The sequence below is a fragment of the Ceratotherium simum genome, chromosome 1, assembly GCF_057802395.1.
Source record: "Ceratotherium simum simum isolate JZ-2026a chromosome 1, ASM5780239v1, whole genome shotgun sequence".
NCBI classification, from domain to species: domain Eukaryota; kingdom Metazoa; phylum Chordata; class Mammalia; order Perissodactyla; family Rhinocerotidae; genus Ceratotherium; species Ceratotherium simum.
The window spans coordinates 103,381,784-103,452,296 of NC_141900.1; the positions used below are offsets into that span (position 1 = coordinate 103,381,784).

At 47.0% G+C, this 70,513-nt stretch overlaps 2 protein-coding genes across 4 annotated transcripts; both read left to right on the plus strand.

Moving 5' to 3' along the window:
• Positions 1-5,558: 5,558 nt before the first annotated feature.
• Positions 5,559-11,262, plus strand: LOC147918332 (uncharacterized). Of its 3 annotated transcripts, XM_087432852.1 has the most exons (3): positions 6,009-6,246; positions 7,933-8,831; positions 10,528-11,262. In XM_087432852.1, exons 1-2 carry the CDS (start codon positions 6,121-6,123, stop codon positions 8,824-8,826), a joined length of 1,020 nt encoding a protein of 339 aa, XP_087288978.1. In that variant the 5' UTR covers positions 6,009-6,120; the 3' UTR covers positions 8,827-8,831; positions 10,528-11,262. The 3 variants fall into 3 exon arrangements, with proteins under 3 accessions (XP_087288994.1, XP_087288978.1, XP_087288984.1); XM_087432868.1 differs by lacking the exons at positions 6,009-6,246; positions 10,528-11,262 and adding an exon at positions 5,559-5,657 and having other exon boundaries at positions 7,933-8,647; XM_087432858.1 differs by lacking the exon at positions 10,528-11,262 and having other exon boundaries at positions 6,177-6,246; positions 7,933-8,647.
• Positions 11,263-29,125: 17,863 nt separating this feature from the next.
• GIMAP8 (GTPase, IMAP family member 8) lies at positions 29,126-46,483 on the plus strand. The gene is made up of 5 exons (XM_087432874.1): positions 29,126-29,209; positions 34,159-34,819; positions 39,366-39,411; positions 41,739-42,365; positions 44,407-46,483. Exons 2-5 carry the CDS (start codon positions 34,208-34,210, stop codon positions 45,093-45,095), a joined length of 1,974 nt encoding a protein of 657 aa, XP_087289000.1. The 5' UTR covers positions 29,126-29,209; positions 34,159-34,207; the 3' UTR covers positions 45,096-46,483.
• The last annotated feature ends 24,030 nt before the right edge of the window (positions 46,484-70,513 follow it).

A 70,513-nucleotide genomic window follows, 5' to 3' on the forward strand; every position in this document is an offset into this window, starting at 1 on the left:
CAGCTCTGCCCCCAGTCTGCCCTGCTCAGGGAGGCCAAGGGCCTTGGATCTCATCAAAACCTGCTTTAACCGTGGGGAAGGCTCAAGAGTCATTTGCTTTGCCACTTAGCAAATCCTGAGACTAACTCGAGCAAGCCCACCTCCTCCAGGAAGGCATCCCGGAGTCCCATGCCTGCATTAGAGAGCTGCTGTCTGCAAGGACAGACCTGCAGAAACACTGGAGTCCTGTGGAGTCAGGTGCCCAAGGGGCTGTGCAGGCAGACGCTGAAGAGATCAGTGGGCAGGAGTTTCTGTACAATAGAGTGTGTTATCGTCCACAAATGCCCTATGTTTAATGGTCAAATCAAACAGCTGTGTTGGTTTGACTTGGGGTTAATGAGACCTAATGGCAGCTTTTTTCCCTATGCAAAGTCGTGAGAATGCCTGTTCACTGACTCCAGGTGACTGATCCTCTCACAAATGGGTGCTTTGAGTCCCAATGGGGATGGGGCCAAGTCTATCAGAGTAAAGAATTAGTGAGGTGTATGTCCCGTTGACCAGGTCGGGATGGCACAGCACTGACTTACTAAACAAGCCTACTGTGTGCCAGGCACTGTGTCAGACTTCAGGGATGGTGCGATGAATAAGCCACTGTCTTCATCGGCTCGGGCTGCCATAACAAAATATCACAGACTGGGTGCTTACACAGCAGACATTGACTTCTCCCAGTCCGGAGGCTGGGAAGTCCAAGATCAAGGTGCAGGGGGAGAGAGTGAGGAGAGCACTCTGATCTCTCTCCTTATAAAGACTAAACTCATCACGAGGACCCCACTCTCACGACCTCATCTCAACTGCCTCCCAAAAGCCCTGTCTCCAAATGCCATCGCATTGGGGGGCAGGGCTTCAATACATGAATTTTGGGAGGACACAATTCAGTCAATAGCAGTCATGGTCCTTACCCTCGAGGAGCTCATGGACCTTCGTGGAAAATCGTTTTAATACACGCACAGCTTGGAACAGTCTATATAGTCAGCTCTTGAATAAATTGTTCCCAGCCCCAGCTCTCTTAGCAAGGCTTTCTTATTCACCATCTCGTCTAATCTCACCGCGAGTCAGTGACCTAGGCAGGGCAGTGATATAGGAGAGGGGCATGGCGACAGTCGCGCTAGTCCACCAGGTCATGTTGCAGGCCCCAGGCCTCCTCCTAGCCAAGCTACTTCTACTGTCACAATCACAGGCTTCTCCAAGGGTGGCCTGGCATTGTCAACCTCAATTTTCATTCCCTTTCATTTAAAAATAATAAAACTAGGTCAGAGAATATTTAGGAAGAGGCACACCAGAAAATCAAAGACAAGAAGGTCAGCCCTATCCTAGTGGTTTACAATCCAGAATACTCCAGAGCATGCTGAGATAAAAGGGTTGCATAGGGGAAGAGAAAACAACCATGAGCAAATAAATCAAGATCTTAAAGGACTTATTTCCTGTCCACAGCCAGGTAAGTGCAGGTCTGCGGTGGGGACCCGCAGCGAAGCTTCCAACAGGCCACGTGAGCTTGGTGGAGCTGGGGTTCCTGGGACTGCCTGCATCATGCTTGTGTCTTTTGTTAGGAGCAGGCTGGGAGCCAAGAAACACAACCAGGTACTTGGAAAATGGTTGTCCCTTGGCAAGCAACATGAGGTTCAAGTCAGCCGGCAAGGTGTTCAGCCTCCTTGGGAGGGCTTAGTTCCCCACTGCCCAGTCCCAGGGAGCTGCCCGAGGGAGAGTGGGCTGCGAGGCCAGCTGACAGGTACACTGACTGGGAGAGAACACCTGGCGGGAGTGGGGGTTTCTGCTGAGACCTTTCTTTTTTCAAGTAGTTCGGGTTTGGTAAAGAAATATCCTTGACTTTTTGGCAAGAGGAGGAGTGTTGGGGCCAAAAATAGTATATTCTCACATATCACTGCCTTTACTGGGTGGTGGTGGAGAAGAGAGGGAGATGAATGGTATCTTGTAGGTTGTCCCTTGGGTTAAAAAGAGAAGGGTGTCTCCTAGGTTACCCAGATCTGGACGGGGAGGTGCCCTAGACCAGCACTGTCCAGTAGAACTTTCGTGATGATGAAAATGTTCTGTCTTTGTGCTGTCCAATACCATGGCCACCAGCCGCCAGTGGCTAGTGAGGCTGAGGAACTGAATTTAAATTTTATTTGATTTCAATTAATTAAAATTTAAATAGCACAGGTGACTATTGGACAGTATCGCCCTGGGAATGCTGCTCCTATTGAGAAGAAGCTCCCTGCCTCCCCCACCAGCTGCCCAAAGCTAGAAAGAGCTTTCTTTTGTGGTTGGAAATAGTGGACAGAGTTAGACAGTTCTGGGGCTAATATCTGACTTTGTCATTTAAGCTGTGGGGCCTTGGGCAAGTCACCCATGTAAAGCATGTAGCATCGTACCTGGCACACAGCAAGCACTCGACAGAGGGCAGTTATAATCATTATTTTAATAAACTCCATGTGTGGCTGCTTGCATCACATTTGTAGAAGTGGAAGTTGTGCTATGGAAGAGAAGGAAAGGGTTTTCCCCATAGAGCTCAGTGCCCATAAGAAAGTAACTATCCCTGGTGTTAAGCAGGCCCGCAACAAGTATAAAGGCTTGGCTGAATTGACGTCATAAATCACATCTTGGGTTTTAACTTCAAGGAAAGAGGACTTCAGAGCAGATGAGACCTCGCACCTGGAGCCCACAGCTCCCTCCGGGTCCCTGCAGTGTCTCCCAGCCCTGGAAGCTGTGGCTGGAGCTGGAGCTTTGCCTGCAGCTCCCCGTCCCTTACGCTACATTGGCACACTGGCTGGCCATGGGCATCTTTTCCCTCCACAGCTCTCAAGTGTTGCTTGCAAAGTGCATTCATTCGTTCATTCAACAGCCACTGAGGGGCTAGTCTATGCTGGGCACCTGGGACACAGAGGTGCTGAAAACACAGTGCCTGCCTTTTGAAGCTCACAACCTAGGGGGAAACAAAGGGGTGCTAAGTCCCTATTTGAAGTTATACAAGATGCTCTGGAGGGGGATGTGAACGATCACTGTCCAGTCCCGGGAGATGGGAGGAGCCGGTCAGGGGGAGGTGGTGGCCCAGCTGAGTGCGGAAGCCCTGGGGATGCAGCCCCGAGCAGAAGGAGCTGGAGGATGGCCAGGCTGGTATCTGTGAGAGCAGCGGTCTGGGGCTGTACAGGGCAGCACGCGGGGTGATCATTTGTCGGTCTGGTGTGCCCTGGGGGTGGGGGTGGGGGCAGAGTACAGTGCAGGGCCCTGGGCAGTGCTTGGCTGAGCAGTACACACCTCTACCCACATGGGGGCCACGGGCCAGCTGTTCTCTGGGATGCCTTGGCTGTGAGCAGCCCAGGCCTTTGTTAGGGTCCAGCGTCCAGCTGTCACTTGAGCCTTGTGGTGTGGTGGTGATGGCCATGCCGGCCTCTGGCCCTTCTGTATGCAGAAGCATGGCTGCGTTTGCAGAACGTTTCCACATTGCCATTCTATTGTGTTCACCACAGCACGTGAGAACAACCTGGGGAGATGGGGGGATGGGGGGTGTATGTGTATGAAACCAGAGAAACAAGTGACTCAGCAGAAATCATCCAGTGGCAGAGCAGAGGACGGAGGCCCCTGGAACCCTGGTCCTCTGCCCCATTGCTGAGTCGGGGTGGGTTTTGGGTGCTATTGTCTGCCCCCTACCCTGCCCCCTGCTGGGTTCCTTTCCTTTCTATTTCGGCACAGCTTACCTGGAAAATGCTGCCGAAAATATGGGCGACATCCTCTGGTCTATTATTGATTTTGCTTTTGAAAACCCTGGTCATTTATAAATGTCCCCATTTCTCCTGTAGCCTGCAGGAGGGATGAAACTTGGTAACTCTGGCAGGTGACAACTTTTGCAACAAGGGCTGGAAAGCTGGGAGGTGTGGCTGTTCCAGGAGCGAACCTCCAGCGCCGGAGTGGAGGGTGGGTGTGGGCTGTCATCAGTGGTTGAGAGGTCCTGCTGTCAATGCCATGGGAACTCTATGCTTGGCCCTGGGGGGAACATCTATCCTGGTGGACTCATTTCTTTGGGCTTCCCAGAATTCCCTCCCTGTTGCCTCTATTTGAAACACCAATCTCCCTGGGACGTCTAACTCATAGTCCTGTATACCTTGGTGAGGTGCCCCAGGAGCAGCATGGATGGGGGTGGGTCTCCGGGAGGCTGAGCCTGCCCCGGGTGGACCTGCTGGGATAGGTTCCGGGAGCGAGCTGTGACAGCAGGCGGGCCTGACCTTCAGGGCTGGTGTTGGGGATACAAGATTGGCTTTCCTGCCAGGTGGACCCCACCTGGAATTCTTCAGTTTCCAGGCTCTGAAAGGCACATTACGCCCCTGCAGAGCTGCAGGGGGGACCTCATGAGGCTGGGATAGCGCCACCTCAATAGCCACATCCACCATCTGCTGGAAGGAGCCCTGCCTGGGCCTTGTGGAGTCCCAGCTGCTCCCTCCACCTGGCAGCTGCAGAGGGGCCCCAGAGAAAAAGGCCAGTTGCTGTTCCTCTAGCACTTTTAACTTTAAAAAATCGCTTGGCCTTTCTGGCCTCAGTTTCTTTATCTATAAAATGTAAATTCTGAGGCACTTTCTCACTCTGGACGAGATTATTACTTTCGATCCCAGGTCAACACACCCTGTTTCTGTTTTGGGGTCTAGGTACCAGAGTGGTGCAGGGAGAGTGAGCTGGGTGGTGGACCTACCCTCCCATCTGGGCTCTGCCACTTAGAGCTGTGGGTCCTGGGGGAAGCTGCTCTGTGTTTCAATTTTATTTTCCCATCTATAAAATGGGATAGTAATATCTGTATAATCTAGACAGCACATGGTTACTGGAAGGCTCCCACGAGATAATATATACAAGGGCTTTGTAATAAGAGAAGTAATGAATAGGTAAAGGGTGCTATTTTAAATGACAGTTGGAAAATGGAATTCAGCCCAGCCGTGTCCACGCCATCTGCTTCCCCTGGGTGTCATAAGCAACTCTTTTATGGGATATCTTTCGCTTGACCTAATGGGTTCAATTCTGAGGAGGAGGGGACAGTAGGGGTTTAATTTCTTCTTCCATTCCCGTCATCGCAGTGATGGAACCCGGGCCGTATAGTAGGGTGGCTTTGACAAAACCGTCAGCTCTGGCACCTCTGATTCTGCCCCTTTGACTTCGGTCTCCCACCCACGAAACCCCCGCTCAGAAAGGCTCCGCAGCAGGGGCTCCTGCGTTCACCCCCACTTCTCTCTCCTGCAAGGCAAGCTTTTGTACCACCAGCACCCCTAGACGCTGCTGCCTAGGCGCTGGGGGCAGTTTGTGGGCCTGGCTGGGGTAGCCCTGCCCTCGGATGAGGGGGTGAGGAGGAGGTTCTAACTGCTGAATTGGGGCCTCCGGGAATCCTGAAATGGGAGTGGCTGGGGCAGGGGAGCCTGGGAAGTTGGGGTGACCCGCCCGGGGGGGCGTTCTGCCCGCACACCTGCCCCCGCCTGGCTCCCTCTCCTGCCTGGGCGGGCGCAGCGCTCGCAGCCCTCCTTTTTCCGCCATCCAGGTTGTTGGCCTGTTAGACCTCCCAGCCTCACGGGGCTGCTGTGCGGCTGCGGCTACGCGGGCGACTGCGGCGCTGCGGAGGAGGCGGCGGGCTCGGGAGGCGGCGCCATGTGAGTCCCGGGCCGTGCCGGGGCTGGGGCCGCGGCGGGAGATTACCGTATTTACCGAGGCCAGTGCCGGACCCTTGGGGGCGGGTCACTGCGGGCGTGCTACCGTATTTGCCGGGAGCCGCGCAGACCCTTTCCGGGAGTGGGGAGCGCCGCGACTTAATTACGTATTTATCCAGGGTGGCGTGGTTCCCCCGGGACGCTGAGGGAGCGGGGAGTGGGTGGCATTCGTTCCTTAAGGGAGCCGGGGCTTGCAGCGGGGTGGGGTGGGTTGCGGCGGTAGGGTAGGAGGCCTGCGTATTTTTGTGGGGGTGGGGTGGCGCCGTGGAGTTTACCATATTTCTCCAGGGTCGCTCGGGCCCCAGGAGTTGGCAGGGTCTGCGCAAGGGTCGGATGGGTGGGGCCAACACTTTCAATTAATGCAGCTATTTGATAAGAACAGCGGTGCGGGAGGCTGGCCGTCTTTATGGGGGCGAAGGAGAAGGGGCGCGGGAGTCGCTGCGGGAGAGTTACCGTATTTGCGTGGGGCAGCGCAGACTCTAGAGGAAAGAGCCACCGTGGAGACTGGAGGAACAGGGGCGCAGCCTGGGCTGTGAGTGTGGGATGGGATGGAAGAACTTGGGGGAGAGAGGGGCGCCATGGCCTTGGACCGTCTCAGATGCGGGCCGGGCCTTGGTCAGGGTACAGCTGGGGAGAGTGAGGAGGCTGCCCAGAGGCCAGGCTGAGATTGGCCACCAAAGGGACGGAGATGATCTGTCTTTGCAAATGTCAATGCAGCTGTCTGGGGAAAGACTTGTGGGTGGGGTATATTGCAAGTAGTGCCTGTCCCCTTCCCCAGGGTGAATGTGTGTTCCTCTCTGTCCTGAGGGTAGGGGAAGACAGAGTGGGTATCTCTGAGACCCCACTCTGCAGACAGATCCACTGAGGTTGTAGTAAGCAGTGAGATCTGGAAGGGTGGAGAAGGCCTGCCAGGGGAATGGCCAGCCAGCTGCCCTGATGGGGGTGGGGGAATGCAAGGGAGTGGCCAGCTTAGCCGGGTCTGGAGCAGGCCTCAGTGCTCTGCAGGAGCAGGAGCCCAGGGTTTTGTGGAGGCATGGGGGTGGTGGCAGTAGACAGTGTCCTACAAAAGCAGTGCCCTCTGTGAATGGATGGCTCTGTGGCAGCCAGGATGGTGGTGGTGGCCTTGTATGTGTGTGTGTGTATTTTGAGGGGAGTTTAGTTGGTGAGCAGCTAGTATATTGAGAAAAGCTTTCAACAGTGAGTCAGGAGACTTGGGGCCTAGTCCTGGCTCACTTGCTGTGTGACCTTGGGCAAGTCTGTTGACCTCACTGAGCTTGTTTCCCCATCTATAAAGTGGTGCTCAATAAGCTTGCCCGTTCCTCAGGGCTGTGTGAGGACAATGGGAAACAATATAAGAGGAACACAGTGCCCTGGGGAAGAGGACCCTTGGAGAACTAGCTGAACTGGATGGAGCTGAACCTGGGGGCATTTGTTGAGCACTGAGGGTGCTGCTCAGCTTTGGGCCAGCTTTGCTGTGGGGATGCCAGGAGGAATCAGGCTGAGACTGGCTCCCCGGAGCCCACACTCTGGTTCAGTGACTTGTAGACCTCTTACAGGCATGCCTCATGTTGATTTAAAAAAAAAAAAGAGCTGCTGCCTTTAATGTTTAATAAGGTTACTTTCAAGTACAGGGTTTTGTTTTGTTTCTTCTGTTAAGCTTTGCAAAAATATCTTGCAACCACTGGTGACCCCACCCTTCCCTCCAGATTGGGGTGCACTTCCCTACCCCCCTCCTTGAGAATCTGGTTGGAGAGCTGACATGTCCAGGTGCAGGATAACTTACAATACTAGGAGCCCCTGAATATTATCCATCGGCATTTATCCAATGCCTTCTGTGGCAGGCACAGTGCATGGTGCTGGGGATAAAGAAGGCAGCTCTGACCTTAAAACGCTCACGGGGCATGCAGACAGAGGTGGCAGGACTGACCCGCATGCAGTGTGATGAGTGAGGGTCACAGGGTTGGGCCCTGAAGTTTAGGAGGGATCAGGAAACGTTTCTAGGAGGAGGTGGCACTGGAGAAGGGCCTGAAAGAGGGGCAGGATGTGATTAAGGGGTGGAGAAGAAGGAGGGCATTCCCCCAGGGGAGCACTGGCTCGAACAAGACTGCAGGGGGCTGATGCTGGAAGCTGTGTGAGGCCAGTGGGGTGTCCTCCCTGAGGCTGGGGCTGGTGATCCTCGGGTCCCCCCTGACTCCTCTCTCCGCTTCTGCTTCCCTAGGGGCTGGTGATTGCAGCTGGAAGTACCCATGACCGAGCTGGCGTCCTCCGGGGGCGGGTCCCCTGCGGGGGACGGGGAGGAGGGCCTGGGGGACGAGCGAGGCTTGGTAATCCACCACCCCCCGGAGGAGCAGCCCCACCGCTGCCCACTGTGTGGCCAGACCTTCTCGCAGCAGCCCAGCCTGGTGCGGCACCAGAAGGCGCACGCCGGGGCGGGCCGCGCGGCCGCCTTCGTGTGCCCCGAGTGCGGCAAGGCCTTCAGCGTCAAGCACAATCTCGAGGTGCACCAGCGCACGCACACCGGCGAGCGGCCCTTCCCCTGTCCGGAGTGCGGACGCTGCTTCAGCCTCAAGCAGAACCTACTCACGCACCAGCGCATCCACAGCGGCGAGAAGCCGCACCAGTGCGCGCAGTGCGGCCGCTGCTTCCGCGAGCCGCGCTTCCTGCTCAACCACCAGCGCACGCACGCGCGGCTGCCCGCGCCGCACCCGCGCCGCCCCGGCGTGTTCGGGGAGCGGCGGCCCTACTTCTGCGCCCGCTGCGGCAAGAGCTTCGCGCGCGAGGGCTCGCTCAAGACCCACCAGCGCAGCCATGGCCACGGGCCCGACGGCCAGGCGGCCCATTTAGGCCGCGTGCTATGATGCGCGCCGGGCCTGCCGGCTGTTTCCTGCCCCAGAGCCGCGTCCGTGACCCCCGGAGACGGCGCTGGGCCGTGGCGCCCACTCTGGATGGGATCTCGGGACACGGGGAGGGCTGGCTTGGGGTCTTGAAGGAGTGGGCCCCTGCCAGGCCTGGGCTGCCTCCTTCCGCTCCTCCCCCAGGACCCTCCGGCTGGCAGCACACGGCTGCGTTGGGTCCCTGTGTTGGTTTTCCTCCTCAGGCTCACCCGGCCTAGAGCAGGTGAGACCCGAGGGCCAGTTGGCGCCCCTCTCAGGCTGGGGGGAGGATGTGATTTTTGATGTCGGGTGGGGACAGGTGGGGGAGGTGGGACATACTGGGCTTGCAGGTCTCTCTGTGACTAGCTTCTTACCAGATCTTCATTCCCAGAATGTCAGAGTTGAAAGCGACCTGGAGAGGGCCACTCTCCACAATCCGCAGGCCCGCCCCCAGCCCCCAAGGTCTCCTGGCTCCAGCGCTTACTATCTGGTGGCCTTGGGAAGTTATTTCACTTCTTGACTCAGTTGCTCACCTGTAAGTTGAGGCCAAAGATGAGGGACTTCTCCTCCCTGGGGTATTGTGAGGATCATAATTACCGTTACTAGATAGAGAGGGTGACGCCACTGGTCCGGAAACAGTGAGCACCCCTGTGTGCCAGGCACTGTGCTGGGCTGGGCTCCCGGGAGGAGGCACAGACACAGGGCCCTGTCTGTGCCTGAGGTGCATGCCGGTGCTCACACAGGGTGATGCGGGCTTCGGTGGGGGACAGATGTAAAGTGCTCTTGGGGGTGTAGGTGACAAGCGTCACCCAAGGCAGTTCCATGGTTTGAGCTGGGTCCTGGGAACGATGGAGGTGCCCTAGGGAGAGCAAGGTGTGGAAGGTGGCTTCTGAGGCGGGGTCGGATAGTGGAGGCTCATATTTGCCCTGCAAAGGACGCTGTGGCCAGGGACAGGGGACACCGATGTTTAATGAGAAGGGCACAGTGATGTCAGACGAGCAGCTCCAGGAGAACTGGAGGCACTGTGGGGACAGATGGAAGTGGGACAGGCAGGAGCCTCGAGGGTCTTGGGGTCATCCAGGCAAGAGAAAATGAGGCCCCCTGCTGAGAGCCTTGACCAAGGTCGTGCTGTGAGAAGGGAGAGCTGGGACTTGCCCGCGGGGCCTCTGACTCCATGGTGGCGCTCTGAGGCATGGGCTTCCTCAGCCATCTGGCAGGGGAGGAAACCGAAGCTTCCACAAGCCTGCCCGAAATCACACTTAGCACTTGGTATACAGTGGTGCAAGCCTGGGCCTCACTTTGGGTTCTGGACCCCAAGACCCTTCCTCTCTACTGAATCGCCTTTAAGAGAGGCTCTTACTGGTGGGAAAATGAGCTTTGAGGATGTGGGAATGTGACCAGGGATCACGTGGTAGGAGCCTGGGCAGGGGCGTCACTGGGTGGTGTGGGTGCCAGGAGGGGACCTGGTGTCCCCAGTAGTGGGTTGGGAGGAAGGACGCTGGGACTTGGAGGAGACATGCCCTCACAGAGTCCTGGCTCCATGGCTAGTCTTATGCTGGGTGCTGCAGACCCCGCCCCGCCCTCTGCCATTCCTCAGAGCTTTGCGGCTCCTCTGGGATCAGTTGCCCTCTGCCTGTTGCCCCTAGGATGTTGTAATGTGGACTAATATTTAGTGACAGAGATTGAGGGATTAAACTGGGACCTGGGACATCTGGAGCCAGTCACCAAAATACCCTGAACCCAAGTTGTCTCATCTGTAAATGGGATTAGTAATCCTTGAGTGCTTGGTAGGGGGCTAAGAGGACTGGCTCAAAGTCCTGGACAGACACAGGGTGCCCCACCTGATTGCTCCCTCCTAGCCCCAGAGGGGTGGCTGAGGAGTGGCTGGGCAGGGCCGCGTCACGGCCCCAGACCTGACCCTGGTCTCTGTCTCTGAACAGATGTGGAGTGGGCAGGACCTCTGGGCAGTGTGCAAGGCACCTCTGGGCACAGAGACTGGGAATGGGACCCCGTGGGGCCCTCACCCCAGCATGAGGACACTCCTAAGAAGACCTACCTCGGGAGGTGCCCTGCAGTGACGGCAGAAGGGACCAATGGAGCCCGGAGTTGGAGGCCGGTTCTGTGCCCTGGTGGACAAACTCCCCGAACCTGTTGGGAGTCACAGCTGGGGAAGAGCTCGTCCTGGCCGCCTGGCCGCAGACCTTGACTCTCATGTGGCAACAGGGATGGTGCCTGTGTGGACAGCCTGCTTCTCTGCTCTTGCCTGGCCCACCAGAGACAGGAAGTGACTGGTCTAAGAGAACACAGCCCGTCGGTAGCAGACCTGGCTCTAGAGACAGAACCTTCCCCCGGGTGTGAGCCGTACTTGCAGGCTTCACTTTCTGTTCAGGGCAGTTGTTCTTAGCACTTCTGGGGGCCTGAAGCCCTTTGAAAGTCTGACAAAGGTTATGAACCTTCTCCCCAGGAAAACACACATATTGTGTAGACCAAGAATCTACAAGCAATGCCAGGGGCTCCTGGACTCCAGGCCGAGAACCTCGGCCCTGGGACCTAACCCGCCGCTCTCCTTACCTGATGCAGAGCCCCGGGTTGGGGCCACCATACAAGTAGCATTCTCTCTCCCCCCCTGCCGATCCTTCCTCCCTTGTTCAGGAATAAAGAATTCTGCGGAGGGGCCCCTTCTAGTCACTCTCTTCTCCCAGACCTAAGGAATAGTGCAGCAGGTTTCTGAACCTTGCTTCCCTTCCCCAGATGTTGCTGGAGGCTCCCGGGGCTGGGTTGCTCTTCTCTGGTTTGGAGTTGCTTGCTCAGGCTATCTGGCTGTTGGCCTTCATGATGCGGCCCCAGGCTCCAGGCCTGGGCTCTCATTTCCTTGAGAAGGTGGTGGGGAAAGCTGGAACCTCGGTGGACGCTGGGTGGACGTGAGAGTTTTGGTGAGTCTACCCTGGGAGAAGAATCCTGCTTCCAGCAGCCACGCCCAGGCCGAGGTGCCTCCTGCCAGACTAGGCGTGCAGCTTCAGCCTGGCATGATGTGGGGAAGGCTGCGGAGGATGGTGGAGGCCGGCTCTGGGCAGGGAAGCCTCTGTGTTCTGAGTGCACAGCGGAACGAGTGGAGGGGCGGATGGATGTCAGGACAGGGGCAGGGCAAGGACTCCTCAGGTCTACAGGATGGCTTAGAGCCTGGAAGTGCTCACTGGCCTCCCCAGAATGAACTGCCCATCAGAAAAGGTGTAACTGACCAGGCCTGGAGTGGGTTTTTGATGACAAGCAGACTTCACAAAGTGGGTTATATTTAGGGAAACCCTTGGGGGTGGGGCAAGGCCTTTAGTCGTGGAATTTAGATCAAACCCTGGTGATGTGCGTTGTGGGGGCACAGAGTTGTGTTTAGGTGGGAGGGCCCAGGGTGGGGCTGGGTTCGGTCAGGGTTGTCGGGAGGCCATAGTTTGTTACTGACCATCTACAGTATGCCTCGTCCTGGGATAACAGACCACTCTGGGAGGAGCAGGGAAAGAGCAGGCACTCTGCACTCCAGGAGCTTCCACTCGCTCTGATCCTTGGCCAACCTGGAGGGAACCTCCCAGACGCACCCCTTCTCTGCTGATTGTCAGCTCCTCTCCCCTCTACCCTGTAACTGTGCCATCTGCCTTCCTGCCTCTGCCTTCCCTAGTATTGCTCTGAAATGTGCCCCTACCCCCTGCCCCGGCTCAGCCCTCTTCACCAGGGCCTAGCTTCTCTAACCGTCTAGCCCCCATTCCCCCTTCCTCTTCTGAGCAGTACCCGTGTTAATCACCATCTCACTCTCGGGTATTATGTGCAGTCTTAGACTCCAGCTTCCTGTGTGTGTGTGTGTGTGTGTGTGTGTGTGTGGGTGTCTTGAATCTCCAACGAGACTGTGGGCTCTGGGAGGACAAGGGTCTAGCATAGGGCTGGGCCCATAACCTCAGGAAATACGTGTTGACTGGCTGATGGGTCAGGTGCTGGAGGTTGTGGGGTGGCTGGTGCCGGGAGGTGCCAAAGGGGAGAGGGCCCGTGAGCTCACCGGTGGGTGCATATCACTGGGCTGTGGGCTGGCTCCCCTGGGCAATAATGGCCAGAGGAGGCCTCAGGTCCTCCCCTACTTGGGGCCGTGGGACAGGAGGGACCCCCTATGGCTGTGCAACAGTGTGCGTAAATGCTTGTCCAGACTGGATATTTCTGTAGGTCACTGACACCTGCCGGAGCTGACCGAGTGGAATAAACATTCTCTCGACGTGAGCGGGTGTGAGGACTGGTCGTTTGGGGCTCAGCTGGGAGAGGGCGGTGGCCTCTGGCTTGCTCCATCATTTCTTGGGGAGTTATGTTCACGGTAACTCGTGGTGGCCAAAGGCTAGAGGAAACACAGCTCAAAGGCCACAGCAGTGAATTAGTTTAGGCTCCCCCCCAGTGTGGATGATTACCGCCATTTGCATTTGGATAACGGATATTGGGGCTCCTTGAAGTAGCCCCAACTGCTTGCTCAGCCCACAGTGAGGCCTGAGAACCTGCAGGGTGATTCCCATTAGTACCTGAGAGGTGGGTGGCTGAATGTCAAGAGACCATCCAGCTCTGGAGCTGGGCCATCTCCACCGAAGGGTCTTGGCCAGTCACATAACTCTCCTGAGGTTAGTCTTCTCATCTGCCACACGGGGAAAGCAATTCCTGCTCCTCTTACCTCGCGGAGTCATGGGAACAAATAACACACATAAGCTGTAAGCTGCAAGCTGCACAGCACAGGGCTTTGTCATCCTCCTCCTCCTGCCGAAGGGGGCCCTCCCTGGCCACTGACCACGTCATTTCACAGCCCACGTGTCTTCTGTCATGGAAAGTGCTGGAGAGTGGAGTTTATGTCAGGCTGGCCACCAGCAGCCATGAGACTTGGCTGAGTGAGTTCCCTCCTGTTTTTTGGTGAGGGGCTGGGCCCAATCATGGCTGAGGCTCACTGCAGGACATTCTATTGGGGAGGAAGACAAAATCTCTACCCACTCTAGGTCCTTCTGGCTGGGTACGAATTAAATTGACGTGAGACAGAATAACAGGAGAAAATCAAACAAAGCTTTATAACATGTGTACTTGAGAGAAACCCAGGAAAGCTGAGTAACTCGCCAAAAGGGCTGAGCTGCCAGCTTAAATATCATCTTCAGCTAAAGACAAAGGAGGATGTTGGGTGTAGTGGTTTGGGACTTCAAAGGGGAAGAAGGCAATTCACCTGGAGATGGAAAAGCAAATGTTTGGTAGATAAGATTGGGCTTAGCAAGGACCCTCCAAGTCTCCCGATACCCAGAGTTATCCATGGTGATGGCCTGTCCTGGGGACAGGCCTTTTATCTTAAATTCTTTTAGGCAGTTAGGGGGAAGACCAAAGTTTCTTTTAGAGCGTTTTATTCTTAAAAATAATCAAGGCAGGGCAAAGAGACACATTTTGGGGTGGCCGGTTCTGATCCCCCACAGTTCCTTCTGTGCCTTGCTCTTTGACCCAGATTTGGGGCTGCATCAGTTGTCTCTGTCAGCCAAGGAGGGTCCCCAGTGGTGGTGACTGGAGGACAGGGCCTTTGAAACTTGACTGGGGGAGGGGAGGGAATCAGGCAGGACTTGTTCAACTCCACTTGATGCCACAAGGGGAAATAGTCCTCACATAACTGAGAGTGCAGTGACTCCATGGGACACCGGGACCGGCCCGCCTTTGGCTCTGCTCTCCCTCGTGTTGGGTGTTGGCCGCCACAGCTTACAGGGAGCCCCCTGCCTGCCCAGGCTTGGTTCCTCCCTGAGCGGATCTGCGGGGCTGACTCGTTGGCCTGTTACCAGACCAGCGTCGCGCCAACACATCTATGCAGTGTTCTGAATGGCCAGGCCTGGGCAGCGCTGCCGCTGAGGGGTCAGCCCCACCCGGAGTCCACGGTCTGCAAGCGGGGGCAGGGAGGGTTCACAGGGAAAACCGGAGGCAAGAAGGCAGGCGAGTGTGTTCCAGGTGGCAGACCACCACCCCTGCTACCGACCAGCAGACCAGCAGCGTTGCGTCTCCTGGGAGCTCGTTGTAAATGCAAAGTCACAGCCCCCTCTGGACTCCGGGTCAGGAGCTGCATTTTAACCGGATCCTCAGGGAATTGTGATGCAGGTGCTCTGCTCTGCGTCACTTTCCCACCTCTCTGGTGGCTTTTTCACTCTGGTGTTCCGTCAACTCTACCTCCAAAAGGGAGGAGACGGAGGCCTGGCATTTCTCGTAGGCAGGCTTGTGGGATGTAGAGACAAGACACTGCCTCCGCCAGGGCCCAGGGTCCGGGCCACGGTCGCCTCCACTGCACCCTGGGGACAGGCACGTAAGTCAGCGGTGCCCGTCCTGACCGGCCTGCCCGGCCTGGTCTCATGGGAATTTACCGTCAGTACAGAAGACGGTACAGGAGAGAAAGGCCCAGAAAAGGGCCAGTCCAGGTGAGAAAGCAGGCCACTGGCCTGGCGCGATTCCTCCACCCAGTCTGTGCACCCTCCCGTCCCCTTCCCCACCCTCCTACGACCCCCTTCAGAAGATCGCCAGGCCCTGCTTTCCTCACTCTAATAATGCCCAAGCGAGAGGATGCCTGCCGTGATGCAGCTGTGCCAGATCCCCTTTCCAAGCTGCTGATGGTGCACAGCTGCCCAGCCTCGGGGGCTGCCCCTAGCCCACCCCACCTCAAGGATGACCGCTGACACAGGAGGGGCCGGCTCTGAAGTTCAGTGTGCCCAGAGCTCCCCAAGGGATCAGAGGACGCTGGTCTCCAGCTGAGACCACATCACTGGCCCCTTTCCCTGCCCCACCCTGCTTCCCACTCCTCTTCTCCAGAGAGCACTTCCCGACAGTTCTTGTTCCCCTTGAACAGAATCCTCGTCTCAGGCTCTGCTCGTGGGGACTCCGACCCAAGGCAGCATCTCTGAGGAGTGCACACTCTGAGCATCTTGCACACATAAGAGATCATGACTAGTCTCTTTTTTGGTGACTCTGTGTGGAGCTGGTCACCTACAGGCTTTCAGGGAATAACTGCTGATGGATTAACAGACTGGAGGTGGCCATCTCCCTCGTGAGAGGCCAGGCCAGAGGACCCACGTGCTGGCGTGGCAGCCCCTTACCAGCTGCTCTGAGGCCCATCAGCTGGAGACCAGGCACAGGAATCTAGTTCAGGGGTCAAGGGTTGGGGTCTAGTGACTGTGTGGTTTTGGCCAAGGTCCTTACCGTTTTGAGCCCATTTTCCTATCCACGAAATGAGCGGTGCACCAGCTGCCCTCTGAGGTTTCTTTCTTTCGGGTCTGAAATTCTACAGTTGCCTCCCCACTGCTTGTGTGGGCTCTTTCGGGTGGTAAGGAGCCGAGACCCACTTGGGCTGGTGATGGGCCATGTGGCAAGGCCTCAGGAGATGTGAGCAAGCCCCCACGTGCCCCTGTGGCCCCCAGGACAGCATTCCTTCTCCTCTGGTCCCGAAGCCGTTCCTATGACTCAGCCTTGCTCCTTCCTTCGGCTGCCACCACCTCTACGCTGTAGCACGTGCTCAGGGAACTGGAACTGGATTTTCTTTTCTTTAAGCAAGAGAACTGCAGTTTGTGGTGGCAGAGACAGAAAGTCACCTTGGAGAAGACCTTCTTTGCTTTTGGAAGGTCATCGGACCCTTTTGGTTAAACCCACATAGAACAAATACCCACCAGTGTTCTCACTATTCTTGAACTAGCCTTGGACTCGGGAAGCATTTCAAGTGCAGATGCTTCGGACCAGCATGTTCACTGTTGTGCTTAACAATAATCATTTTTAGAAGGCTGTTGTTAGGCAGAGCACCTGAAGACAGGGGCCTCTGAGAAGTGGGAAGGACCTGAAATTCTCTCCCTGGTGAGGGGCTGAGCTGGCCCTTCCCCTGGCATGTGGAAGCCTGCTAGGGGGCAGCAGCTCCCCTGGGACTGGGTTTAGACGGTGTGGGTTCAAGAGAGCCTTGTTTATAGGAGCAGCGGGAACTGTGTCCTTGTGCGGGGCAAGAGGGGCTCTGGAGACGGGTGGCATGGTGGTGCCCGTGGGGTCCTGAGAGGTGGGAGAGACACTGGCTGAGGGACAGAGGGGCAGGCAGCCTCCACTGTCCATGAGCACTCCCAGTAATTACTGGGTGTGTGTCTGGGGCCCCTGGAGGAAGAATGGACCACATAGAGGTCTAGGGATGTGGATGGCTCGGTCTTCGTCAGAGCAGAAGAGGCAGCGTGTTTCAGGCCAGTGAAGCAGGGCCCACTGACCATTGCTGCCCCCGCTGCCTTCTGCTTGCTGCTGTGCCTCCTGCTCGTGGTTAGTGCTTGTTCTTCTCTTTTCTGCCACTGCCCTCGGCTTCCTCGCCACCAGCTCTGTGCGCCACCCCCGCTTTGTCTCACGTGCGGACTCTTCGAGGCAGATTTTGGTGGGACTGGTCACTGTCCCTTTAGGGTGTCCCTTGGACAGAGCCCATCCTCCCAACACTGCTAACGTTGCTAGTGAGTCTCTAGCTGGCATCCCTGGGTGCGCGCACACGCCGGGTCCAATAGCTCTGGCCACGGTGCCCGAGGGCCAAGTGTCAGTGCTGGGACTCCTCGCGAGGGAGGGCCGGAGCGTGTGTTCTCAGAGGGGGCAGCTCACAGGCCCTGGGCTGCCCAGCTGGTCCAGCCAGTGCTCTGTGTTTTCTCCCTAACGTGCACTGTGCAAATCTCTAGTTCGGTAGATTATCCCAAATGCTTTGTGCCTTTTGTGTACTGTTTTCTTAGGATTTAGCTTCTCGTGTTTTTGGCTTGATCTGCAGTCAGTGACAGATTGTGCATCATTTGATGGCTCACTGTCGCATGTGTAAACCCCTCGAGGGCTCGGAGGAGATTTTGTGGGTCTGGGACCGCGGTGTCCGACACTGGGAGGCCCCAGCGAACAGGCGGATGGCCTGCTTGCATGAGCGTTGGCTTCGATTGATTCACGCTCTGGGTACAGTGCTGGGGTTGGAACAGAAACGTCACTTTGGGGGCTTCTTTCAGTTCCTGTTGCCTCCTTCTAGTTGGTATAAATTATAGGCACTTGTCCCTAGTGCCCGGAGAGCATTGTAAAATAGAACTGTTTTCTTGGTCTCATTGGAGCATATTTGGGAAATCTTACAATGTGAGAAAATCAAGAAAGAGAGCCAGCGAATACCGCAGTCCCATTTATCAGTAACTCTCAAGAAAACCCCAGTTATCACTGGTAGGTCATATTCTGTGAACACAATGCAATAGGATTAGAAATTGTTAACAACAACAACAAAAGCAGCTCTCAGGCTGCCAGGGTACCCCGAGCCTGAGGCTGACACCACCCCAACAATGTGGGGAGGGGGCTCTGCTCTCCTCATCTTTCAATAAAGCTGTTGGTCTAACTCAAAATAAAAAAAAGCAAATAAAAGCTTCTATATGTTCCAGGATGTAAAAACAGACATTAATAATTCACAGATCATGGAAGAAATTGTAATGGAAATGATAAAATATTTATGAATGAAAGACAATGAAAACACTACATCTCAAACCTTGTGCCAATACAACTACAAGAGTAATTAGAGGAAAACTTTAGCCTTAAATGTTTTCATTAGGAGAAAAGAAATTTTGAAAATCAAGAAGTCAAGAGTTCCGCTGAAAACATTAGAAAAAGAACAACAGAATGTGCCCAAAGAAGGAGAAAAATAAGAAGAAATATAGAAGTTAATGGAACAGAAAACAAAATAATATTAGAAAAACTCAATAAAACCAAAACTGGTTCTTTGAAAAGACAAATAAAATAGACAAGCCTCTGGCGAAAAAGAGAGAAGACACATGTCAACAGTGCTAGACATGGAAAGGAGGTTATAACTGTGGACACAGTAGGGATTTTGAAATCATAAAAGATACTATGAACAATTTATGACAATTTTACATTTACGTGAAATGGAAAATTTTCTAGAAGAACATAAATTACCAAAGACTTAAAACAGTCTGAATAGACTTATAGGAATTTGAGTAATTGAATCAGTAATCAAATGTGACCCTCATTCACCAAGATTAAGATAGGAGCCCAGATGGCCTTGACTGGGAAGGTTTGTCAACCTTTAAGGATGGGACAATCCTTCATATACAATCAGTTCCAGAGAATAGGGGGAAACCTTCCCAAACTCATTTGATGAGGCTGGTAAAACCTTGAAGATGAAACCAGACAAGGATAGCACAATGAAGGATAATTTTAGGCCAATGTCACTTATGAATATAATCACAAAAATCCAAAATAAAAATTGGCAAATCAAATCCAGAAATATATTTAAAAATATGTCATGACCAAGGTTTTATCAAACACATACAAGCATGGTTCAACATTAGAAAATCTATTAGAGAAATATACCACTTCAACAGATTAATGGAGAAGAAAACATGGTCATCTCAATAGATGCAGAGAAAGCATTTGCTAAAATTCAATTTATTTGTAATTAAAAACCCAAACCAAAAACAAGCAAACAAGACAAAACCAAAACCGAACAAACCTCCTTCCCATGGTTACCTCTGTTGTCTGTTCCTGTTTATTGTTTCAAATGTAAAGAAATATTTTTGAGACTACATTTAACAGGTAGCAAAGCTGATATGTTGCTCTTTGTAGGTAGTTAATTGAAGAATTGTTGATTTTAATTTTGCAGTTTTCTGGTATTTGGAATTAAAATAGTCTTCGACATTTTCATAATTTTATAAAACCTGTAAGCCCTAGGCATTCTGCCCATGTCTAGTGGATAAATGGACCTGTTTGGGGAATTATATAATTTCTATCTTTCCCTCTCTGTCTATGCATCCAATAAATGGAATTTATTTCACGTTTAAGGTGCAAGTTGTGTGAGATCCTTCATTTGGTTGACTGTGCGGCTAGGTATAAAGAACCTAAATAAGATGAGGGGGCTAAGATGGATGTTGTTGAAAGGTACAAGCTTGCAAGGAGGGTAAATAAGGCATAGAGATCTAACGCACAGTACAGGGAATATTGACAATATTGTACTATAATCATGCAATGTGGTAAATATCGCAATCATGTTCTAATATAGAAATGTATCAAAGTAACACCTTGTACCTTAAATTTACACACTGTTATGTGTCAAATTTATTGAGTTAAAACAAAAAAGGACATAAATAGGCTGCTCATCCAGTTGCTCTGGACTTTTTGTAACCAATGCCAACGGGAAGTGGCGCCCTCTAGTGCACATTGAGAACTGCTGTTGAATGAATTGGACTTGGTGAGGAGGGCTGTTTCTCGGGTGCCCTAAGACCCCCCGGCTACGTTCACATCAGAATGTACAAGTCAGGCACCGCGGAGGTTGTCAGTAAATATTTGTTGAATGAATAAATAGAACCATGAGGCTTTTCAGAGTGCCCTATGGAAGTGAGTCAAAAAAGCAGACTTGTAAAAGTAAATTGTCCACTTAGAGATGAAAGGAAGGCTGATGGTGAATACTGGGAAGTAGAAAAAATTGGAGGGAAAGAAATTAGACATATGTTTCTTTTCTGGGTTTCAAGAGGAAATAAGAAGGAAACATAGGGTAACTTTCCAAAGAGAATTAGCTGAAAAGCCAGCAACAAAAGTTTGCTCATACAAGCTGACAACATTCTAAAAGGGACTGGGCACCAACCCCACTGGAGGCTGAGCCGACCGCAGACGAGAGAGAAGGAAGGATGGAATAAGAGGGTGAGAAACAACAACCAGCTGAAAAGTAGGGGCTGTTTCATCCGTAAGTAAATCTTCAAAATGTAGATGTATTGGGGAAATTTGAACACTTATTGGATGTTTGATAATACAGAATTATTCATCTTTTATTAGTTATAGTTAGGTCACTGTGCTTATGTCAATAAGAGGATCTTGACCTTCCAGAGAAACATACTGAATGAAATGCTCTCTGGGGTCTGGGGGTGGGTGTGAGGGGTGAGGATAGAGATGGAACAACCCAACTCTCTGTGACCATTTGAAGTTGGGTGAGAGGTAACTGGGGGCTCATGACACTCTTCTCTGTGCCATTGTCATGTGTTAGAAAATTTCTATAGTAGATTAAAGTATGTTTGTACCTAATCCTTCCAGCGTTTTGAAAATTCTCTTCTTAATACCCCTAAAAAAGCTACCCCTAAAAAAGTTGGTGAGGGGAGAGGAAATGTTTGAGGCTGATTTAAAGTTTTGGTTTGAACCATTTCTTCTGGTCCAAGAGTTCATGATGGCTGAGAAGGGGGAGGGGCCAAGGGGACACCTTGCTTCACTTACATATGAGGTGATTTCAATACAGTCCCGTCAAGATGCAGAAAGATGAACTAATTAGATAATTGAGCCAAATAATTTTGTGGTTGCATTCACTGAAGAATGAATTAACTTTTTTGTATTTACTGGAGAATAGGAAAAGTTTTCCAAATGCCAGTGAGTAAATAAAATTGCATCAAAGATTTTTGCTCTTTGCTGTCCAGCAGAAAGTTGAATAAGAAACAACTTTTGACTCTCTAGAACGGTAACTCTACACTGGGATGCTCTGAGGGCTTTTGTTGTTGTTTTTGAACTGAATGTTTTTAAAAGGAAAAATGATATAAATAATTTTTGAGAGAATCAAGTCTTTCGAGTGGTTAGGATCGTCTTCCGACCCCTCGGGTGAGACGGTGCGGCTACTCCAGAATGCTGATTTGGGCTGCGGGTGGGGAGTGCCTAGTCCGTGCCAGTATTTCAGCTATTGATGCCCAACTGTAACAGAATTCTCTGAGTTAAGAGGATTTTTGAATTTTTGGAAGTAATTTCTGTGTTTGCCCAAATGTAGAAAAATTCTGAAGAACACTAGAAACGACTAGAGATTGCATCAAGAAATGAAGTGTTAATGTCAACTTCCAGGAGGGACAGGTTCTGGTCCCCACGCCCTGGATCTTCTTCCAGGAAGCGGGGGGGTGGGGGTGGGGTGGGGATGCGATGCGGGAACGTTAGAGGCAGATATTTGGGTTGCACAGGCGTCTGCTGACTTTTCAGTCGGCCACCATACAGAAATGGCTGTAGTAGGAAGAGTGTGGTCTTGGTGTCAAAACTGGGTTAGAATCCGCACTCTCCCGTGTCTACTGTGATCTTGGGAAACTGGTTCCTGCTAAGAACTGTCTGGCTCTCTGCACCCTGAAGGTTCCAGAACTAAGGCATGAGAGGCTGCTGGGGAGCAACCCCTTTTTCCAAAGCACCTCCCCTAATGCCCGTTTCCAGGCTATGCCCCTCAATCTTCATCCCAACCTGGGCATGGACAGCACCCCCTCCTGGCCGCCTGCTTCCCACCTGGCAGGTTGAGGAGGTGCGTGATGGGGAGAGGTAGGAGAACCCTCAGGAGGGAGGAGGGCGGCTGGCTCAGGGGGCCTGTACCTGGGTAGGGGTATGGAAATGGAATTGTCAGTGGGTTGAGATTTCCAGAACTTCTAAAAGGCTCCCAATAAACCTCCAGACCTTCTACTCTGGGCTGGAAGAATAACATGAGAAGCTTTCTGTTTCTATGACTACAAAGGTTTAGAAATCACTGCTGGGCCTCCATGCCGCTTCCAGCCACGTATTTCTTCACTTCCACCATGAACAGAATGGAGGTGAGTTTTCCTTGGGTTGAACTTGATGCATGAAACCTTCTTGCTGGGGCCACCTTCTAGCCGTGAGTCACCCCGTTGAGTGGGTGTGGAGGCTGAATGCCCCTGCCTTGTCTTCCCCTATAAGATGGTGCTTTCCCTCCTGGCAAGGCCGGTATCATCCTTCCGGTCTGGGATCAGTCCTGGGTCCTTCCTCGTACCAGATGAGGTACGAGGAAGCCATGGGCTGCGGTGGGCACTGTGCCGTCCAGAAGCTGGGGAGCTGAGGAATTCCAGTTGGGCTGGAAAGGCCCCGCTCTGTTGTGGTCTCAGGCCTCACCTGGAGCGGGTGTGTGAAAGGCAGCATGCAAGGTGCTTGAGGGAGGTGCTGTGAGTTCACAGCACAAAGTGAAACCAACAAAGGCTGGTGTTGAGGAGCTGGAGAGGGGGACTCAGGAGGGGGATGTGGAGAGAGCCCAGGGCTGCACTCCCAGGGGAAAGAACCAACCCAGCAGAGGGTTCCACCCAGGCTGGACCCTGGAAACAGAACCAGGCCAAGGGGTTTCTGGGCACAGGGCTGTTGGAGGACAGAAGGACAGAGTCAGACCGAGTGTGCCCGGGGAAGGCCGCTCCAGGCAGGGAGGGGTGGGACAGGGTCGTGGGGCAAGCCACTAGGGGGCTAAGCAGGGAGAAGCTAAGATGAGAAAGAGAGTTAAGTGTGAACTGGAAAAAGACCCGATTAAGTCAGCAATACACACACACACACACACACACACACACGTGTGTGAACTGGGACTCCCGCAGGCTAAGCTCTCTGAATGGCTGTGTTCCTCTAAGATGCCGACCTCTGAGTGTTCAACAGACACTCACGAGGCTGCTTTGTGCTGGACACCCCAGTGAGCACCCCCAAGATTCCTCACTCTGTAGGGGATTTCCGAAGGGCACAAGGAGCAGAGGGGTACGCGGAGCAGAGGGGCACGCGGAGCAGAGGGGCACGCGGAGCAGACGGGCACATGAAGCAGAGGGGTACTCGGAGCAGAGGAGTACGGGGAGCAGAGGGGTACATGGCTGGGGCTTAGGGAGAGAGGCCTCCCTCCAGGGGATGTGGCCTGAGGCCTGGCCATAGGCCCAAGGGAGGGTCCAGTTTCAGGATGTCTCCTGGAGCCTGTTGTCACCTACACTCAGCTAGGGGTAGGAGGGTCAAAGGAGCCACTGGCCTCACCCTGGAGGGGCCCATGGTGCCTTTGCTGAGTCAGGGTCCAGGGCGAGAGGGGCTGGGCTCTGGGCAAGGCTGCCCGAGGAGACCCCTGCCCCACAATTCCCACCCTCCACACCAAAGGCTCCCACTATCTGTCACTTAGGGTTTAAGAACTTTCTATTTTCACTCCAGATTCAGGTCTCTAGGCTTTTTGTGCTTGGCCTGTGTCTCTCTAGAATCTTCCAGAAGCAATTCAACTCTTTTATACCTTTGCTGCCAGCTGAGGAGGTGAGAGGATGACTCTCATCATCATAACAAGGGAGCACTTGTCTGGCTTAGCAGTCAGCACAGCGAGGCACAACCAGCGCTCAGGACAGCCCATCAGCGTCGTTCCCTCCAAGCAGCCGTCTGCCCTCCTCTGGGTCCGCCCCCAGCACCCTGGCACCGCCACACCCTTCTCCCAGGTGCCGAGCACTGTCCTTGGAGAGGCTGTTTCAGGTCTTACAAGGCGTGGAAAGGTGGTTCTCACAGCTGCAGAGACCAGAGAAAAGGTTCCCATGACTGTTTTCTCTTGGGAAGTGGAGAACTAGGAGCAAAACCACATGTGCCCCTGGGTTTATTTTCTGGTAGCAGCCCACTGGGTCTCTGGCAAGGGGTTCTTCTTATTGGCCTGTCAGTGCTCCTTTCTAAACTCTTCCTCCTGCTCAGCACCTGCTGGCAGCACAGGGCAGCCACCTGCTTCTCCGGGAGAGAGCAAGGTCAGCCTGGTCTTGCGAAGAGGCTGTGCCAGCCTGGCGCTGCTCCTCTGCTGCCTCCCCTCTGGAGAAGAGGGGAGAGACAGACAAGGATTGCGGGAACCAACAGCAGAAGCAAAAATCCCTCCAGAAACCCCCAAACCAAAAACATACCAGAAAGAAAAAGAAAAACTTGAGAAAACCCCAGGGGAATTGCTGGTTATCTTGAATTGGTAGGTGCAGAGCGGAGTTGATGGCTGCGGCCTGGGCACAGGGTGCCAGAGGCTCCGGGGAAAGAATAGGTTGGAAGACAGCTTACTGAAAATCCTGCTCTTGCCTCTGCTTCGCCAGCAGCCTGGATGGCAGGGGCAGAAGTCCTTGTGATAACATCAAAGTCCTGCCAGGTGCCGATGGGAACATTTGCAGATGGAGCAGCCGCCCTCTGTGTTCAGTCTCCAGCCCTCCCTCCCCAACACTCAGGGCTGGGGGATGATAGCCTGGAGGGACGGCCTCTTCCCCAGGGAGCCTGAGTCTAGACACCTTCATCAGCAAAACGTGCAGTTAAGGGAGGGAAGTTAGGGAGCTGGAGGAGGAAGCGGAGTAAGAGAATATTCTTTCTTAAAGATGGGAGAAAGACAGCAGGTCAAATGCTGATGGCCGTGGTCCAGGAGAGGGGGTGTGTGGATGGACAGGGGAGGGGATGACCCACGGGAGCAAGTGGGTGATGAGAGGACAGGGTTTGGTGCACAGTCGGGGGAGCTGGGCTTGGCTGGGGATCTGGGCAGGTCATTCATTGGAAGAGGAAGGAAGGCGGAGTCTGCAGGCACAGCCTGGGGAGGATGGGTAGATGCAGTGGCGACGGCTGTGGGAGTTTTTCTGCTCATCTTTTCTGCTTTCCTAGAGAAAGAGGAGGCGAGGTCATCCACTGAGTGGGGATGGGAGGGTGGGGGGTGGTTAGGGAGGGGAGAGGTAGGAAATAGTTGTCCAGGGGAGTGGGAGAGTGAATGGACCACAACACAGAGGGATGACGCCCCACGTTGAGGACAGTGACCGTGAATGAAAAGTGAAGTCAGCCAGCAGGTTTGCAGGTTTCCCGTCCACCGGTCTCAGCTGCGCAGGCGCAGGCGTGGTGCAGGTGGAGAGTTGGGTGGACCAGGGCCACGTTTAGCCTAGTATGTTCACGTTCCCCTCAGCTTGTCTAAACTTTAGACTGGTCTCCTCCTGACCCTTGGCCCCCGACCTCCCTTTTCTTACAGCATTTACTTTAGAAAACTTGTATATGCGAATTCTATCTCTGCCCCTTTGAGATGTAAACCTTTTAAAAAGCCACCTGCCAGTTTTACACCCCAGGACTGTCTTTCTCAAGGATGTGGGAGCCATCCCTTTGAAATGTAACTGTCAAGGCAGATAGCACCCCCATCTCCCAGTCTCTGTGGGAGGGTAGCAGCCTGTGAGGGGTGCCAGTAAACAAACACACCTGGCCTAATCATGGTGACCACCCCCCCACCCCCCAGCCCCACGTCCTCCAGTACTTTTTCACTGGCTCACCCCAGCCCTTCAAATCCCTCCTGATGTGCCAGCAGGTGAGTTCAGTCTTAGTTCTGGGCCCTCTCCCGTGTTATCAGAGCCTTGAATAGAGTCTTCTCTGCCTGGGTACCTTTGTCCGAGGCAGTTTCTGCTTTCGCATGTCCCACAGGGCTTTCCTTTACGTTCCTGTCTCCCAGGGAAGCCGAGGTTGTCATCTTCCAGGATGGTCACCTGCCCTCAGGGAAAAGCATCGGTGCTCACGGCTCCAGGGTCTTGCTTTGGTCTGGTGGTTGCTTATTGCTTTAGTGATTCTTGGATGCTTTTGAGAAGATTTAAATTTATTTTTATCCTGTTTAATTTTAGTTCTCAGTGGGAGGGTTGGCATGAATAACTGATGGGAAACATGACCATTTGGACTTCTCTGCCTGTCCTGTCTCCATAGCCCAGACTCAGTGTCCCCAAGCTGAAGTTGTCATCTCACAGCCCTATCTCCACGAGGGCCACTAGAAAGTGCTGGGACTCCAGACTGTTCCACAGCCATTCAGCCCGGGGTCACCACCAGCCTTCATGTTAATCAGAAAATGATGTCCCTTTTTCAAGTTAAAACTTCTTAAATAAGCATATTATTTCTTAATAATTATTGTGCCAACAAGAACACTATTTGAATAAGACATTTAATTCCATCAAAAAATTGTCAAAATATACAAATGTAGTTACAAGACACTTTACTGCCATCTGCCAAAACTGTAGTAAACACACATTTTCTGACTTTGAAGTAAAACAACTTATAACAAAATTTTTCAAAATAATAAATGTCTATGCTGTGAAAGCACTCCCTTCAATGCGGCAACCTGAACAACAGTAACAGCAACGCTGAATTCATCTTTTTCAAATTCTTTCACTGTCCAGTTTCACTGTCACTATATCACTTCATGTCCTTATTTCTAGCTTGGACGACTGCAGTAGCCTCTAATCAATCCTCTTACCTCAAGCCTGACTCCGTTTCCCCACACACGCCCAAGCTGCTCTCAGCACGTGGAATGCCTGTGGCATTCGCCATTCTCCCTCTGCCGAGAGCCCTTCGCAGGGAAATCTCAACATGCCCTTCAAGACTTCAGGCAGGCCTCGTGCTGCTTCTTCCTCCAGTGTGCTTTATCATCTCCTCCGTTAGAGCACCTGCCACAGTCAACGGGCGGTTCGTGGATTTGTTTGTAAGCTTGTTTCCCCCTTTGGTTGTTTCTCGGTCCTGTGTGGCTTGTAGCGCTTCCCCTTTGCTCCCATGGCACCCCGGGCACATCTCCATGACAGCTCATGTTACCCTGTTTCATAACCTTGGGTTTAGTCTCTTCCCATCATTTGACTGAGTGCGTGGGGGACTTGTCCTGTAAGTCTTTGAGCCACTGTGTCTGATACGTGCCTGGTCCTGGTAGACTCCTCCTTGCTTGGTAACTCATCCCTTCCTGGCTGATTCCATTTCTTGAAGTCCAGCTCCTCCCCCTTCTGCCCTCTCTGAGAGTCTGGGAGGGGGGAGGGCTGTTTCACCTGCAGAGTAGGAGCTCTCAGTCCCCTGGGGGAGCGGTTTTGCTGCCCTGTCATTAGCCACAAAGCCACTAGGGGGCAGGGAACCCCCATCCTTCCCTAGATCAGGGCCCAGCCAGAATCAGAAGCAGCCTTCCCCATGGAAATCAATTCTCCAAAAGCCAAATTGCTGAAAGACCATTTTGCAAATGGTCACCTCAGCAAATAATCACCTTGCTAAACCGTTGAGGAGGTATTTGAAGCTTTGGTTTTATTCAGAGTGCTCCTCAAATGCTTAATATTTCATTTAAGAATGAGCAAGCTTTTTCTTAACTCGGTTTGCTGTCTTCCTTGTTTTGGGGAAAATGACATCCCTCTAGGCCTGTAACTCTGTCCCTGAACAGACCCCACTTCTGGGAGTGACACAGCTGGGATGACCCGCCTGGCCAGGTTGAAGGCTTTTGTCTGATTGTTTTGATGAGCTGATTTGCTGTGAATTGACCTAGAGCCCAACGGAGGAGGGGTGTCTTCCTGCAGCCGGTGCTCCTTCACTAAGGGGGTCAGTGGGTGGGGGATGGGGAGGCTTTGTCAGTTTTCCTGCCAAGGTGCAGCCCCAAGACCAAGCCTGGTGTGATGGTGTGGGCTCAGGCTCTGCTTCCCGATGACGTCTTCTCACACGGGTGAACCTCGGGGACATGACGCTAAGTGAGAAAAGCCAGTCACAAAAGGACAACCCCTGTCTGATTCCACCAGTGTGAAGTTTCTAAGTTGTCAAAATCATAGAAACAGAAGTAGAAAGGGGGTTACCAGGGAGGGAACAGGAACGGGAGGGGGAATTAGTGTCTAAAGGGTGTAGAGGTTCCATGTGGTGAGATGGGAAAGTTCTAGAGCTCTTTGCACAACAAGGTAAATGTACTTGATGCTCCTGAACTGTGCGTTTAAAAATGGCTAGGGTGGTAAATTTAATGTTATGGGTTTTTTTTTTTTTTTTACCATAATAAAATAAGATAAAAAGTCTTGCTCAGTGTTTGACATCCTTCTGTAGCAGCGACCAGGGACTTTGACACTCTCTCTCACGAAAAGGGTTTCGTTTTATGAGCTATTTGAAAGCATCCAAGTTCTAGCATTTCAAGTGTTTTACTAGCTGGATGTTCTAGCATTTCGTGTTGTACCACCTGGATGTTCTAGCATTTCAAGTGTTTTACTAGCTCCAAGTTGTAGCATTTCAAGTGTTTTACCAGCTTGGGGAAAGAATTCTTTGACCCAGGAAGCAGCGCTGCTCTGAGGGCCTGAGTTCCTCAGGCAGGGGTAGGGAAGTCCCCTGGAGGGGACGTGAGGAACCTTTAAAGGAAGCCCTAAGGGCTGCGTCACGGGGACAGGGGTTGGGGAGGCGGTGGAAGAAGGTAAACAACGTCTCGGTGTTTCTGCCTCAATCTCGGGAAGGGTCTAGGGTGCGGGAGAGGCGGCGGTGGAGAGCAGCGGGCAGCGGAGAGCACCGGCCCCACCTCGCCGCCCTCGCCCAAGGCCCCTACAGGCGCCATAATTTCCGTTCTGGGGAACCGGAAGCACGCTGCACATCCTGCTGGCTCCCTCCGCACAGTGGTCCTTCCTAGGGACCCTCCTGCAGCTCGGCTTGGGGCCCGCGGCGCCCTCAGCCCCAAGCGGAGCCGGGGCTCCCATGTCCCCGCCGTCCAGTCCGTGTGCAGCTGCACGAGGGCCGCGCGGGTCAGCGAACCCCCGGGGCCAGCCCCCGGGAGGGCGTGCGCGTGTCCCTCCCTCCCTGATGCCGGCTGCGCCCGAGGTTCTCACCCTGTGACCTGGCATCAGTTCTGAACTTCCCTCTCACTGCGTTTGTGCCTCTCTTGTAGTGAAAACTACTTCTAGACACCTCTTCCTCCTCGGAAACAGTCAGAAAGACCCAGAGCCTTTCAAGCTGGTCCCGCCCCTGCCTTTCCCTCCCCGAGGCCCCTCCGCCCTCGTTAGGATTCCCTTTGCTTGCAGCTGCCTCCACCCAGCCAGCAGGGGAGCAGGTTGAACGTGGAGGTTCTGATATTGTGACAGGCCAGGGGACAGGACCAAGGTACGTGTGTGGTGGTGTCCGGATATGTGCCTTCACGTGTGGGGACGAGGATGTGAAAGGCAGCCGACCCCGGCGGTGAGAGGAGCCACCTGGAGGGCCGGAATCCAGGGGCTCTGGGATGGTTCCTCCTGATCCAGCGCTCTCCCCAGCCTAGGGGGAGCAAGCTGGCTGGGAGGGAGCACAGAGGCTCACACCCCTGGGGAGTGGAGCCTGCAGGCAGCCCTTGTAGAAGGAGGCTGTGCTTCCCTCCAGGGCTGAGATGAAGGCCTGGTGGAAGGGGGAGGGAAAAGAAGGCGGGAGGGGAGGGGGCCCCCTCTCAGGAACCCCTGGACTTCTGATTGTGCCCCAGAGCAGCCATGGTCAGTAGGCTAGCAGGAGCTGTTGGGGCTGCCGGCCTCGCCCTGGAGCAGGGGACAGGGGGCTGGCAGTTTGGACACTGATTTTCCACATTCACTTTTCTAATGTTTCCCAACCTTGCACAGTTAGGATCCATTAGCTGAGGTTGAAGGTGGTCGCCGTTTGCCGAAAACAGTAGTTCTGATTTTCCCTACATGTAAGCCACCCGGGTCCTCACCCATGAACTCTTTCCCTTCCTCCTCATGACTGACCTGCTGGGCTGGGACTAAGTCCTGCCCAGGCCGGGCTCTGGAAGCTTCTCTGAACACGTTTTTCTGTGGGTGTGAGCTGCCCCTGTTGTGGGAGGAATCCCTGCACCACTGGAACCCTGGGTTCTTGGACCTGCAGCCACATCCCCTCGGGAGCATCCTGAGAACAAGGTGGAGCCTGCTTCAGAGTCTCCACTAGAGTTCTAGAGAGAAAGCTCGTTTTTCTCTCCGCTGCCCTGCTGGGGTCTCCAGAGTGGCCTGGGAGCTTATCACAGGGAAATGTGGCTGTAAAGAGAGGGGACGGAGGGGGGTTTGGTTCCCTTTTGTCCTTAAAGGTATTTTCTATATGCTTGGGAGAAAATGGTTAAGGTTGGGCAATTGTAGAGAGTGAGACAGAAAGAGAGAGAGGGAGAGGGAGAATATCCTGATTCAACATGGCATCGTCGTCTGGAAGGGGTTCAGCAGACTCATTACTTTAATCACACCATGAACTACGACGGGGAACAATGTAAACAGAGGTGCTGACTTGGGCAATAAATTCCTTTCTTCTTCAGACCTGCTAGAGGTCTCTGCTTCCTTCAGCTTGTTATTTATCCACTAGTGTCTTTTTTTAAGTTAATGTACAAAAACACCCCACTTCACTGGCTCAGGAGACAATATAAAGTCACTTCTCTTTTACTTTTCAAGGGACATCACTTTAATCTCCCTCTCCACTCTAAAAACTGTTTTTCTTCCCTTCCTCACATCCCTCTCTTTCGGGATCATTCACCTAACACCATTTCTTGAGCATATACTGTATGCCAGGGACAACATTAGGGCGTAGGTACACAGAACAAGACAGGCATGGTCTCTGCGCGTATGGAGTTTCATACTAAGGGCAGTAGAGGGAGAATAAAAAAGTAGACAATAAATAGTATCAGATAGAAACAGTGTTATGAAGAAAATAACGGAGAGTAAGGGGATGAGGAGTTGGGTGAGGGTGTCTCTATAAAGGGGTGTGTCGGGGTCAGAGGATGCTCTTAGAAGAGTCCCAACAGCTACTGGACTTAAGCAACCAAGACATCTATTTCTCCTTGGAGTAACCATTCTGGGGTGAGTGTCTCAGGCTGAGGCGGGCTTGGCCTCTTGCGTCCTGCAGAGATCCAGATGATTCTAGAGAGGAGCCCAGGCCCTTGTGTGTGGCCCTGGTGGGCTCTCCTCCCCTCAGCCCACTGGGTTTCCTTGGTGATGAAGCCTCTTGAAGGAGGGGTCTGCGTCCTCCCTTTCCACCTCCTCTGACTCTGTCCTTGCAGTGCGGTTTCTCCCTTCAGCGATCCACGACACTGCTCTCTTCAAAGGGACAAACTGTCAAATGGCTACACAGAAATGGGGCTTTTCTCACTCTTCACTATCTTCAGCTGCGTTTCTTTGTTCTTCAAGTCAACAACCATCTCCTCAGTCCTGAGCAAGTGTTTATGGGATGCCTTCTCTGTGCTGTAGGGACGGTGGTGAACACAGCAGAACAAGTCCCTGTCCTCGTGGGACTTACCTTATAGAGGCGGGAGACAAGAAGAAAGCGATAAGCAGGTAGATGCACTTGTGAAGGGTGGTAGCAGTGGGGGCTGGGGAGAAACACAGAGCAGTGTGCAGGGACGGGGGTGCTAGTGGGCGCAGAGGGGCGGGTTGCTCTTAAATAGAGGGTCACTGAAGAAGGCCTCCTGCACCATGGGGACAATATGGTAGAGACCTAAAGAAAGTGAAACTGCCTTGCACAAGTCTGGGGGAAGAACGTTCTAGCTCAGATGAACAACCAGCACAAAGGCCCAAGGTCACAGTTTGGGGAACAGCAGGGAGGCCCATGTGCCTACAGCAGACAAAGCAAGGTGGGAGAGGGAGATGAGGTCAGAGAAGCGGCCAGGGCCCAGACTGGGTAGGGTCTTGTAGACTGCTATAAAGGCTTACCTGTTACTTTGAGGGACTGGGAAGCCACTGGGGGATTTTGGAGGGATGAGGGACATTATCTGTCTCTTGTTTTAGCAGGAGCACTCTAGCTGCTGATGGATTTTAAGCTCTAGGAAGAGAGTGGGAGCAGGGAGACCAGGGATAATGTTATTGCGGGAGTCCAGAAAAGAGCCGATGATGAGTTCAATCTGGAAAAATCAGGAAAGGCTTGATGTGGAGGTGACACTCAAGCTATGTGTGAAGAATGGGGAGGAATTTTCCAGGCAGACAGGGGAGAGGAGTGCAGGGAAGGGCATGCTGGACCTTCTGGGGAACTGGAGCTGAGGTAGCAGAGATGGGGGGGGTCTCTGTGAAAGACACCCACGGTTACAGGCTACACATTCTTCTCAAGCCCACACAAAACATTTACCAGAGTCTTATTGGGCCAAAAAGTAAATCTCAACCAAGGACAAGTATTTTATGCAGATGTTGTTCTCTGACCATAGTGCAGTAACATTGGAAATAACGAGAGCCAGTCTCCCAATACATTGTTAAATTTAGTAATCATGTCTCTTAATCTATGGATCAAAAATAAATCAGTTGAAATTAGAATGTGTTTAAAACTGATCAACAAAAAGAATGGCGGGAATGACAACATTGTGAAGATGTCAATTCTTCTCAAACTATGCTGTCAGTTCAGTGCAGGGGCCTTCAGGATTTCCCAAAGAAAATGACACCTGATTTTAAAAGTCCTGTAGACGATTAAAAAGCCAAGAATAGTGAGACAATTTTGAACAATAGCAAGGTGTTGAGGGCTGCTCGACAGATAACTAAGATCTATTTTAAAGTTATACTAAGTCATATGGTTTTAGTAGTTAAGACATTCTGGTTCAGGAATAGACTGAGTCCAGTGGACAAAACAAAGAACCTAGGGACAGTCTCATGGAAATAGGGGCACCTGGTGTCTGACAGAATCATCGGACAAAGGTTGGACTATTCAACTAATGGTGTTGGGAAATTTGGCTCTTCCTGTGGATTCTGATTCAGTTGGGAATGCTAATTTGTAAGTAACGGTGGCGTGCACCAGTGTCTCTCAAACTTGAGTGTTCATGAGAATCACCTGGAACCTGTTAAATTACAGATTCTGATTCAGCAGGTCTGGGTTGGCGCCTAAGATTCTGCATTTCTACTATGATCCCAGTTGTTGCCAATATTCCTGCTCGCAAATCACACTTTGAGTAGCAACAGCTTAAATTGTAAGAATATTAGCTGTTTATTTAACAAAGAAGTGGTCTCGAGGGTGTTCTGGCAGCTCAGTGATGTTAGCAGGGATCCTTCTATCTTTCTACTCTGCTGTCCTTTAGCCTGATGGTGCCTGTTGACTTTTTGTTCTCTTATTTGTTACCTCATTGCCCCGTGATATCTGCCGCAATTCCAGATATCACATTTAAATTCCAAATAAGATGAAAGGGGAAGAGGTGACAACAGGAGCTCTCTACTTGAGTCTGCCCCTACCATCAAGAACAAAACAGCGTCCCCAGAAGGCCCAAGCCAACGTTCCCTCCACTGTCATCAGGTCACACGGACATCCCTAGTTGGAGGGGAAGCTGGGAGAGAGAATGTATGATTTGGTTTTGCTGCTGTAACAAACTGCCACAAACTTAGTTCCCAAAAACCCCAAAATTATCATTTTACAGTTCTGGAGGTCAGGAGTCCTAAAATCAAGGTGTTGGGCAGGACTGCGATCCTTCTGGAAGCTCTCTGGGGGAATTGTTTCCTTGCCTTTTCCAGCTTCTAGAGGCCGCCTGCATCCCCCTTGGCTGTGGCCCCTTCCTCCATCTTCAAAGCCAGCAGTGTAGCATTTTCAAATCTCTCTCACTCTCCCACCTCTGCTTCTGTCCTCACATCTCCTTTTTCTCACACTGACTTTCCTGCCTCCCTCTTATAAGGACCTCTTTTAATGGGATTGTGCTCACCTGGATGATCCAAGATTCTCTCTCCATCTCAAGATCCTTAATCACCTTGGCAAAATCTCTTTTACCATGAAAGGTAAGGTAGTCACAGATTCTGGGGATTAGCACATGGACATCTTGGGGGAGTGGGGCGTTACTCTCTCCATCACAGAGAGTGTCTAGATTCCCTCAGCATGTAGAGTGGGAGATGTGTATAGAGAAGGGGGTTGTTGGTTTAGCCAATCAACAGTGTTTGACATTTTACCAATGATGGGTTTATTTCAGAGATAAGAGCCCAGGGAAGATCCTGGGAAACAGGATTTCTTGTCCCAGTCTAGTCTGAGTCTAGGACTTCAGTGGCCCAAATCCTTGGGCAAAAAGTTGAGTGAAAAAGAAAATGTAGTTTCTTGCTGTTCCTCTCTCCACTCTGCATGTGAGTTGAACATTGATGTGTTGCTTTTTCTCCCAACAGAATAAGCAGGAGCCTCTGTCTGGAGAGCAAGTCAGAGGAGGGCTGCTCCATGTCGGAACTGAGGCTTCTCCTCCTAGGCAAACATGGTGCAGGAAAGAGTGCCACAGGAAACACTATTCTGGGCAAAGCTGTGTTCAAGTCCAAGCTGAGCGAGCAGATGGTGACTAAAATGTGCCAGGAGGAGAAGGGGGCCACGAGAGAGGGGGAGGTTGTGGTCATTGACACCCCCAACCTTTTCTCTTCAGTAGCTTGTGCCAGTGACAGGCACCGCAACATTGAACGCTGCTTGGAGCTCTCCGCTCCCAGCCTCCATGTTCTGCTTCTGGTAATTCCCATTGGCTACTATAAGCCGGAGGACAAAGAAACAATCGAGGGCATCTGGAAGGTGTTTGGAGCTGAAGCCAAGAGGCACATCATTATTGTCTTTACCCGGAAGGATGAATTGGGGGATGACTCCCTGCAAGATTACATTGAAGATGACGAATCTCTTAGGAAGTTGGTTCAAGACTGTGGAGACCGGTACTGTGCTTTCAACAACAAGGCAAGTGAGGGTGAGCGGGACACCCAGGTGAGGGAGCTCCTCTGCAAGGTCAAGCGTTTGGTGGATGAGAACCCAAGACTATATTGTGTGAACTTCAGAAAAGAAGGCATTGGATTCCAGGTGAGAATTCTTGTTAAGGTCTCCAAAGATCTCTATGTTGCTAGAGCTAGTAGGATGAAAATGGGTGTAAATAAGTGAAATGTTGCATTGTGTGATGGAACACAGGCATTGCTTAAGGAGATATTTATCCATATCTGGAACAATGAGGCACCAGCTGGTTGGTTACTTTGAGTATTACCCTTTGGACTTGGACTTTGGATACATTTGAGTCCTTGTCTAACTTTAGCCTCATAGTATTGGACACACAAGTGACTCATTAGACGCTTTCTTCCCTTGGCTTCAATAAAACTACCCTCTTCTCTTTTCCCCCTCTCTTTCTGGCTACTCCAGAGACTGCTGAGTCCTCCTGTAATGACCTGTAAAACTTGGCATCTTTGGGGCTTGGTTCTAGCCTTTCCTCAATTCTCTACACTTTCTCCTCAGATGATTCCATATTCTTACGGTTTTGAGCTCTGTCTCTTGCTAACAGTTTCCAAATTAGTAATACTAGTCCAGGTCTCTCCTCGGAGTTCTGACTCCTTTTTCCAGTTGCTACTTGACATGTCCACATGGCTCTCTTGTAGGATCTCAAACTTAACATGTCCAAACTTTTGCTTTTCCCTCTTAAATCTATAAGACTTCAGTCTTGCTCTCAACTCAGTAACTGGTTGTGCTGCTCACCATGAACTTCAAACCTAAACCCAGATGTCAGCTTTGATACCACTGCTAGCTTGCAGCTGATATCAAAGGGGTGATCAGTGTACCTGGAATCCACCTGCTTCTCTCCATCTCCACTACCACCACTCGGTCCAAGCCCGCCTCCTCTTGCCTGTCCTATTTTATAAGTAATCTACCAACAACTTTGCCCTCATTCATTCTTGTGCCTTACCCTGCAATCCATTTCACACACAACAGCCAGAGTGATATTTTATTTGATTTTTAAACTGGAATGGAAAATGTATTCATAACTACGGAAGACACAAAAATGCAAGCTTTTGCCTTTGAGGAGCTTACCCTTCAATTGGAGTGACCTATGCATAAGAAGCAAAGCAATAAGTGATTCAGTGCAGGTAAGTGAATGTTGGTATCGAGAATTCTATAAATGTAGGTGCTGGAGAACGTGAAGCAAGCAAGAATTCAGCATGGTCGCAGTTGTGGTCAGAGTGAATTTTCTTACAGCTGCTGAGTACTGAGCCCAAACAGGATGGAAATGGGGGGAAGTGGATATTTATTGAGCGCCTCCTAAGTTCCAGGCACATACATAAACTGATTAAGTCTTCACAACAACTCTGTGTGCTGGTGTTCTACAGATGAGGCCCCAGAGGCTCAAGAGAACTGAAGTCACTTGCTCTCTTGTCTCCTAGGCCTGAGCTCTCTCTCTCCTTCATGACCATCTGTCTCTGCCTTGAAAGGGGCCTGGAACAGGGATGTCAGCAGAGGGGAGAAGGGGCACAGAAAGAGTTTTCTAAGTGTAACCTGAACATGACACCCTCTGATTTAAAATGCCTCAGTGACTCCCCGCTGGTCTTCAGATCAAGTTCAGAGTCCTTGGCCTGACCTGGTCCCTCACCATCTATCTTGCTTTCTATGTGCTGATCTCACTGGCCTTCCCTTTGGTCCCTGAGTTATGCTCATGTCCACTCTAGAGCCTCAAACCTGCAGTTCACTCTGCCTGAGGCTTCCCCTCTCCCATCCCACCCCATCCCAGATCTGCTTTTATGTGTCCATCTGCCTCAGCTTAAACTCACTTCCTCAGGGAGTCCTCCCGGATTGTCCCCTGGATGAGCCCCCACAGCTTCCCCCCTCACAGTGCTCTTCATATAGTCATCATAATACCAAGTGATCCCTCTAAATATATCTGTGATGGGCGCATCCCCACAAAGTCCATGAGGACAGAACTCGTACCTGCTTTGTTGATCACAGCACCTTCATTTTGTTTTCTGTAAAACGGAGGTAATAATGCTATGTATTAAGGATTAAATGAAATGCTTACAAAATTGTTTGCAAATACTTGAAACTTGGTAAGTGTTCAATTACTATTAGTTATTATTATTATTGTTGTTGTTATTATAGATGTGTATGCAGTTCAAATAAATTCTGGGGACATTAAGGACTTTAACAATCTAAAGACTGAGCAAGGGACCGGCCCGGTGGCGGAGCGGTTAAGTGCATGCGCTCTGCTTGGGCGGCCCGTGGTTTGCAGGTTCACATCCTGGGCGTGGACCACCGCACTGCTTGTCAAGCCATGCTGTGGTGGCATCCCCTATAAAGATTTTATTTATTTATTTTTTCCCCCCAAAGCCCCAGCAGATAGTTGTGTGTCACAGCTGCACATCCTTCTAGTTGCTGTATGTGGGACGCGGCCTCAGCATGGCCGGAGAAGCAGCGCGTCGGTGCGAGCCCGGGATCCAAACCCGGGTCGCCAGCAGTGGAGCGCGCTCACTTAACCACCAAGCCACGGGGCCGGCCCAAGGCATCCCCTATAAAGTAGAGGAAGATGGGCAGGGTTGTTAGCCCAGGGCCAGTCTTCCTCAGCAAAAAGAGGAGGATTGGCAACAGATGTTGGCTCAGGGCTGATCTTCCTCACAAAAGAAAAAAAAAAAGAAGACTGAGCAAGATTCCCACTTTTAGGACTCTATCATCCAGAAATAAAACCATTTGTATATGTAAAGATGTACGTACAAGAATATCTATCACAGCATCTTTTGAAATAGTAAAGACAGAAGTAACCTGAAGGTCTATCAATAAAGGAATGGTTGCGTTAGTTGTGTATGTTCATACTATGGAACAAGTAGCATCTACTAAAAAAATGGGGTTGATCTGTATGAATTGACTTGTGCAGATGTACAGGACATGTTATTAAGCAAATTGCAGAACAAAAAGCCTAATAAGTCTAAAGTCTCTGTATCTTCATATGTATTTGTATAAACATAGAAAAATATAGAAGGGATATATCTGTATATATATAACTTATATATCTATATATATGTACTTCTCTCTATATATGATATGTATATCTATCTATCTATCTATCTATAAAACTGTCACTTTTCTGGTAGATTGGAGATGGAAAAATTATTAATTTTTAGATCATACACATTTGCATTGTGACAATATTTTGCATTTAAAAAACACAAGAGAGGGCTGGCCCGGTGGCGCAAGCGGTTAAGTGTGCGCGCTCCGCTGCGGTGGCCCAGGGTTCTCCGGTTCGGATCCCAGGCGTGCACCGACGCACTGCTTGTCGAGCCATGCTGTGGCGGCATCCCATATAAAGTGGAGGAAGATGGGCGCAGATGTTAGCCCAGGGCCAATCTTCCTCAGCAAAAAGAGGAGGATTGGCATCAGATGTTAGTTCAGGGCTGATCTTCCTCACACAAAAAAACCAAAACAACCATGAAAGAATTTGAACTGGGCTGTGTAGGGTGAAAGAAGTCTGATACTCTGAGCTGACTGGAGAGGACCCAGGGAGAGAGATGACTGAGTGTATTAATGGTTTTCTGTAGGGCCAAGTGAGAAAGCAGAGGGGAAATTTCCTTGTCTGGCATGGAGATCTAACAAAGATAACGCTAAAATAAAGTACAGGAAGTCTCTAAGAGTAGCAGATTCATCAACATTGCATATCACTGTTCTCACCTTCTTTTTTGGTTCCATGACAATTTAAATTTTGAGAGAGTATAAGGCTTCACCAGGCAGCTGAAGGGGATGCCAGTTGTGTGTTTGGCTACGCATCCTCTGTGGCCTCCATTTGCCCACCTGGATGGGGCAGGTTCCAAATTTTACTTCATCTCATGGTAGAAGAAGCTTCTTCTCTGTACCAGGGGTGTAGTGAGGGAAGAAGACAGTGGAGCTATGTGGGGAGCTTGATCCCCATCCTCCTTCCTTCCCCTTGTTCCTCAAATGCAGATCACAGGCACTACAGGGCTTGTTTCTTCTTCCAGGGAGTCCAGAAGCTCTTCCTAAGCCTTTGGATTTTCTCTAGGAATAGCAGAAACTCTGGAAGACTTTGGAAGGAATTGCTCTTACTCTCAGGGACTGTGGAGAAGTAAAGTTAGAGAGCTTCAGGAACCATGCCCTGGTTAGATGGCATTTGTGGGGCTCCTCTGAGTGAGAACAGGACCCATCTTCTTACTCTGGGAAACTGGTTGCAGCAGCAGCAGTTGCAGTGAGGTCTCAAGAACGACCATCATTATGAACAGGTCTACAAAGGCCGGCATGGACCATGACCATGGCTTTGATTTGACCACATCCTAATCATCAGATCACTCTGGATTATATACAGTCATGTACCACGTAATGACGTTTCAGTCAACGACACACCACATATATGACGGTGATCCCATAAGATTAGTGCCATAGAGTCTATGTGTGTGGTAGGCTATACCATCTAGGTTTGTGTAAGTGCACTCTGTAATGTTCGCTCAATGACGAAATCGCCTAACGACACATTTGTCAAAACACATCCCCACTGTTAAGCGACACATGACTGCACTTGTGTCTCCATTTCTTTACTCTGCAAAAAGATGAGATTTTAGATCTGTGTGCATCGTTTTCCTCCTCTATTTTCTAGGATTTTGTGAATGGAGCTACATCACAGAAGAAGGACAATCTCCATGGTAAGATGATTCTTAAAAAATGTTAAGCTCGGGGTCAGCCTGGTGGCGTAGTGGTTAAGTTTGCCTGCACTCCACATTGGCAGCCCGGGGTTTGCAGGTTCAGATCCCGGGTGCGGACCTATGCACTGCTTATCAAAGCCATGCTGTGGCGGCATCCCATATACAAAATAGAGGAAGGTGGGCACAGCTGTTAGCTCAGGGCTAATCTTCCTCAGCACAAAGAGGAAGATTGGCAATGGAGGATAGCTAAGGGCCAGTCTTGCTCACCACAAAAAAAAGAAAAATGTTAAGCTCCTATTTGTATTCTTTTGAATGCATTATATGTCAAAATGAAGTGGAAAAATTATCTAGATGAGTCAGAACAAAAATGCAACCTGGAGACCTAGCTCAGGTCAGTGCCTACCACTTGTCTCCCAGGGAACTCCTAACACTTGTGAGTAGGTGCAGCACCAGCAAAGGTACTGGCCATGGCATGGGTGTCCCGGGCCTTCTCTGAAATGTTACGAAGGTGGGCTTGCCTCTTACGGCTTCTTTCTGACTCAGCCTCTTCTGTCTGGCCCTGCATCCAGCACTACCCAATTTTTGATGCCTACTGGGAAAGCAGTAGTCAGACCTTCATGGATAACACTAACTTGCAGAATTCAGTGACGGAGCTCAGCATCCATTTAATGATTGCCACTAATGGTACATCCTGCACACTGCACAAGTCAGTACGTGTAGCTCTACCTTGTTCTGCTTAGTAGATGCAATTTGGTCCATAGTATGGGCTTACACAACTAACTCAACCATCCCATTGTTGATGGACTTTCAGGTTATTTCTGGCCCAGCTCTGTGCAAGAACTGAATGTTCAGCAGTGAGTAAGATAGACAAGATCTCTGTCCTCATAGAACTCCCCAAAATAATAATCATAATTATAATTTTAATAATGATAATTGCAACTGACATTATGTGCTGGAAAATATATAAATCGTATAATTCTCATAGCATATAATATATAATCCTCATAACAACCCTATATATATATTCATCATAACAACCCTATAAACAAAGTGTTATTATCATTATTCTCATTTTACGCATGAGTAAACTTTGCCAGAAATATGTGAATTCAGGCAGCAGTAGGGATTTAAAATTCTGTCAATGTCCTTCAGCCAAGACCCCCAGCAACATACCTCTTCCTGAACAAAATTGGGTTTATTGACTCATGGCAGTGAGGCAATAGCACATTGTGGGGAACTTTGGGGAGTCTCAGAATGAGGGTGTTGGAAAGGACTTTTTATATAATACGGGCTTGTCTGAGGTGATTTTGGGGAAAATAGTAATTTTCCTAAGGGGACATAGCAAGGATATGGTGTCACTAGCATTTCAGCTGCTTTCTTTAAATGCCATGTTCACTCCACTTCCCAGACTTGCCACTCAGATACTGAGTGACAATCCACACCAATAGCGCCCTGGATGACTCAGACTCAGTGAATATTCCTTGTAGTTGCTGGCTCTGCCATTTGCTCAGCATGTAGGTCTGGTGTTGAGCTTGGACCACAGGAGAACAGTGGGGATGGGGCTGTGTGGAGAGACAGTTTTGAGGTGCAGGATTTTACAGAAATCCATTGAGGTATAATTTACATAAAGTAAAATGCACAAATCTTAAGTATACAACTCAAAGACTTTTTACATATCTATACTCGTGTGACCACCATCTAGATAAAGATACAGAGCATTTTCATCAGCTTAGAAGTTCTTACTGCCACTCCCCAAAGGGAACTATCTCCAGACTTCTATTGACATAGATTAATTTTGTCTGTTCTTGAACCTCATGTAATGAACCACATAGCATGTGGTTTTGTGTCTGGCTGTCTTCACTTAGCGTGTTTTGGAGATCCATTCATGTTGCATATCAGTAGTTCATTCCTTTTTTTTTTTTTTTAATTGCTGAGTTCTCTTCTATTTTATGAATATACCACTGAGGGGCATTTTAAACTCAGATTCTCCCTGGTCCTGCTTTTAGCCCATTGACTTCATGCCCCAGAACTTACTTTTGGTAGCAAAATGAGAGGAACCCTAAGGACCAAGACCAGTGAAGGCCAAATTTAACATTTGCATGTTCCTGGGAAACCTGAAGCCCTTTATGTATCTCTTAATTTGCTCCTGGTGCCTTTTGTGGCTTTCACTTTGATGGGTGGCTTCTCTCTGGGACTAGAGTTCTACTGGTTCAGTGCCCTACTGCCATTATCTATAAAAACTGACAAGGATGAGAAATCATAAAACCCGTCCACGTCTCTGTGTCTACTGCAAGAAGAGACTCTGAATCTGTCCTTTTGTCCCGCAGGGCCAGAGGAGAAGCAGCTGCAGGCCACAGGATGTGAGCGGAACCCTGGGATGTCAGAACTGAAGGTCCTGCTCGTGGGGAAGCGTGGGGCTGGAAAAAGTACCGTTGGAAACAGCCTTCTGGGGAAGCGAGTCTTTGAGACCAAATTCAGTGAACAGTCAGTAACCCAGATGTTTAGGTCTAAGAGCAGAATCTGGAAAGAGAGGAATATTTCAATCATTGACACTCCAGACATCTCACTTTCAAAGGTCCTTGAATCAGAGCTTTCAAAACACACCTTCCCGGGCCCCCACGCCTTCCTGCTGGTGAGCCCGCTGGGCTCTTTCACTGAGAAAGATGAGGCAGTGCTGGACACCATCCGAAGCAATTTTGGAGACAAGTTCTTTGAGTACATGATCGTCCTCCTCACCAGGAAAGAAGATCTAGGGGATCAGAATGTAGATACGTTCTTAAAAGACACAAATGAATCCCTCAACCAGCTCATCAAGAAATGTAAAAGCAGATACAGCGCCTTCAACTACAGAGTGACAGGAGATGAGGAGCAACACCAGGTGGATCAGCTCCTGGAAAAAATTGTGAGCGTGGTGCAGCAGAATGGAAACAAGCCCTGCTTCCTCAGAGGGAGAGGTAAACAATGTGTAGAAAACATTTCATATATACTTAAAAAATAGATCTAAAATATACAAGAACTTTTCATTTTCTGAAGGGCATAGAGAAGATAAAAAGGACAGGTCCATGCTATTGACTAACTCTTTTCTCTTTTTCCGTTCTTTATCACATTTTACTAAAGTGAGATGTGCCTTTCCATGCACGCTGTCCTGATCTGGTCTTTAATTCTTTCGTGACCCTTACCTCATGTCTCCAACTGGGTGGTGAGGGTCTTGAGGGAAGGAGTTCACCTTTTCCAATCTCTTGTTTTCCTCACAGTGTATCTGGTGTCCAGGGCTCATTGATCAGTGTTGGTGATGAGATAGTTCTGGATCACTGGCTTACTCTCCTCTTCCTCTTAAGCCCAACTCTCTCTCTCGACTTCTTTGTCCACTCTCTTGGTTCTTTACTCTTCTCTCTATTGGAGAGGGGAGGCCATTTTGACTGGACAGGACAGGGAGCCTGAATGCTCTTGATGGGCGGCCCCCACATGGCACTAGATGGATGTTATTAGCCCAGTCACAATACCCTGTCTACTGCTAAAGCAGGAGTCCCTTTCCACTAAGTGCTCTGTGTTCTACAGACCTGAGCTGAGGTTCTAGCCCAGCAGTACTTATGCCATTCTCTTTTGCTTCAGTGTCCTCACCGGGATGAACATCAGACCAAGTCATATCTGTTTACTGAGCCCTTTCAATTCCTCATGGAGGGCCAGGTGCTGGGAAGCCTCATGAAGTACAGACATGTGAGAAAGCTGAGGAGGCTGTGTGGAGAAAGCCCAATTTGAAACAGGCATTAGAGAATAGGTAGAGTTTAGATGGCTGAGCAGAAAGCTGAAAGTCATTCCAGAGAGTACACTAGCAATCTGAAGCAAGGAGGTAGGACTAAGCATGCCACTTTGGAGGGAACAAAAGGGAATAGTCTTCATGGAAATGGAGGGTTCACACATCTAGATAACGTGGGATGGGGAGGTTAGATCAGATTAGAGAGGACTTGAGAACCACACCCTCTGATTTTATGGAGGCAGGGACTGAAATACATGACAAATATGGGGGTGTCAGAAGATTCATCTATTTTTCATCCTGAAAGCATAACTATGGGATTGCAGCTTCCGCATAAGCAATTCAATGATTTCCCCTGTAAGGAAGAGCACAGAATGAGCTTTCCTCCCTCTTTGTTTTGAGGTAGATACTAGTAACCTGGTAAAGAATTCATAATTGAGCAGAACTGTGAAGAGACCTGAATGGAAGAGAGAGAGAGAGAGAGAGAGATCACAGTAGAAGTGCAAAGTCGTAAGAAACCCCCAGTAATACACCTTGTAAGATCTCTGTGCATCTGTAATTTCATATATACGAAAATTTATTCTCCATAATTGTCACCACACAGAACAGTGTTAGGAGATATTCATTATTATAACTATGAAGTGCCTTTTAACAAATGAAAGACACAGTTAAGTTTCACGTGTTTTTAATGAGAAATGGATTTTAGTGTGACCCAGCTGAAGGAACTGGTAATCCTTCGATGGTATACGTAGTTCCTTTTCTCATGAGAAGTCATGTCTATGGAATAATTTTTCAACTACATCAAGGAGATTTTGCTGTAGTTAGCATTAGTTGGCAGTAGGAAGACATAGTCGCAGTAGGAGCGGAGGACAACGATGAGATGTTGTAGATAGGGCCAGCTGACTAGGTGAAGGGTAATAAAGCCAGTGGCATTCACAATGTGCCAGAGAGTCAGAGAAGGTAAGAAGAAGTAGAAAGAAGGAGCAGAGCAGATTCAGATATAGGAACAGTGCCATGTCAGTGGATGAGCACAGGGCAGAGACTGTGGTCAAGTCCTGCTTCTGAGTTCGCAGACCGGGTGACTAGAACAAGCCATTCCCATGCCCGGGGATGGAGCTGCCAGGCGAGAGGGTTGCCTTGAAGCTCTCTGAGCATCCTCTGCTGTAATGTATGGCATAACTTTGAATGTCATACCCTGATCAGCCCGTGGTCACGAATCTTTCCCGCTTTCCTTTCAACAGAGGCCCTGAGCATTGTCCTCGTGGGGAGGAGCGGGACTGGGAAGAGCGCGACGGGGAACACCATCCTTGGAAGGGACAAATTCCCCTCTCAGCTTCTAGCGCAGCCAGTCACCAAGACGTGCCAGAGCAGCAGGAGGAAGTGGGAAGGGCAGGATGTTGTGGTTGTGGACACTCCCTCACTCCACCTGATGCCCGGTGCTGAGGGAGGTCCATCCCAGCTGGAGCAGGAGGTCGAACGCTGTTGGTCCTGCTGTGAAGAAGGGAGCAAGATTCTGGTCCTGGTGTTGCAGCTGGGACGGTTCACTCAGGAGGATGAAAACGTGGTGAGGGAACTGGAGACCATCTTTGGAGAGGAAGTTATGAAATATACGATTGTGGTGTTCACCCGGAAGGAAGATCTAGGCGATGAGAAGCTTGAGGAGTACCTCAAGAACACAGATAACAAAGCTCTTAAGAAGATAATTAAAAAGTGTGAGGGGCGAGTTTGTGCTTTTAATAACAAAGAAACTGGCCAAGCCAGGGAAGCCCAGGCAAAAGTTCTTTTGATGATAGCCAATGAGCTAATAGGGAGATGTGGAGGGCATGGATACCCCTATGATTGGGATAAGGTCAGCAAAATAATGAAAAATGCCCAGGAAAAGCACAAGCCCCCAAAATTACTAGAGACTTTAAAAAATATGTTCTCATAGGTAGTTGAAATGCCTGGTGCCTCTTTCTCAATTAGAGACACCATGAGGTTGGGGTGGGGACATGGGAGGACTGGTGGGCTGGGAAGAGGGTCCATGACTTTGAGGGCTTGGGAGGTAGGTGCATCTCATCTGTGATGCTGTAGCTCTTTGTAGGTAAGTAAATTATCAGGCTGGGCAGGTGGTAGGGGTTATAAAGGAGAAAGAAGAAATAAGGTGGGGAAATCTGGAAAAGGCTTCTGAGACTAGGCTGATGTCAAGGGTCAGAATCGAGTACAAGAGTGACCTCACCTGTGTGGGTGGATTGGCATCGGGACAGACACCAGGAGCAAGGCCGAGGCCAGCCTGGGGTCAGAACACAGATCGTTACTCAGGAACCAGGGGATCCAGGTATGTGAGAGCAGGACACAGTCCAGCCAACCCCTGGGCATGGCAGGACGGGGGAGCTGGACTCCCGTGGGCCTCCTCATTCCCCAGGGCTGCTTGCCAGGCCCACTAGCCCCCTGAGCTCCCATGTCTCCACTGGGGCAGGATTCAGGGCTAGCAGGTTGCTTTCTCCACGTAGTGGCTGCTCCTTAGTGCTCTCCTCCTTCCAAGCCTGAAGGGAAAGTGGGACCCAGTCTACCCTCCCTTGTTGTCCCTGAGGAAATGAACATGAGTCTGTGAGGTTTCAAAAGATTTTATTGCTAATCATCACAGTGAAATAGACTAAAACAAAAATCAGAAGCATGTAAAATTGCTAAGATTAGACAATCTTGCAGGGTTCTAAAATTCTAAGTATAATTCTAGATTTCCTCTAGAAAAGGTTATTGAAAACCCCTTTGCACTTTTCTCCTTTTTTATCCCTGAGGGTTAGGAATTAGGTGAAAAATTGGGGAACTCAAACAATAATGGTTTAAACACATTAGGGGCTTATCGTGGCTCGTGTCTAGAAGCCCAGGAGTAGGCAGTCTGAGGTGTAGCATCAACATTTCAGCTTCCTTCTGTCTCTCTGCCCCAGCTTCACTGGCACGCAGCCTCCATACTGAAGGTTGCTTCTTGGGTCCAAGATGGTGGTGTTCTCCCCATGGCTGAGCCCCTTATATTGAGAGCTGCCTGATGTGGGTGGTACATGAGATGAGAACTATGGAGTCTTCTCCCAGATAGATGTAGGGTCAGATGTTTTCAATATTAACCACTTTATACATGCTTTGAGGACAGGATCTATGTCATCTGCTTTAGTTTTTTGAAAGGAGTGGGATACCTTCAAGATTAACCCATTTATAAGAGCATGGACAGTCACCATTAATATTTTTGTTCTCTGTATAACCCCTCAGATGACAAATTCTGGGAAATATGTGTGTAAATATAACCAGTTGAGTGAAATAATAAAGGTGAACTCTATTATAAATTCCCATCCTCCTGATTCCCATTTTTCTGACTTGGGGGAAGAGTATGCCTCCATGGAGAGTCAGTGGAGATGTTTGGACACTGTGATTCTGGTGAGGTTTTTGCATCTTTGGTGCCTGAAGACCTTTAGACTGGGTGACAGCCACTTGACTAGGCCTCTGCCAGCTCCGGACTCATCCCCCCAGGGCATTCCACTACAGCAAGGACAAATAAATGTAAGAAGCATTAGAACCAGGACATGGGAGGAATAATGTCTAGAAGGCATTTTGTGCTTCTTCCCAGAGCCTCTCCTGTCTGAAGGCAGGAACAAATCCCAATGTGCTACCCAAGGTTGAGCAGGTGACAGTGGGAGCTGCATGAGGTGGGGCATGTGAGGGCTATGCAAGGTGGCATCTTCTTCCAGGTAGGACCTAACATACATCTCCACTTTCCTTAGGACCACTCTTGATGGGGGTGACAATACTGCTGTATCAGTTCCTCTGAGAAGCACTGCCGAAAACGAGCTAGGAGTGCAGGAGGTTTATTGCAGGTGGGGGCAGAGTAATGTCTGTTATAGACAAAGGAGAGGAAGCAGAAGTGGGCAGAGAAAGTCTTCAGACTGTGATGCTGATCTGACCCTTGCAAGAGGAAAGGGAGGAGGGAGAGCCTCAGATCTGACAGAGCCTTGGCCAACTCAGTAGGGACTTCTGGGGCAAAGACTGACCAGTAGCGAAGTTGTGTATTGGGCAGACGCTGGTAGCTCTGCTGTGCTCAGCCTTTGGCTCGGAACTGCCTGGGAAGAGCATGGCTTTGGCTCAGAAGCTGAGGGGGGTCCTGAAAGTGTTGCAACTGGAGGCTGTCAGTTAACTGTGCTCCTTGGAGCAGATGGCAAGTTTTCTTTTCTTTTTTTCTTTTTTAGTGTTGTACTTTAGATCCCCAGAAATTGTTCATCTTATACCTGGGAGTATGTACCCTTTGACCAACATCTCTCATTTCTCCCCCTACCCCAGACCCCTGACAACCACCATTCTACTCTCTGTCTCTGTGAGTTAGAATTTTTTAGATTCCACATAGAAGTGAAATCGTAAGATATTTGTCTTTCTCTCTCTAACTTATTTCATTTAGTGTAATGCCCTCAAGATCCATCCATGTTGTGGCAAATGGCAGGGTTTCCTTCTTTTTTATGGCTGAATAATATTTCATTCTATAGATATACCACACTTCTTTATCCATTCATCTGTTGACAGTCACTTAGGTTGTTTCTGTATCTTGGATGTTGTGAACAATGCTGCGGTAAACATGGGGGTGCAGATATCTCTTCAAGATCCTAATTTCATTTCCTTTGAAGTGGGATTGCTGGATCATATAGTAGTTCTATTTTTAATTTCTTGAGGCACTTCCACACTGTTTTCCATAGTGGCTGCACCAATTTGCATTCTCACCAACAGTACACATGGGTTCCCCTTTCTCCACATCCTTGCCAACACTTATTATTTCTTGTCTTTTTGATAACAGCCATTCTAACAGTTGTGAGGTGATATTTCATTGTAGTTCTGATTTGCATTTCCCTGGTGATTAGTGATATTGAGCATCTTTTCACATACCTGTTGGCTCTTTGTATGTCTTCTTTGGAAAAATGTCTATTCAGGTCCTTTGCCCACATTTTAATCAGATTATTTGTGGGTTTTTTTTTTCTTTTTTACTGTTGAGTTGTATGAGTTCCCTGTATATTTTGAATATTAACCCCTTATCAGATATACTACTTGCAAATATTTTCTCCCATTCCATAGGTTGCCTTTCATTTTGTTGACGGTTGCCTTTGCTTTGCAGAAGCTTTTTACTTTTACATTATCCCACTTGTCTATTTTCTCTTTTGTTGCCTGTAGTTTTGGTGTCATATCCAAAAAATCATTGACAAAACCAACGTCAAGGAGTGTTCTTCCTGCGTTTTCTTCTGGTAGTTTTACAGTTTCAGGTCTTACATTTAAGTCTTTAATTCATTTTGAGTTAATTTTTTGGGTGTGTGTGTGTGTGTTTTTGTGAGGAAGATTAGCCCTGAGCTAACATCTGTTGCCAATCCTCCTCTTTTTTGCTGAGGAAGATTGGCCCTGGGCTAACATCTATGCCCATCCTCCTCTACTTTATATGGAATGCCATCACAGCATGTCTTGACAAGCGGTTTGTTGGTCCGTGCCCAGGATCCGTACCAGCGAACCCCGGGCCACTGAAGTGGAGTGGGTGAACTTAAGTGCTACGCCACTGGGCAAGCCCCTCGAGTTAATTTTTGAGTAATATGAGATACGAGTCCAATTTCATTCTTTTGCATGTGGCTATCCAGTTTTCCCAACACCATTTATTGAAGAAACGATTCTTTCGCATTGTGTATTCTTGGCACCCTTGACAAAGATTAGTTGACTAAGTTTTATTCTTGGAGGGAGAACCTTCAAGTGTGGTGTACCTACATGGTTTCCATGGCTGGTTGGCATGTTCCATGCAGATCCATTTCTCCACACATGTTTGGATATCTGTTCCTTCAGGGTTTCCCTAGGACTCTCTTCCTTAGAGGCAACTAAAAGTGGAAGATTTCTAGGATGAACTGCAGTCATCGTTATGCACTCAATCCTGGGCTGCAGCTGGTACTCACTGTCTTCCTCCTCCATTATCCATTTTCAGTTCCCCTCACTTTCAGATTTCATTTCTGTTTGTGTCAGTGCTCACCTGTTGTGTGACCTAAACCCACATTTCCAAGAGATCTAAGACCCTGGTAACCATACTCTTCTCAGGCTGGGGTTGCCACACTTGCACATTCACAGTTTCAGTTGGGCAAGGGAGTACCCAGGGGTGCCCAAGTGGCGTTCCACGAATTCCATTATGCCCCCATTGTGAACAGCAGCCTTTCCTCCTGCTGATCCGGGTCAATTAATCCTGGCAAGATGAGTCTGCTGTTCTTGCCTGCTGGTTCTGGACACTAGGAGTCTAAAGTGTGCAGGTGGCAGCCATAGGTCATGGTTCAATGGGACTTTTGTTGCAGATGGGAAATCTAACGCTGCCGAGCCCAGGGTCCTGAAGGACAAAGCCCTCCAGCGGGTAACTGGGAATAATGGTAAGTATGGCTTCTTCTGCTTCTTTTATCTCTTGGTTCTCAAACCCGTGTATTCTTCCTGTTGGAGATCACTGATTCAGTGTATCTGCCGCATTCTAGTAGGTGGCACCCCATCCTTACCTGTTTGACCTGGCAGTCCAGAATCGACCTTCCACTCTCTCACACATACGTGTCTTACCAAGGCCACTAGCATGCTGGCCACCTATTGCTCATCCTGCCTGTTCAGTGTGGTATCATTGATGAAATGTGGTGGTTCTCAACTGGGAATGATGTTGCCCCACAAGGGATGTTGACAATATCTGGAGACATTTTTGGGTGTCACAATAGGGAGGTAGGCGCCACTGGTGTGTAGTAGGTAGAAGCCAGGTATGCTGCTAAACATCCTACAATGCACAGGACAGCCCCATATAGCAAAGAATTATCTGGCCCAATATGTCAATAGTGCTGAGGTTGGGAGACCTTGATGCAATGGATCAATGTGATATACTGCAGGATGGCCTGATGGTCCAGATCTCTTTGGATTAGAGAGTGGAGAGGTAGCTTCTAGGGAAGTGGTTTTTTCCTTATTCACAGTGTCTCTATTTTGCTAATGCGCTAATCCTGGGCTTATTTTTCACATGGGTCATCCAGCACCCCCAGACTTACCCCCCAACAGCCTCCCCCTCCTCACAGCAGCCTCTTTCACTTCTCCTTCTCTCTTTTCTTGCACTGAGAAAGACATAGTGAAGAACATGGCTTCTGTGGTGAATTTAGCTTAAAGATTGAAAAAAAAAATTTTCCTGATTACGAAAAGACAGAAAATCTTAACAAACCCTCACCTTCCTATCCCATCATTACAATTGTTTGTACCACTGACCCATCGGTTCAGCCTTCCCCGCTGGCATACTGTCACCCTCCCTAACAGACTAAGGCATCAGCAAGTCTCACTTCCCATTTTCCCATGAGAGGCAATGAGATGCTAACAAGAAACCTCTGTGGCCTTAACTCGTGCATTTATGTCTGAGAATAGACACAGGATGTACTCATCGGACTGTTTGGTGTAAAATCTAGCTTTGAACAACATGACACATTTGTCTCTTCAGCTACAAACATTTCCTGTTTATTGCTTTTTGCTTAATGCTGTCCTCTCATATGTTAGTGGGTGGTAGTGTGGCAGGCCTGTGTTTCTTGACCCCCACATTATGGGACAGAATGTAGGCCAGATTAAAAGGGGTCAAGCCTGGACCAAGATGTATACCCAAAAGAGCCTCAGGAAGTATATTTGTCATTTGTCTTTCATAAGGCCACAGTAACCTGAAGTTTAAAATGAGGTCATTTTGACATTGATTGTGTGTGTTTTCCTGGCTTTCACTCCACCTGCTATTGTAGCACTTCCAACCCCTGGCAAGTTCCTGTTTTCCTTGGATATATTTCTGAGGTTCCCCAGAGGATGAATTATGTTAGCTCCTGAAAATTTCTGTCACCTCTCATGTGTCATTTATGCTTTTCCTGATATGTATCCTTCTCTGCTGGGTACTGCCTACAAGGCACTACTGATTATCAGGCATGACTCTCAATCCTATTGGTCACCATGTCTTCAGGTTGTCAACATCCAGGTCTACTGGGTACTAGAGCATCCAACAAACACCTCTGGTGTTTCTTCTGACTATTTCTTGTGGGCACCACTATTGGCTTCGTGGGCCATGCATCCCCTTCCTCCCTGGATTCCCCACTTGGGAATGGTGCCACACTCCATCAAGGTGCCTGAACCAGGAACCTTGACTTATCCCTCTCACAAAGAACACAAAATTGTGGATTATAATGACTTCATATCTCTCCAGAGCATTCACTTCCTCCCACCTCATCTCTGCTCATTTATGGTCATCATCATTTCTGGTCTGGATTGTTGTAACTGTTTCCCAGGACTGAACTTGTTTCAAGGCTTGTCTCCTTCTAATTACCCCTCACACTGCAACCAGAATGCTATTTCTAAGGCTTAAATATAATTATGAGGTGAGGTCAGTTGGAATGGCAGAGTAAAGACCTCCAGAAATCTTTACCTTTACAAACATAAGGAGAATGCTGTCAAAAATTGTCTGAATCAACTTTTTTCAGAACTCTGGATATTAACCAAAGGCTTAGAGGTGAGTGATTTTCAGAGTTGCCACATTCTGTTATTTACAATGTCCAGCTTTCAACAAAATATTACCAAACAGGCAAAGACACAAGAATGTATGACCCCTGTACAGGAAAAAAGGCTGTGCAGAAGCTTTTGAGGTTGATATAGTCTCAATTATTTATTTTTGCTGAGGATAGAGAGAAAAAAGAGTAAAGAAAAATAAAAAGATCATCAGAGACCCATGGGATACCATCAACATACTGACATACACATAAAGGGAATCCCAGAGGAGAAAAGAGGGAGAAGAGAGAGAAAGAGGCAGAAAGAATATTTGAAGAAATAATGGCCGCAAACTTCCAAAATTTGATGAAAAACATTAATTTACACATCTAAGAAACTCAGTGAACTTTAAGTAGGATAAATCCAAAGAGACCCACACTTAGACATATCATACTAAAACTGTCAAAAGACAAAGACAGAGAATCTTGAAAGCAGCGAGAAGTGACTTATCATGTACAAGATTCTCGGCAAGACTAACAGATGATTTCTCATCAGAGGCCACAGAAGTCAGTGGTCTGTAGGATGATATATTCAAAGTGCTGAAAGAAAAAGACTGTCGACCCCAAATTCTTTATCCAACACAACTGTTCTTCAAAAATGAAGAAGAAATTTGAAACATCCCCAGATAAAGAGAGGCTGGAAGAATTTTTTGCCTGCAGATCTACCCTACAGGAAATACTAAAGGGAGTCCTTCAGGCCGAAATGAAAAAGCACTAGACAGTAGCTTGTATTCACATGAAGAAATAAAGAGCACCTGTAAGAGCACCTTATAAAGATGTAATTTGTATAATATTAACAGCTCAAAGTGGGGAAGAGAGAACAGACCTGTATAACAGTAAAGTTTTATATACTATTTAAATTAAGTTGGAATTAATCTGAACTAGATGTAAATTGTAGTCCCCAGGGCAACCTCTAAGAAGATAATACTTAAAGTATAGTAAAAGAAATGACAAGGTTATTAAAATAGTACCCTAGAAAATATCTATTTAACAGAAAAAATGAGGTAATACAGGAATAAAATAGAGGAATAAAAAAACCTTAGATGTATAGAAAACAAATAGCAAAATTGTAGACATAAATCCTATCCTATCAGTAATGAAATATAAATGGATTAAACATTCTAATCAAAATGTTGAGATTGGCAGAATGGATTAAAAAAAAGCATGATCCAGCTGTATGCTGTCTACAGGAGACACACTTTAGAGGCCTACAGGAGACATATTTTAGATTCAAAGACACAAATAGGTTAAAAGTTAAAGGATGGAAAAAGATACCACATAAACCATGACTAAAATAGAGCTGGAGTGGCTATAATATCAGACAAAATAGAATTAATACAAAAATTGTTATTTGCCACAAGTAAAGGCATTTTATAATGACAAAATGGTCAATCTTTCAAGCAGATATATTCATTGTAAATATATATGCACCTGACATCTGACCCCAAAATACGTGAATAAAATGTCTCGATACATTTAAAAGGATGAAATAATACAAAGTATGTTCTTCTACCACAATAAGATGAAATTAGAAAACAATATCAGAGGGCATTTTATAAAATTCACAAATATGTAGAAATTAAACAACACACTCCCAAATACAACAGTCCCCCCTTATCTGCAGTTTCACTTTCCACAGTTTCAGTTACCCGTGGTCAACCATAGTCCAAAAATATTAAATGGAAAATTCCAGAAATAATCCATACATTTTAAATTGCAGTGCCATTGTGAGTAGCATGATGAAATCTCACACCATCCCACTGCGTGCCACCAGGGATATGACTGTTCCCTTTGTTGGATCCCCAACCATTAGCATCGTCTGCTCCTGACATACAACCATGGACATTGTCATGGCTCTATGATTCCCCTTCTGACTTATCATCAGAAGGTCAACAGTAGGCTAATGCTACGTCACAATGCCTACGCCATTTGCCTCACTTCGTCTCATCAGGTAGACATTGTATCATCTCACATTGTCAAAGGAAGAAGGGTGAGTACAGTACGATAAGATATTTTTTGAGAGAGACCATATTCACAGAAATTTTATTACAATATATTGCTATAATAGTTCTATGTTATTATTAATTATTGTTAATCACTTACTGTGCCTAATTTATAAATTAAAGTTTATCATTACTGTGCCTAATTTATAAATTAAACTTTATCATAGATATGTATGTATAGGAAAAAACATAGTGTATATAGGGTGCAGAACTATCCATAGTTTCAGGCATCCACTGAGGGTCTTAGAACGTATCCCCCAAGGATAAGTGGATAAGGGGGGACTGCTGTGACCAGTGGGCCAAAGAAGAAATCACAAGGGAATTTAGAAAATACTTTCAGATGAATGAAAATGAAAACACAACATACCAGATCTTATGAGATGCAGCTGACACAATACTTAGAGGGTAATTTAAAGGATTTATACAAAAAGAAGAAAGATCTCTATCAGTAACATAACCTTCCATCTTAACACACCAGAAAAAGAAGAGCAACTAAACATAAAGCAAGAGGAAGGAAGGAAATAATAAAGAGAACAGAGAACAGACATAAGTGAAATAGACAATAGAAAAGCAACAAAGCAAATGAGTGAAACTCAAAGTTGTCCTTTGAAAAAAAATTGACAAAATGTACAAACCTCTAGCTCGTCTGACCACGAGATAGAGAGAAGGCTAAAATTACTAAAACCAGGAATGAAGGAGGGTACAGTGCTACTGACCTTACAGAAATAAAAAGGACATAAGGAAATACTGAGAACGACTATATGCCAACAAACGAGATAACTTGGGTGAAATGGACAAATTCCTAGAAAGACACAAACCATTGAAAGTGACTCAAGGGTAAATAAAATCTGAATATACCTATAACCTATAAGTAAAAAGAAAAACTGCCCCCAAAGAGAAGCCCAGTACCTGATGTCTTCACTGGTGAATTCTGCTAAACATTTAAGGAAGAATTAACACCAATACTTCACAAACACTTTAAAAAAATAGGAGAGGATACAATACTTCACAATTCATTCTATGAGGTCAGTACTATCTGGACAAAAATATTACAAGAAAAGAAAACTACAGACCAATATCCTTTCTGAATATAGACATAACGATCCTCAACAAAATACTAGCAAATCTAATACAGCAACTCATAAAAGGAGTATATACCATGAAAAATGTGGCTCGTATATAAGTATAGATACCTGGGATTTATCCCAGGAAGGCAAGATTGGTTCAACATATAAATAACAATCAATGTATTACACCGTATTAATAGAATGGAGGACAAAAATCACATGATCATCTCAATAGATGCAGAAAAAATGTTTGACAAAATCCAGCACCTATTTATGATAAAAACAATCGATAAACTAGGAAGAAACATAATCATGATGTTCTTCAGCTTATTATTCTTTTATGCTTCTCAACTGTCCTCCCAAGTTCTAGACTCATTGGTATTTTAAGCAAAGCTCTTCATATTGATGCATCCATCTAAATTTCCACTTGTCAATCACTATTCTTACTCGGATGGTCCCACCCAAGTGTGCTGCCCTCCTGCCTGCATTGCTCCTGACAGCAGCTCGCCCCACCTCTGACAGTGCCCCCTACCCCAGGCATGCACACATGCTGTGGATGACTACTCCAATTCGTCATTTGGGTTTCAGGATTCATCTTAAATCTCATATTCTCAAGGAAAGTTTTTGGACCCACCTAAGCCTGACTTAAGTGCCCCTCCTATTTGATTTGATCACATTCTCTGCATACCCAGACCAAGGGCTTGCTATTTCTTGTCTATGTGCCCAGGTATATTGTAGAATCCTTGGTGACAGAAGACTCCTTGTTGTTAAATTATATCCCAATATCTGATATGTCCAAGGCCCTCAATTTAGAATTTGTCACTCATATGTCAGTTGAGTATCCCCTACTCCTTGAAGAATTGGTGAAATTTGGTCTAAACTGTAATTACTCAATATGGAAGTGTTCAGAGTCCTCCCAACTATTTCTAAGAGTTCCCTTTACTTCTTCCTCAGCCTTTTCTCTGTTTCCTCAGCCCTATGAAGTTATTCACTGTTTCTATTTCAGCCTATGACTCTAAAAGCCTAAAATACAGTGTTTTTACTGTTTTTTTTTTTTTACTGGTATTAATACCCAATTACTCATAATCAACTTTTTCTTTCTTTTTCTAGGTTTTGAAAGTTTACTGGAGATTCTGCAGAGTACCAGAGTCAGCACCAGACTCTTCTCCCCACTGGTCACTCTCTTCTCTTTGCTCCCCCCTCATTTAAAAAAACTTCTAAGATGCGTGTACCTGAGATCCTGTCCCTTGGTGGAGAATAATGGCATCCCTCTTTTAGTTTGTCAAGCTTTGGTTAAAAACAAAACCTTAGTGGCCGGCCCCGTGGCTTGGTGGTTGAGTGCGTGCGCTCCGCTACTGGCGGCCCGGGTTCGGATCCCAGGCGTGCACCGACGCACCGCTTGTCCAGCCATGCTGTGGCGACGTCCCACATACAGCAACTAGAGGGATGTGCAACTATGACATACAACTATCTACTGGGGCTTTGGGGAGAAAAGGGAAAAAAGAGAGGAGGAAGATTGGCAATAGATGTTAGCTCAGGGCCGGTCTTCCTCAGCAAAAAGAGGAGGATTGGCATGAATGTTAGCTCAGGGCTGATCTTCCTCACACACACACACACAAAAACAAAAAACAACAAAACCTTACCACCTCTTCTCCCCAATTATATTGGAAGGTAGGAAAAATCAATTTAGCAAACATTGAAAAATTTCTCACATATTCAGAATTTTTAATTAATTATAGATGAACCTCAGGGGTAGACCAGAGCATGTCAGGGTGCTCCATCAGGTTTACCAAGAAGGTATATTTGTACTTATTTCTGGTATCCAATTTGTTTTCTAGGAATATGTAAAAGATTCAATTCTAAATCTTCTAGCTCCTGGAGAAGGGCTGTCTCTTTTGCATTGTCTTCAGTTGGTTTTTCTAGCTGTTTGCTTCCTGCTGCTTGTTTCGGTGGTTGGGTTGCTTTCCATTTCTTTTTTAGGTTCTTGAATTTTTCCCCTCTGTCTCAGCGTCTCATGATGTTGGCTGAGAGAAGATGTTTTGTGGCGTGCTTCCTGTTTGGCAGCTTTGGGCCTCATTCTTCCTTTGTTTTTCAGGGGATGTTTTTGGTAATGGCTTGTTCTTTTGCTCTGTGTTTTCATCTTCTGAGCTGGCTTCTCAGGCAGCTTGAGATCAGTGACCAGTTCGTCCCTTATGGCTGGAGTTCTAAAAGTCCTTCCAATATCGTCTCCTCACTGGGTACTTCACTTGGAACTGCTCGAAAAGTTTCTGGTCTCATTAGAGATAATATGTGTGAAAATTTCTGCTAAGAAAGTGGCCATATTCTGCATTTGATGGCACATTATTCTTGTGCAGGAAAAAGCTAGTGTGATGTAAAATCTTGGACCTGTTATTAACACATAACTTGGCAGCACGTGTAGCAGTTACATTGTGCTCCTCCTCATCCGGGCACCCAGCAAAGTATGTAAAATCAGAGGCCACCGTTTTGGGAATAAGTTTGTGTTTTGAAATACCCTACACCTCCATTTGTCTCCTTGATTTCCAAACCTGTATAGTACTAGTATGGCTGTAGGAAAGCCGTAGCAGACTCCATTGTGAGAACCAGTTCCAAAGTCAAATGTATAGTCACATAGCGGGCAGCAGCAAGCAAATTGTTGCTTTGACAAGAGTTTGGCTAGAAGGCCAAACTCATCACAAATGGGGTCATTTTTGGGTAGTGGTACTATAGCACCTGCTTCATGTGTTGCAATGTAGAAGAATGTTTGTCATCCACATGGGAAAATATTGTTTTGTCGACATCTGTACTAGCTATTATCAACTGAGTAGCTTTTAGATTCTCCAGTTCTGAATCTCTGTTGGCCTCAGAGACTTTTGTGGCTAAAGTTTCATGATATGCACCAAAGTAAGGTACAGATCTACTCTAATAAAAGAAGGTGCACCCCTATTTTCAGGAGCATACACATTCGATTGTATGGTTGAAGTCCTAGGGGATAATACAAAAGCATTGATCTTTTTTGCCGATTAATTAATATGTAATATATAATCTAATATCATTGTAATTTATAACTTTTCCAACATTTTATCATCTGTCAAGAATCTGTGGATTGACTGGGCTTGCTGGATGGCTCTATTCCATGTGACGGTGGCTGGAGTTGCAGTCGTCTGGGGGCTCAACTGAGCTGCAATGTGCAAGATGCTTCCCGCACGTGGCTGGTGGTTGATGCTGGCTGTCAGCGGGGAGCTCAGCTGGGCCTGTTGACTCCAGTGGTCTTCTCACACAGTTTTAGCTTCTCATAGCATGGTGGCTGCGTCCTGTAGGGACTGTTCCAGGAGCAGCATTCCATGAACCCTCTAGTCTTTTCACAGAGACTTTTTTGCTCCTTTTTTTTTTTAGGCTTTGATATACATTTATTGAACTAATGAGTGAGTAAAAGCTTATAAGACAATATATATTTGCTGTATAATTGCTCGTAGTTATATTTTTACTACACATTTTTTAATTTTAATTTTTTAATGCCTTAAACAGCAGAAATTTTTTTCTCACCGTTTGGAAATCTAGAAGTCCAAGATCAAGGTGTTAGACTTGGTTTCTTGTGAGGCTTCTCTCCTTGGCTTGCAGATGGTATCTTCTCTTTCCTCTGTCTGCGCACACCCCTGGTGTCTCTCTGTGTCTAAATTTTTTCTTTTTATAAGGACACTACTTGGATTGGATTAGGGTCCACCTTAAACCCTCATTTTGACTTAATCACCTCTTTAAAGGCCTTGTCTCCAAATATAGTCGCATTCTGAGGTGCTGGGGATTCAGATTTCTTTTTCTCTTTTTTGTTTATTGTGGTAACATTGGTTTATAACATTGTATAAATTTCAGGTGTACATCATAATACTTCTATTTCTGCATGGATTACATCAGGTTCTCATGTTCACCACTCAAATACTAATTACAGTCCATCACCACACACGTGTGCCTAATTATCCCTTTCGCCCTCCTGTCTCCCCCCTTCCCCTCTGGTAACCACCAATCCAACCTCTGTCTCTATGTGTTTGTTTGTTGTTGTTATTATCTACTACTTAATGAGTGAGATCATACGGTATTTGACATTCTCCCTCTGACTTCCTTCACTTTGCATAATACCCTCAATGTCCATCCATGTTGTCACAAATGGCTGGATTTCATTGTTTCTTATGGCTGAGTAGTATTCCATTGTGTATATATACAACATCTTCTTTATCCATTCGTCCCTTGATGGGCACTTAGGCTGGTTCCAAGTCTTGGCTATTGTGAATAACGCTGCAATGAACACAGGGGTGCATGTATCTTTATGCATTGGTGTTTTCACGTTTTTTGGATAAATACCCAGCAGTGGAATAGCTGGATTGTATGGTAGTTCTATCCTTAATTATTTGAGGAATCTCCATACTGTTTTCCATAGTGGCTGCACCAGTTTGCACTCCCACCAGCAGTGTATGAGAGTTCCCTTCTCTCCACATCCTCTCCAATGCTTGTTGTTTCCTGTCTTGTTAATTATAGCCATTCTGATGGGCGTGAGGTGATATCTCATTGTAGTTTTGATTTGCATTTCCCTGATAGTTAATGATGTTGAACATCTTTTCATGTGCCTGTTGGCCATCTGTATATTTTCTTTGGAGAAATGTCTGTTCAGGTCTTTTGCCCATTGTTTTAATTGGGTTGTTAGTTTTTTTGTTGTTGAGATGCATGAGTTCTATATATATTTTGGAGATTAACCCCTTATCAGATGTATGGTTTGCAAATATCTTCTCCCAATTGTTAGCATGTCTTTTTGTTTTGTTGATGGTTTCCTTTGCCATGCAGAAGCATTTTAGTTTGATGTAGTCCCGTTTGTTTATTTTTTCTATTGTTTCTCTTGCCTGGTCAGACACGGTGTTTGAAAATATGTTGCTAAGACTGACGTCGAAGAGCGTATTGCTTTTATTTTCTTCTAGAAGTTTCATAGTTTCAGGTCTTACATTCAAGTCTTTAATCCATTTGGAGTTAATTTTTGTGTATGGTGTAAGGCAATGGTCTACTTTCATTTTTTTGCATGTGGCTGTCCAGTTTTCCCAACATCATTGTTTGAAGAGACTTTCCTTTCTCCGTTGTATGTTCTTGGCTCCTTTGTCAAAGATTAGCTGTCCATAGATGTGTGGGTTTATTTCTGGGCTTTCGATTCTATTCCAATGATCTGTGTGTTTGTTTTTGTGCCAGTACCATGCTGTTTTGGTTACTATAGCTTTGTAGTATATTTTGAAATCAGGGAGTGTGATACCTCCAGCTTTGTTCTTTTTTCTCAGGATTCCTTTAGCAATTCGGGGTCTTTTGTTGTTCCATACAAATTTTAGGATTCTTTGTTCTATTTCTATGCAAAATGTTGTTGGAACTTTGATAGAGATTGCATTGAATCTATAGATTGCTTCAGGAAGTATGGACATCTTAACTATGTTCATTCTTCCAATCCAAGAGCACGGAATATCTTTCCATTTCTTTGTGTCTTCTTCAATTTCTTTCAGCAATGTTTTATAGTTTTCAGTGTACAGATCTTTCATCTCTTTGGTTAAGTTTATTCCTAGGTATTTTATTCTTTTTGTTGCAATTGTAAATGGGATTGTATTCTTAATTTCTCTTTCTGCTACTTCATTGTTAGTGTATAGAAATGCAACTGATTTTTGTATGTTGATTTTTGTATCCTGCAACTTAACCGTATTCGTTTGTTACTTCTAAATGTTTTTTGGTGGATTCTTATGGTTTTCTATATATAAAATCATGTCATCTGCAAATAGTGACAGTTTCACTTCTTCCTTTCCAATTTGGATCCCTTTTATTTCTTTTTCTTGTCTGATTGCTCTGGCTAGGACTTCCAATACTATGTTGAATAGGAGTGGTGACAGTGGGCATCCTTGTCTGGTTCCTGTTCTTAGAGGGATAGCTTTCAGTTTCTCACCATTGAGGATGATATTAGCTGTGGGTTTGTCATATATGGTCTTTATTATCCTGAGGTACTTTCCTTCTATACCCATTTTATTGAGAGTTTTTATCATAAATGGATGCTGTATCTTGTCAAATGCTTTCTCTTCATCTATTGAGATGATTATGTGATTTTTACTCTTCATTTTATTAATGTGGTGTGTCACATTGATTGATTTGCAGACATCGAACCATCCCTGCATCCCTGGAATAAATCTCACTTGATCATGGTGTATAATCTTTTTAACGTATTGTTGTATGCGATTTGCTAGTATTTTGTTTAGGATCTTTGCATCGATGTTCATCAGTGATATTGGCCTGTAATTTTCTTTTCTTGTGTTGTCCCTGTCTGGTTTTGGTATCCGGATAATGTTGGCTTCATAGAATGAGTTAGGGAACTTCCCCCCCTCAATTTTTTGGAACGGTTTGAGAAGGATAGGTATTAAGCCTTCTTTGAATGTTTGGTAAAATTCACCAGGGAAGCCATCTGGTCCTGGACTTTTATTTTGGGGAGGTTTTTGATTACTGTTTCAATCTCCTTACTGGTGATTGGTCTATTCAAATTCTCTATTTCTTCTTGATCCAGTTTTGGAAGGTTGTATGATTCTAAGAATTTATCCGTTTCTTCCAGATTGTCCAATTTGTTGGCATGTAGCTTTTCATAGTATTCTTTTATAATCTTTTGTATTTCTGAGGTGTCCATTGTAATTTTTCCTCTTTCATTTCTGATTTTACTTATTTGAGCCTTCTCTCTTTTTTTCTTGGTGAGTCTAGCTATAGGTTTCTCAATTTTGTTTCTCTTTTCAAAGAACAAGCTCTTGGTTTTATTAATTTTTTCTATTGTTTTAGTCTCTATTTTATTTATTTCTGCTCTGATTTTTATTATTTCCCTTCTTCTACTGATTTTGGGCTTTGTTTTTTCTTCTTTTTCCAGTTCCTGTAGGTGCATTGTTAGATTGTTTATTTGAGATTTCTCTTGTTTGTTGAGATAGGCTTGTATTGCTATAAACTTCCCTCTTAGAACCTCTTTTGCTGTATCCCATAAATTCTGGCATGTCGTATTTTCACTTTCATTTGTCTCCAGGTATTTTTTGATTTCTTCTTTGATTTCTTCGTTGACCCAGTCGTTGTTCAGTAGCATTTTGTTTAATCTCCACGTATTTGTTGCTTTTCTGATTTTCTTCCTATAGTTGATTTCTAGTTTCATACCGTTGTGGTCAGAAAAGATGCTTGGTATTATTTCAATCTTCTTAAATTTATGGAGACTTGTTTTGTGGCCTAATATGTGATCAATCCTGGAGAATGTTCCATGTGTGTTTGAAAAGAACGTGCATTCTTCGGTTTTTGGATGGAATGTTCTGTATATATCTACAAGGTCCATCTGTTCTAGTGTGTCATTTAAGGCCAATGTTTCCTTATCGATCTTCTGTTTGGAAGATCTATCCGTTGGTGTTTGTGGAGTTCAAGTCCCCTACTATTATTGTGTTACTGTCTGTTTCTCTTTTTATGTCTGTTAATAATTGCTTTATATATTTAGGTGCTCCTACATCGGGTGCATAGATATTTACAAGTGTTATATCGTGTTGTTGGATTGTTCCCTTTATCATTATGTAATGCCCTTCTTTGCCTCTTTTTACAGTTTTTGTTTTAAAGTCTATTTTTTCTGATATGAGTATTGCTACCCCAGCTTTCTTGTCAATGCCATTTGCATTGAGTATCTTTTTCCATCCCTTCACTTTCAGTTTATGAGTATCTTTTTTTTATTGATGTTTTAATGGTTTCTAACATTGTGAAATTTTGGGTTGTACATTTTTGTTTGTCCATCACCATATATATGACTCCCTTCACCCCTTGTGCCCCCCCACCCCCCACCCCTACTGCCCTTGGTAACCACAGTCCAGTTTTCTCTGTCCATGTGTTGGTTTATATTCCACATATGAGTGAGATCATACAGTGTTTGTCTTTCTCTTTCTGGCTTATTTCACTTAACATAATACGCTCCAGGCCCATCCATGTTGTTGCAAATGGGACAATTTTGTCTTTTTTTATGGCTGAGTAGTATTCCTTTGTATATATATACCACATTTTCTTAATCCAGTCGTCAGTCGAGGGACACTTAGGTTGCTTCCACTTCTTGGCTATGGTGAATAATGCTGCAATGAACATAGGGGTGCATAAGCCTCTTTGGATTGTTGATTTCAGGTGCGTTGGATAGATTCCCAGTAGTGGGATGGCTGGATCATAGGGCATCTCTATTTTTAATTCTTTGAGGAATCTCCATACCGTTTTCCATAGAGGCTGCACCAATTTGCATTCCCACCAGCTGTGTATGAGGGTTCCTGTTTCTCCACATCCTCTCCAACATTTGTTGTTTTTTGTCTTGGTGATATAGCCATTCTAACGGGCGTGAGGTGGTATCTTAGTGTTGTTTTGATTTGCATTTCCCTGATGATTAGGGATGTTGAGCATCTTTTCATGTGACTATTGGCCATCTGTATATCTTCCTTGGAGAAGTGTCTGTTCATTTCCTCTGCCCATTTTTTGATCGGGTTGTTTGTTTTTTTGTTGTTCAGTTGTGTGAGTTCTTTATATATTATGGAGATCAACCCCTTGTCAGATGTATGTTTTGCAAATATTCTCTCCCAGCTGGTTGGTTGTCTGTTCATCTTGATTCTGGTTTCATTTGTCTTATAAAAGCTCTTTAATCTGATAAAGTCCCACTTGTTTATTTTTTCTTTAGTTTCCCTAGTCTGGGTAGGCATGTCATCCGAAAAGATTCCTTTAAAACCAATGTCAAATAGTATGTTGCCTATATTTTCTTCTATGAGTTTTATAGTTTCAGGTCTCACCTTCAGGTCTTTGATCCATTTTGAGTTAATTTTTGTGAATGGCGATAGCACATGGTCCACATTCATTCTTTTGCATGTGGCTGTCCAGTTTTCCCAACACCATTTATTGAAGAGACTTTCCTTTCTCCATTGCATGTTCTTAGCACCTTTGTCGAAAATTAGCTGTCTGTATATGTGTGGTTTTATTTCTGGGCTTTCAATTCTGTTCCATTGATCTGTGTGTCTGTTTTTGTACCAGTACCATGCTGTTTTGATTACTATTACTTTGTAGTATGTTTTGAAGTCAGGGATTGTGATGCCTCCTGCTTTGTTCTTTTTTTTTAGGATTTCTTTAGCTATTCAGGGTCTTTTGTTGCCCCATATAAATTTTAGTATTCTTTTTTTTATTTCTGTGAAGAATGTCATTGGGATTCTGATTGGGATTGCATTGAATCTGTAGATTGCTTTAGGTAATATAGACATTTTAACTATGTTTATTCTTCCAATCCACGTTCATGGGATATCTTTCCATTTCTTTATGTCATCATGGATTTCTTTCAATAATATCTTGTAGTTCTCATTGTATAGGTCCTTCACCTCCTTGGTAAGATTTATTCCTATGTATTTTATTCTTTTTGATGCAATTGTAAATGGCATTATCTTTTTGAGCTCTCTTTCTGTTAGTTCATTATTAGCATATAGAAATGCAACTGATTTTTGTAGATTGATTTTGTACCCTGCAACTTTGCTGTAGTTGTTGATTGTTTCTAATAGTTTTCCAACAGATTCTTTAGGGTTTTCTATATATACAATCATGTCATCTGCAAATAGTGAGAGTTTCACTTCTTCGTTACCTATTTGGATTCCTTTTATTCCTTTTTCTTGCCTAATTGCTCTGGCCAAAACCTCCAGTACTATGTTGAACAGGAGTGGTGAGAGTGGGCAGCCCTGCCTCGTTCCTGTTCTCAGAGGAATGGCTTTCAGTCTTTCCCCGTTGAGTATGATGTTGGCTGTGGGTTTGTCATATATGGCCTTTATTATGTTGAGGTACTTTCCTTCTATTCCCATTTTATTGAGAGTTTTTATCATAAATGGATGTTGTATCTTGTCAAATGCCTTCTCTGCGAATATTGAGATGATCATGTGGTTTTTATTCTTTGTTTTGTTGATGTGATGTATCACATTGATTGATTTGCGGATGTTGAACCATCCCTGCGTCCCTGGTATAAATCCCACTTGATCATGGTGTATGATCTTTTTAATGTATTGTTGTATTCGGTTTGCCAATATTTTGTTGAGGATTTTTGCATCAATGTTCATCAGCGATATTGGCCTGTAATTTTCTTTCTTTGTATTGTCTTTGTCTGGTTTTGGTATCAGGGTGATGTTGGCCTCGTAGAATAATTTAGGAAGTGTTCCATCTTCCTCTATTTTTTGGAATAGTTTGAGAAGGATGGGTATTAAATCTTCTTTGAATGTTTGGTAAAATTCACTGGAGAAGCCATCTGGTCCTGGACTTTTATTTTTTGGGAGGTTTTTGATTACTATTTCAATCTCTTTACTTGTTATTGGTCTATTCAGATTCTCCATTTCTTCTTGGTTCAATTTTGGGAGGTTGTATAAGTCTAAGAATTTATCCATTTCTAGTTTATGAGTATCTTTAGGTCTGAAGTGTGTCTCTTGTATGCAGCATATATATGGGTCTTGTTTTTTTATCCAATCAGCCACCCTATGCCTTTTAATTGGAGCATTTTAGTCCATTGATGTTTAAGGTAGCTATTGATAAGTATGTACTTACTGCCATTTTTTAACTTTTTTTCTTGGTGTGTTAGTAGTCCTTCTCTGTTCCTTTCTTCTTCTCTTGCTCTCTTCCCTTGTGGTTTGATGGCTTTCTTCAATATTATGTTTGGGTTCCTTCTTAGTTTTTCGTGTATTTATTATAGGTTTCTAGTTTTTGATTACCACGGGGTCCGTATACAGTAACCTATATATATAGGAATCTATATTAAGTTGATACTCACTTTAATATGACCTCTCTCTGAAAGCTCTACTCTTTAACTCCCCTCCTCCCACATTTTATGTTTTTCTTATCATATCTAACCGCTTTTTTGTGCATTTGTATCCATTACCCTCTTATCATGGAAATAGATAATTTTTCCTATTTGTGGTGTTCTCTTTTCCCCTTAAATAAGTCCCTTTAGCATTTCTTGTAGTACTCGTTTCTTGGTGACAAATTCCTTTAGTTTTTGCTTGTCTGGGAAACTTTTTATCTCTCCTTCCATTTTGAATGATAACCTTGCCAACTAAGTATTCTTGGCTGTAGGTTTTTTCCTTTTAGCACTTTAAATATATCATGCCACTCTCTTCTAGCCTGTAAGGTTTCTGCTGAGAAGTCAGGTGGTAGCCTTATGGGGTTTACTTTGTATATAACTTGTCTTTCTCTTTCGGCTTTTAGGATTTTCTTTTTATCTTTAATTCTGGACATTTTAATTATGATGTGTCTTGGTGTGGACTTCTTTGAGTTTATCTTGTTTGGTGCTCTCTGTGCTTCCTGTACCTGGATGTCTGTTTCCTTTTTTAGGTTAGGGAAATTTTCATCTATTATTTCTTCAAATAGATCCTCTGCCCCTTTGTCTTGCTTTTCTCCTTCTGGGACACCTATAACATGAATGTTAGTGTGCTTGATGTTGTCCCAGAGGTCCCTTAGACTGTCCTCTCTCTTTTAAATTCTTTTTCCTTTTACCTGTTCAGCTTGGGTGATTTCTTCTAGTCTTTTGTCCAGCTCACAGATCCGTTCTTCTGTATCCTCGACTCTGCTTTTGAGTCCCTCTAGTGAATTTTTCATTTCCAGTATTGTATTCTTCATTTCTGATTGGTTCTTTTTTATATCTTCCATTTCTTTGTTGATGTTCTCACTGAGTTCATCCATTCGTCTCCAAAGATCAGTGAGCCTCCTTAACACTCTTTGTTTGAACTCTCTGTTGGGTAGGTTGCTCATTTCTGTTTCACTTAGTTCCTTTTCTGGGGTTTTGTCCTGTTCCCTTACTTGGAATGTATTCCTTTGCCTCCTCATTTTGCCTCTTTCCCTGTGCTTGTGTTTATGTATTAGGTAGGTCAGCTACATCTCCTGCTCTTTGAGAGGCGACCTCATATACATGATGCCTTATGAGGCCTGGCACTGTGCTTCCCTCAGTTCTGAATGTTCGAAGAGTGACCCCTATGTGGGCTATGTGTGTCCTTCTGTTGTGGTGTGGTTGCTCTCCCTGTAGGTGCCCAGGGAGGCTGAGCTATGCCCCTGGCCAGCTGTTGTAATGCTCAGCTGCTTGTAGTTGTTGTAGGCCCTTCAGTCTCTTTATCGGGTGTGGGGAGCCCCAGCACAGTTGGCTGCAAGTTCTAATAGCACATTTGTGTTGCAGTATTTCTGTTAAGTGATTATGCCCCCAGCGTGGTAGGTTGTTAGGCTCAGGGCCTTACAATTGCTATAAGCCTCCAGCCTTTAGGTCTCTTGTCAGCTCTCTGAGGATTGCAGCTGGGTGGGGCTGGCCTTAGTCATGGGAGCACTCAATTGTTTCAGGGTTTGGAAGGTGGGGCAAACCCCTTTGTGTGGGTCTTTGAGCAGCACAAGTCTTCTGCAGCTGACAAGCCCTGCTGCTTACAGGTCCACACACACAGTCAACACAGTCCTGCCCCATGTGTGCACCTCAACCTCCTGAAGTGGACCCAGTCTCTCCAAGGCGGGAGCCCCACACACTCCACCAGTGTCCCACACTCTCCACCTGCTCCTCGCACATGCCCTGCCTGACAGAGGTGGACCCACTCGCCAGGCAGTGGAGAATCCAGGCAGCTCACTTAGCAGGCCCACAAGTTGCCTAAGGGCTTGTTGTTAGGTGGGGCCAGTCCCTAGGGTGGGATCCCTGCCGTGGCTGAGCTGGATTAAATTGGTACTCTAGTGGGTGGGGCAGACCCTGGTCTAGCAGGCCCCAGGGAGAACTCCAATGGTGTCTGCCAGTGTCTGTGTCTGCATGCCCACACCAGGCCACAACAATGGCCACTGCCAATGTCCCAGTCCCTGGAGAGGTGTCACCTCTCACCGAGATGCATTCAGAGCCTATCAGGCCAGTCTCTTTTCACCAAAGCACTATGCACCTTTTTTTCTGGTGATTTTAGGTTGCTTTCTGAAATTGGTGAATTTGTGCATGGGCCCATTAAGAGCCATTTTTAATTTCTTTGTGAACCAGCTTTTCTGGAAGTACTCCCCAATGTTTTAGTAGCAAGCAAAGCCAGATATTATGCCACTCATCTCGATTGTGCAGGGTCCAAAACATGCCTACACTGGGAGCGCTCCCCGGCTCAGGTCCCCACTCCGCCAGGGAAGGCTGCATACCTTTGGGCTGCTCCTTGGTGGCTGTGAAGTGCTGTGGCTTGTGAAGGTGGTGTGTTTTCTCTCCAGAAGGAATTTCTGCATCTTCCACCTCAATTAGGATTGTCGTTTGTTGCAGGAGTTCCTCTTATCCAGTTTTCAGTTCTCTCTTAGGGGTAATTTTTCCATGAATAGTTGTAAATTGGCTATGTCTGTGGGAGGAGGTGAGTTCAGAGTCTGCCTACACCACCATCTTGACTTCTCTCCTTTTTGGCTCCTTAATTCCAAAGGAGAGAATACTAAATATCACTCCCTGGGAAGAGAATAGTATTCACTCCTTCTCATAGAAGGAGGAGTAATTTGGGGGAAAGAATTTTGGGGAAACCCTACACCCACTTTTCCAGACAGGTGACTAGAGTTACTTTGCCTCAAACCAGGAGACAGGTTCCATGCCCTGTCTCTTGGGTTCCTGGATCTCCCTGTGCCCATGTGTAGCCTGCCTGGTACTTCCTGTTTCCATACTCTAAGCTGACCAGAGAAGGTCTGTTCTGGATGACTCAGGCACATCTTTCCTCTTTAGGTTTACTCTTCTCAGTCTAGTACGGTTGGGATGTTAGCATAGACCCACTCTGGGCCCAGCATCTTCAATTCAGGGAGAAGGTTTAGGAAGCCCCATTTGGACCTTTGATTCCTGCTGCATTTCTCCACCCCAACTTACTAGGAGGCTCTGTGCTTTGGATGAAAAAGTGATAGTTTGCTCAATTGACTCCGTTCTTTGTATGAATATGCTATTATTCAAAACTATGGAGGAAAGGAGGGGCTCATTGACACTGTGAATCTGAACAGTCACCTCTGGAATGTGAATAGAAGTTCAAAAATTATTCATGTACTTATTACTCTTCTGTCTTTCTAATCACCTGAATGTGGCTAAAGTCTGTTGGAGGCACTGTCCTTGAGGAGAAAAGATATGTTTAGTTACAAGAGAAATGCAAAGAGAAAGATCAAGGTAACAGTCAGATTCCAATATTTTAAAAAATGGTTTTGCCCAAAGCCAACAGCATCGCAAGTCAGGGTTCTGTCTTACCACATCATGGGTCAGGTTTGGTGGGCTAGGCACTCCAAGAACTCATCAGAATATTTCAATCACAATTGTCTTCCTAAAACAGTGCTCTGATGTCGACTGTTTATGCTAAAATATGTTCCTGCTTTTAAAAAATGAATGAATGAATGAATGAAGGAATTCATCCAGATACCGACTACTTAATTCCCTCCAGTACAAAAGTCTTTTAACAATTTCTAGGGCTTCTGATATTTGTGTTAAGCTTAAGGCATTAATGGATGACAGTTTCTGAAAATCCACGTTTTTTTCCTTACATTTGTGAGACAAACTAAAACAGATGATAAAAGTTCTATAAGGTTCAGCCTGAGAATTCTATTCTGTGTGAATAATGATATGTGGATACAAGAATAATCTGTTAAGGTCCTGGGGCAGCCTGCTCTCATAACTGCAGCATAGCACAAATTTTACAATCAAGTTCCCTTGTCTTTAAAAAATAAAATCAAAATATTTAAATGTTAAAAATATATTATTATTCTGTATAAGGAAGATTGGGAACTCTTGTAAATTTACCTTTTGAATAGAAAATACATTCATATGATTCAAAAATCATAACAATGTGAAATCCTACTCCTGGGTATTTATCCAAAAGAATTTGTTTCCCAGCTTTATTGAGCTATTATTGACATATGACATTGTGTGGGTTTAAGGTGTACAATGTGATGGTTTGATACATGTATGTATTGTAAAATGATTACTACAATAGGGTTAGTTAATACCTCAATCACCTCACATAATTACAATTTTTTTCTTTGTTTTTGATGGTGAGAACGTTTAAGATCTACTCTCTTAGCAACTTTCAAGTGTGTGATACAGCATTGGTAACCATAGTCAGCAGGCTGTACTTGGATCCTCAGAGCTTATTCATCTTATGACTGAAAGTTTGTACCCTTTGACCAACATCTCCCATTTCCTCCACCCTCCAAGCCCTGCAACAACCATTCCACTCTCTGTTTCTATGAGTTTGGCTTTTTTATTATTTATTTATTTATTTTTTGTGAGGAGGATTAGCCCTGAGCTAACATCTGTCATCAATCCTCCTCTTTCTGCTGAGGAAGATTGGCCCTGGGCTAACATCCGTGCCCATTTTCCTCCACTTTATCTGGGACACCGCCACAGCATGGCTTGACAAGCAGTGCATCGGGGAGTGCCTGGGATCCAATCCCCCGGCCGCCGCAGCAGAGTGCACACACTTAACCACTATGCCACCTGGCTGGCCACAAGTTCGGCTTTTTTAGATTCACAGATAAGTCAGATCATACAATATTTGTCTTTCTCTGTCTATTTCTTTATGATTCAGTCTTAATAGGTCATATGTTTATCCGTTTTTTATCCGGATTTTTTTTTGATCTTTGAAAAGATAAGCAAAATTGACAAACTTTTAGCTAGACTAATTAAAAAAAAAAGACAAATAAATAAAATTAGAAATGAAAGAGGAG

Excerpts from the sequence above, each read along its gene's own strand:
- LOC147918332 (XM_087432852.1), top strand. The coding sequence starts at position 6,121 with ATGGGGGCGAAGGAGAAGGGGCGCGGGAGTCGCTGCGGGAGAGTTACC. Across the intron at positions 6,247-7,932 it reads ACAGGGGCGCAGCCTGGGCT|GGGCTGGTGATTGCAGCTGG; the intron begins GTGAGTGTGGGA and ends CTGCTTCCCTAG.
- GIMAP8 (XM_087432874.1), top strand. The coding sequence starts at position 34,208 with ATGTCGGAACTGAGGCTTCTCCTCCTAGGCAAACATGGTGCAGGAAAG. Across the intron at positions 34,820-39,365 it reads AAGAAGGCATTGGATTCCAG|GATTTTGTGAATGGAGCTAC; the intron begins GTGAGAATTCTT and ends TCTATTTTCTAG. Across the intron at positions 42,366-44,406 it reads CTGCTTCCTCAGAGGGAGAG|AGGCCCTGAGCATTGTCCTC; the intron begins GTAAACAATGTG and ends TCCTTTCAACAG.